The following is a 72,089-nucleotide window of genomic DNA, read 5'->3' as shown; positions in this document are numbered from 1 at the left end:
TATGGATGGTAGATATAGGTATTTGCAATCTGAAAATATAAAAACAGCTAGGTAACTAATGATAAAAGTGAGCGTAAACGGTATTGCAATGATAGGAAACAAGGCAAAGGGCTCATACTTTCACTAGTGCAAGTTCTCTCAACAATAATAACATAGATAGATCATATAACAGTCCCTCAACATGCAACAAAGAGTCACTCCAAAGCCACTAATAGCGGAGAACAAACGAAGAGAATATGGTAGGGTACGAAACCACCTCAAAGTTATTCTTTTGGATCGATCTATTCAAGAGTTCGTACTAGAATAACACCTTAAGACACAAATCAACCAAAACCCTAATGTCACCTAGATACTCCATTGTCACCTCAAGTATCCGTGGGCATGATTATACGAGATGCATGACACAATCTCAGATTCATCCAACCAACACAATGTACTTCAAAGAGTGCCCCAAAGTTTCTACCGGAGAGTCAAGAAAACATGTGCCAACCCCTATGCATAGGTTCATGGGCGGAACCCGCAAGTTGGTCACCAAAACATACATCAAGTGGCACGTGATATCCCATTGTCACCATAGATAAACACGGCAAGACATACATCAAGTGTTCTCAAATCAAAGACTCAATTCGATAAGATAACTTTCAAGAGGGAAACTCAATTCATCACAAGAGAGTAGAGGGGGAGAAACATCATAAGATCCAACTATAATAGCAAAGCTCGCGATACATCAAGATCGTGCCATGGAGAGAACACGAGAGAGAGAGAGAGAGAGAGAGAGAGATCAAACACATAGGTACTGGTACATACCCTCAGCCCCGAGGGTGAACTACTCCCTCCTCGTCATGGAGAGCGCCGGGATGATGAAGATGGCCTCCGGTGATGGATTCCCCCTCCGGCAGGGTGCCGTAACGGACTCCCGAGAGGTTTTTGGTGGCTACAGAGGCTTGCGGCGGTGGAACTCCCGATCTATCTTGATATTCGATGTTTTTAGGGTACGTAGGCTTATATAGGCGAAATAAGTCGGTCAGGAGGTGCTCGAGGGGCCCACGAGACAGGGGCCGCGCCCAGTAAGGGGGGCGCACCCTTCTAGCACTTGAGCACAATTGTCCTTTCCATCAAACTCACGAAAGATATTAAAAAGACGAAGCGTATGAGACAAACTTAACTCCATTTTTTGTAGTTTTCTTTTATAAACTAAACTAGTGAAAAAACAAGAAACAAAAAGATTCGATTGCAAGATCTAAAGATATACCTTCAAGCACTCACCTCCCCGGCAACGGCGCCAGAAAAGAGCTTAGTTGAAGGGGTGTGAGTGAGTGCCCTTTACCTAGCCTCCCCGGCAACGGCGCCAGAAAAGATCTTGATGTCTACTACACAACCTTCTTCTTGTATACGCTGTTGGGCCTGCAAGTGCACAGGTTTGTAGGGCAGTAGCAAATTTCCCTCAAGTGGATGACCTAAGGTTTATCAATCCGTGGGAGGCATAGGATGAAGATGGTCTCTCTCAAGCAACCCTGCAACCAAATAACAAAGAGTCTCTTGTGTCCCCGACACACCCAATACAATGGTAAATTGTATAGGTGCACAAGTTCGGCGAAGAGATGGTGATACAAGTACAAAATAGATAGTAGATATAGGTTTTGTAATCTGAAATAATAAAAACAGCAAGGTAACTAATGATAAAAGTGAGCTTAAACGGTATTGCAATGATAGGAAACAAGGCCTAGGGTTCGTACTTTCACTAGTGCAAGTTCTCTCAACAATAATAACATAGATAGATCATATAACAATCCATCAACATGCAAAAAAGAGTCACTCCAAAGCCACTAATAGCGGAGAACAAATGTAGAGATTATGGTAGGGTACGAAACCACCTCAAAGTTATTCTTTCGGATCGATCTATAAAAGAGTTCCTATTAGAATAACACCTTAAGACACAAATCATCCAAAACCTTAATGTCACCTAGATACTCCATTGTCACTTCAAGTATCCATGGGCATGATTATATGATATGCATCACACAATCTCAGATTCATCCAACCAACACAAAGTACTTCAAAGAGTGCCCCAAAGTTTCTACCGGAGAGTCAAGAACGTGTGCCAACCCCTATGCATAGGTTCGTGGCGGAACCCGCAAGTTGGTCACCAAAACATACATCAAGAGGCACGTGATATCCCATTGTCACCACAGATAAACACGGCAAGACATACATCAAGTGTTCTCAAATAAAAGACTCAATCCGATAAGATAACTTCAAAGGGGAAACTCAATTCATCACAAGAGAGTAGAGGGGGAGAAACATCATAAGATCCAACTACAATAGCAAAGCTTGGGATACATCAAAATCGTGCCATTCAGGGAACACGAGAGAGAGAGAGAGAGATCAAACACATAGCTACTGGTACATACCCTCAGCCCCGAGGGTGAACTACTCCCTCCTCGTTATGGAGAGTGTCGGGATGATGAAGATGGCCACTGGTCATGGGTTCCCCCTTCGGCAGGGTGCCGGAACGGGCTCCCGAGAGGTTTTTGGTGTCTACAGAGGCTTGCGGCGGCGGAACTCCTGATCTATCTTGATTTCTGATGGTTTTAGGGTACGTAGGCATATATAGGCGAAAGTAGTCGGTCGGGAGGTGCTCGAGGGGCCCACGAGACAGGGGGCGCCACCGTGTAAGGGGGGCGCGCCCTCCTATTGTTGGAAATATGCCCTAGAGGCAATAATAAAAGTGTTATTATTATATTTCTTTGTTCATGATGATTGTCTTTTATTCATGCTATAACTGTATTATCCGGAAATCGTAATACACGTGTGAATACATAGACCATAATATGTCCCTAGTAAGCCTCTAGTTGACTAGCTCGTTGATCAACTGATAGTCATGGTCTCCTAGCTATGGACATTGGATGTCGTTGATAACGGGATCACATCATTAGGAGAATGATGTGATGGACAAGACCCAATCCTAAGCATAGCACAAGATCGTGTAGTTCGTTTGCTAGAGCTTTTTCAATGTCAAGTATCTCTTCTTTAGACCATGAGATCGTGTAACTCCCGGATACCGTAAGAGTGATTTGGTGTACCAAACGTCACAACGTAACTGGGTGACTATAAAGGTGCACTACAAGTTTCTCCGAAAGTGTCTGTTGGGTTGACACGGATCGAGACTGGGATTTGTCACTCCGTATGATGGAGAGGTATCTCTGGGCCCATTCGGTAATGCATCATCATAATGAGCTCAAAGTGACCAAGTGGTTGGTGACAGGATCATGCATTACGGTACGAGTAAAGTGACTTGCCGGTAACGAGACTGAACGAGATATTGGGATACCAACGATCGAGTCTCGGGCAAGTAACGTACCGATTGACAAAGGGAATTGAATACGGGGTTTGATCGAATCCTCGACATCGTGGTTCATCCGATGACATCATCGAGGAGCATGTGGGAGCCAACATGGGTATCCAGATCCCGCTGTTGGTTATTGACCGGAGAGTCGTCTCGGTCATGTCTACATGTCTCCCGAACCCGTAGGGTCTACACACTTAAGGTTCGGTGACGCTAGGGTTATTAGGAAGACTTGTATGTGATTACCGAATGTTGTTCGGAGTCCCGGATGAGATCCCGGACGTCACGAGGAGTTCCGGAATGGTCTGGAGGTGAAGTTTTATATATGGGAAGTTGTCATGCGGACACCGGAAAGTTTCGGGGGCATATCGGTATTGTACCTAGGCTATCGGAGGGGTTCCGGGGGTCCACCGGGAGGGGCCACCCCTCTCGGAGGGCCACATGGGCCGCAAGGGGCAGGTTCCCAGCCCCTGGAGGGCTGGGCGCGCCCCCCACCTTGGGCCCATGCGCCTAGGGTTGGGGGGGAAACCCTAGAGGGGGCGCCCCCTTGCTTGGGGGGCAAGTCCCCCCTCCCTGGCCGCCGCCCCCCCTCTAGATCCCATCTAGAGGGGCCGGCCCCCCTTGCCCCTTCCCCTATAAATAGAGGGGTGAGGGGAGGGCTGCTGTACACAACCCAAGGCGCAGCCCCTCCCCTCCCCAACACCTCTCCTCCTCCGTTACGTGCTTGGCGAAGCCCTGTCGGAGTACTGCTGCACCAACACCACCACGCCGTCGTGCTGCCGTTGGAGCTATCTTCCTCAACCTCTCCTTCCTCCTTGCTGGATCAAGACGGAGGAGACGTCGTCCGTCCCGTACGTGTGTTGAACGCGGAGGTGCTGTCCGTTCAGCACTTGGTCACCGGTGATCTGAATCACGGCGAGTACGACTCCATCATCACCATCCCCTTGAACGCTTCCGCACGCGATCTACAAGTGGTATGTAGATGCAATCACTCTCCCATGACTCGTTGCTTAGATGAACTCATAGATGGATCTTGGTGAAATCGTAGGAAAATTTTTAATTTTCTGCAACGTTCCCCAACAGTGGGATCATGAGCTAGGTCTATGCGTAGTTCTCCATTGCACGAGTAGAACCCAATTTTTTTGTGGGTGTAGATCTTGTCAACTTGCTTGCCGCTACTAGTCTTATCTTGCTTCAGCGGTATTGTGGGATGAAGCGGCCCGGACCAACCTTACACGTACGCTTACATGAGACCGGTTCCACCGACTGACATGCACTAGTTGCATAAGGTGGCTGGCGGGTGTCTGTCTCTCCCACTTTAGTTGGAGCGGATTCGATGAAAAGGGTCCTTATGAAGGGTAAATAGAAGTTGACAAAATCACGCTGTGGTTATTCGTAGGTAAGAAAACGTTCTTGCTAGAACCCAATTGCAGCCACGTAAAAGATGCAACAACAATTAGAGGATGTCTAACTTGTTTTTGCAGCAATTGTCATGTGATGTGATATGGCCAAAAGTTGTGATGAATGATGAATGACATATTGTGATGTATGAGATCATGTTCTTGTAATAGGAATCACGACTTGCATGTCGATGAGTATGACAACCGGCAGGAGCCATAGGAGTTGTCTTTATTTTTGTATGACCTGCGTGTCATTGAAGAACGCCATGTAAATTACTTTACTTTATTGCTAAACGCGTTAGCCATAGAAGTAGAAGTAGTCGTTGGCGTGACAACTTCATGAAGACACGATGATGGAGATCATGATGATGGAGATCATGGTGTTATGCCGGTGACAAGATGATCATGGAGCCCCGAAGATGGAGATCAATGGAGCTATATGATATTGGCCATATTATGTCACTACTATATAATTGCATGTGATGTTTATTATGTTTATGCATCTTGTTTACTTAGAATGATGGTAGTAAATAAGATGATCCCTTACAACAATTTCAAGAAGTGTTCTCCCCTAACTGTGCACCGTTGCTAAAGTTCGTCGTTTTGAAGCACCACGTGATGATCGGGTGTGATAGATCCTTACGTTCACATACAATGGGTGTAAGACAGTTTTACACATGCAAAACACTTAGGGTTAACTTGACGAGCCTAGCATGTATAGACATGGCCTCGGAACACGGAGACCGAAAGGTCGAACACGAGTCGTATGGAAGATACGATCAACATGAGAATGTTCACCGATGATGACTAGTCCGTCTCACGTGATGATCGGACACGGCCTAGGTGACTCGGATCGTGTAACACTTAGATGACTAGAGGGATGTCTAATCCGAGTGGGAGTTCATTATAATAATTTGATTAGATGAACTTAATTATCATGAACTTAGTCTAAAAACCTTTGCAAATATGTCTTGTAGATCAAATGGCCAACGCTCATGTCAACATGAACTTCAACGCGTTCCTAGAGAAAACCAAGCTGAAAGATGATGGCAGCAACTATACGGACTGGGTCCGGAACCTGAGGATCATCCTCATAGCTGCCAGGAAACAATATGTCCTAGAAGGACTGCTAGGTGACGCTCCCGTCCCAGAGAACCAAGACATTATGAATGCTTGGCAGACTCGTGCTGATGATTACTCCCTCGTTCAGTGCGGCATGCTTTACAGCTTAGAACCGGGGCTCCAAAAGCGTTTTGAGCAACACGGAGCATATGAGATGTTCGAGGAGCTGAAACTAGTTTTCCAAGCTCACGCCCGGGTCGAGAGATATGATGTCTCCGACAAGTTCTATAGTTGTAAGATGGAGGAAAATAGTTCTATCAGTGAGCACATACTCAAAATGTTTGGGTTGCACAACCGCATGACCCAGCTGAATATTAACCTCCCTGATGAGGCGGTCATTGACAGAATCCTTCAGTCGCTCCCACCAAGCTACAAGAGCTTTGTGATGAACTACAATATGCAGGGGATGGTGAAGACCATTCCTGAAGTATTTTCAATGCTGAAGTCAGCAGAGGTTGAAATCAAGAAAGAACATCAAGTGTTGATGGTCAATAAGACCACTAAGTTCAAGAAGGGCAAGGGCAAGAAGAACTTCAAGAAGGACGGCAAGGAGGTTGCCGCGCCCGGTAAGCCAGTTACCGGGAAGAAGTCAAGGAATGGACCCAAGCCTGAGACTGAGTGCTTTTATTGCAAGGGGAAGGGTCACTGGAAGCGAAACTACCCCAAATACTTAGCGGATAAGAAGGCCAGCAACACCAAAGGTATATTTGATATACATGTAATTGATGTGTACCTTACCAGTACTCGTAGTAACTCCTGGGTATTTGATACCGGTGCCATTGCTCATATTTGTAACTCACAGCAGGAGCTGCGGAATAAGCGGAGACTGGCGAAGGACGAGGTGACGATGCGCGTCAGGAATGGTTCCAAGGTCGATGTGATCGCCGTCGGCACGCTACCTCTACATTTACCTACGGGATTAGTTTTAAACATTAATAATTGTTATTTGGTGCCAAGTTTGAGCATGAACATTGTATCTGGATCTCGTTTGATACGAGATGGCTACTCATTTCAATCCGAGAATAATGGTTATTCTATTTATATGAGAGATATGTTTTATGGTCATGCCCCGATGGTCAATGGTTTATTCTTAATGAATCTCGAGTGTAATGTTACACATATTCATAGCGTGAATACCAAAAGATGTAAAGTTGATAACGATAGTCCCACATACTTGTGGCACTGTCGCCTTGGTCACATTGGTGTCAAGCGCATGAAGAAGCTCCATGCTGATGGACTTTTGGAGTCTCTCGATTATGAATCATTTGACACATGCGAACCATGCCTTATGGGCAAGATGACCAAGACTCCGTTCTCCGGAACAATGGAGCGAGCAACCAACTTGTTGGAAATCATACATACCGATGTATGTGGTCCAATGAGCGTTGAGGCTCGCGGAGGATATCGTTATGTTCTCACTCTCACTGATGACTTGAGTAGATATGGGTATGTCTACTTAATGAAACACAAGTCTGAGACCTTTGAAAAGTTCAAGGAATTTCAGAATGAAGTAGAGAATCAACGTGACCGAAAGATAAAATTCCTACGATCAGATCGTGGAGGAGAATACTTAAGTCACGAATTTGGTACGCACTTAAGGAAATGTGGAATCATTTCACAACTCACGCCGCCTGGAACACCTCAGCGTAACGGTGTGTCCGAACGTCGTAATCGCACTCTATTGGATATGGTGCGGTCTATGATGTCTCTTACCGATTTACCGCTATCATTTTGGGGATACGCTCTAGAGACAGCTACATTCACTTTAAATAGGGCACCGTCTAAATCCGTAGAGACGACACCGTATGAATTATGGTTTGGGAGGAAACCTAAGCTGTCGTTTCTAAAAGTTTGGGGATGCGATGCTTATGTCAAGAAACTTCAACCTGAAAAGCTCGAACACAAGTCGGAAAAATGCGTCTTCATAGGATACCCTAAGGAAACCGTTGGGTATACCTTCTACTTAAGATCCGAGGGAAAGATCTTTGTTGCCAAGAACGGATGCTTTCTGGAAAAAGAGTTTCTCTCGAAAGAAGTAAGTGGGAGGAAAGTAGAGCTCGATGAAGTACTACCTCTCGAATGGGAAAGTAGTGCAGCTCAGGAAAATGTTCCTGTGATGCCTACACCAACTGAAGAGGAAAATAATGATGATGATCAAGGTACTTCGAATCAAGTTGCTACTGAACTTCGTAGGTCCACAAGGACACGTTCCGCACCAGAGTGGTACGGCAACCCTGTCCTGGAGATCATGTTGTTAGACAATGGTGAACCTTCGAACTATGAAGAAGCGATGGCGGGCCCAGATTCCAACAAATGGCTTGAAGCCATGAAATCCGAGATAGAATCCATGTTTGAAAACAAAGTATGGACTTTGACAGACTTGCCCGATGAACGGCGAGCGATAGAAAACAAACGGATCTTTAAGAAGAAGACGGACACGGATGGTAATATTACCGTCTATAAAGCTTGACTTGTCGCTAAGGGTTTTCGACAAGTTCAAGGGATTGACTACGACGAGACATTCTCTCCCGTAGCGAAGCTGAAGTCCGTCCGAATCATGTTAGCAATTGCCGCATACTATGATTATGAGATATGGCAGATGGACGTCAAAACGGCATTCCTTAATGGACATCTTAAGGAAGCACTGTATATGATGCAGCCGGAAGGTTTTGTCGATCCTAAGAACGCTAACAAAGTATGCAAGCTCCAGCGATCCATTTATGGGCTGGTGCAAGCATCTCGGAGTTGGAACATTCATTTTGATGAGATGATCAAAGCGTTTGGGTTTATGCAGACTTATGGAGAAGCCTGCATTTACAAGAAAGTGAGTGGGAGCTCTGTAGCATTTCTCATATTATATGTAGATGACATACTCTTGATGGGAAATGATATAGAACTTCTGGATAGCATTAAGGCCTACTTGAATAAGTGTTTTTCAATGAAGGACCTTGGAGAAGCTGCTTATATATTAGGCATCAAGATCTATAGAGATAGATCGAGACGCCTCATAGGTCTTTCACAAAGCACATACCTTGATAAGATTTTGAAGAAGTTCAAAATGGATCAGTCCAAGAAGGGGTTCTTGCCTGTATTGCAAGGTGTGAGATTGAGCTCGGCTCAATGCCCGACCACGGCAAAAGATAAAGAAGAGATGAGTGTCATCCCCTATGCTTCAGCCATAGGATCTATTATGTATGCCATGCTGTGTACCAGACCTGATGTAAACCTTGCCGTAAGTTTGGTAGGAAGGTACCAAAGTAATCCCGGCAAGGAACACTAGACAGCGGTCAAGAATATCCTGAAGTACCTGAAAAGGACAAAGGACATGTTTCTCGTTTATGGAGGTGACAAAGAGCTCATCGTAAAGGGTTACGTCGATGCAAGCTTCGACACAGATCTGGATGACTCTAAGTCACAAACCGGATACGTGTATATGTTGAATGGTGGAGCAGTAAGCTAGTGCGGCTGCAAGCAGAGCGTCGTGGCGAGATCTACATGTGAAGCGGAGTACATGGCAGCCTCGGAGGCAGCGCATGAAGCTATTTGGGTGAAGGAGTTCATCACCGACCTAGGAGTCATACCCAATGCATCGGGGCCGATCAAACTCTTCTGTGACAACACTGGAGCTATTGCCCTTGCCAAGGAGCCCAGGTTTCACAAGAAGACCAGGCACATCAAGCGTCGTTTCAACTCCATCCGTGAAAATGTTCAAGATGGAAACATAGATATTTGCAAAGTACATACGGATTTGAATGTCGCAGATCCGTTGACTAAACCTCTCTCGCGAGCAAAACATGATCAACACCAGAACTCTATGGGTGTTCGATTCATCACAATGTAACTAGATTATTAACTCTAGTGCAAGTGGGAGACTGTTGGAAATATGCCCTAGAGGCAATAACAAAAGTGTTATTATTATATTTCTTTGTTCATGATGATTGTCTTTTATTCATGCTATAACTGTATTATCCGGAAATCGTAATACACGTGTGAATACATAGACCATAATATGTCCCTAGTAAGCCTCTAGTTGACTAGCTCGTTGATCAACTGATAGTCATGGTTTCCTGGCTATGGACATTGGATGTCGTTGATAACGGGATCACATCATTAGGAGAATGATGTGATAGACAAGACACAATCCTAAGCATAGCACAAGATCGTGTAGTTCGTTTGCTAGAGCTTTTTCAATGTCAAGTATCTCTTCCTTAGACCATGAGATCGTGTAACTCCCGGATACCGTAAGAGTGCTTTGGGTGTACCAAACGTCACAACGTAACTGGGTGACTATAAAGGTGCACTACAGGTTTCTCCGAAAGTGTCTGTTGGGTTGACACGGATCGAGACTGGGATTTGTCACTCCGTATGACGGAGAGGTATCTCTGGGCCCACTCGGTAATGCATCATCATAATGAGCTCAAAGTGACCAAGTGGTTGGTGACGGGATCATGCATTATGGTACGAGTAAAGTGACTTGCCGGTAACGAGACTGAACGAGGTATTGGGATACCGACGATCGAGTCTCGGGCAAGTAACGTACCGATTGACAAAGGGAATTGAATACGGGGTTTGATCGAATCCTCAACATCGTGGTTCATCCGATGACATCATCGAGGAGCATGTGGGAGCCAACATGGGTATCCAGATCCCGCTGTTGGTTATTGACCGGAGAGTCGTCTCGGTCATGTCTACATGTCTCCCGAACCCGTAGGGTCTACACACTTAAGGTTCGGTGACGCTAGGGTTATTAGGAAGACTTGTATGTGATTACCGAATGTTTTTCGGAGTCCCAGATGAGATCCCAGACATCACGAGGAGTTCCGAAATGCTCCGGAGGTGAAGTTTTATATATGGGAAGTTGTCATGCGGACACCGGAAAGTTTTGGGGGCATATCGGTATTGTACTGGGGCCACCGGAGGGGTTCCGGGGGTCCACCGGGAGGGGCCACCCCTCTCGGAGGGCCACATGGGCCGCAAGGGGTAGGGACCCAGCCCCTGGAGGGCTGGGCATGCCCCCCACCTAGGGCCCATGCGCCTAGGGTTGGGGGGGAAACCCTAGAGGGGGCGCCCCCTTGCTTGGGGGGCAAGTCCCCCCTCCCTGGCTGCCGCCCCCCCTCTAGATCCCATCTAGAGGGGCCGGCCCCCCTTGCCCCTTCCCCTATAAATAGAGGGGTGAGGGGAGGGCTGCTGTACACAACCCAAGGCGCAGCCTCTCCCCTCCCCAACACCTCTCCTCCTCCGTTACGTGCTTGGCGAAGCCCTGTCGGAGTACTACTGCACCAACACCACCATGCCGTCGTGCTGCCGTTGGAGCTATCTTCCTCAACCTCTCCTTCCTCCTTGCTGGATCAAGACGGAGGAGACGTCGTCCGTCCCGTACGTGTGTTGAACGCGGAGGTGTTGTCCATTCAGCACTTGGTCATCGGTGATCTGAATCACGGCGAGTACGACTCCATCATCACCATCCCCTTGAACGCTTCCGCACGCGATCTACAAGTGGTATGTAGATGCAATCACTCTCCCATGACTCGTTGCTTAGATGAACTCATAGATGGATCTTGGTGAAACCGTAGGAAAAAATTTAATTTTCTGCAACGTTCCCCAACACCTATCTCGTGGAGTCCTCGAGGATCTTCTGACGTGAACTCCAAGTCTCCCGGATCATATTCTTCCAAAAAATAACTTTGCCGAAGGTTTCATTCCGTTTGGACTCCATTTGATATTCCTTTTCTTCGAAATACTGAAACAGGCAATAAAACAGCAATATGGGTTGGGCCTCCGGTTAGTAGGTTAGTCCCAAAAATGATATAAATGTGTAAAATAAAGCCCATAAGCATCCAAAAGGGGTAATATAATAGCATGGAACAATCAAAATTTATAGATACGTTGGAGACGTATCAGCTAGTTCGGCCGCCTGGTGCAGTTCGACCAGCTGCTTCAGCTGATCGATAAAGGGCACCGGATAATTCGGCGCCAAATACTGCGACCAGAAATGCTTCTTCGCAGACTTCTTCTCTTCAGTCCGGTAGAATTGGGCAGCATCAGATATGCTGCGCGGCAGGTCCGCAAACGCCCCTAGAGAAACAAGAATTCAGTTTGTCGCTTAGAGTTCCTCCTATTACTATATAAAAATTGCTTTGACTAAAAAAAGCCTTACCAGCCGCAACCCTTCGTGCCTCCTGAATGTCCTTCAGAGCACCTCGGGCTTCTTCCCGAGCATCATCTGCGGCTTGGAGAGCTTGGGCGAGTTCGGATTCTTTCCCCGCCAGACTCTGCTCCAAGGTCTCGTTTTTCTTGACGGCCTCCTGGACCTCTCGTTCAACTTCAATGACCCTGGCCTCGTGCTTCTCGCGAAGAGCCTGCTCCGCGGCGGCCTTCTTGTCGGCTTCGGCCACAGCCTTCTTTAGTGCCGCAATTTTGGCACTCGCTCCTAGAGCATACAATACAAATATTTTCATCAGGCACAACTACTCATTCGCGCTCAACTTAGCGAAAGGTTTCGACATACCTTGCTTGTCCTCCAACAGCTTCTTCACTCGGCCAAGTTCTTCTTCGGCCTGTTCCAGACACTACTTTAGTCCGAAGACCTCCGCATTATGAGAGGTGGTCGTCGCTACAGACGCCTGTTTTCAAAACAAAGGGATATATGTCATTAACTGAGTCTCCTGTGAAGCGGAAATTTGATCCCCTGTCCGGCTCTCTCTCTTTCACCGGACAGTGCACCAGGGGCTACTACTCATACTATGGCAATCTTCAAAGGTTTCTAAAAACATACCTCAAAGCTTTTTATAAGGCTAAGGCAGGATTCATTCAGTCCGCTCTCAGCAGACTGAATCTTTTCAATCACCGCACCCATGAGGGCGCGATGTTCATCGATGATGGACGCATTCTTTAGCGCTGTCGATAGGCCGCCCTGCAGCTCTGCTTGGACAGAGGTTGCTGGCGGAGCGGGCTTGCCTCCCTCTATCAAGGGGGGCTGCTCGCTCGATCCTGGAGCTTTAAAGGTCCCCAGGACCGTGTCCGGCTGCGGACCAAATCTAAGATCGCCCCCGCCATCGACATTTATGGGAACCGTTGCTCCCGTGTATCCGGCCCCAGAGGTGTGCCCTCCCTGGTCTGGACCCTGCTGGGACAACACCTCAATGTCACGTCCAGGCTTCGGGGAAGGGGCCTCCGGAGGCATCTCGCTCTCCAGGGCATCTGAGCTTAGCAAATCCTCCGAGGAGGACCGTTCGGCGCAAGACCTCGCCGTCCTGCACAAAGTAGGGCGCAAATTAAAATATCGCACCTTAGTAATCCTGGGCGCTTAGGCGTATTCGGATTTCGTGTACTCACGATTTTACCAGGGGCTGGGCCCTGGGATCCCACTCCGGGCTGCTATTGGCAGCAGTGGTGGACGCCTCTAGGAGGGAACTTTTTCCCCTCTTTGGCGATTCGGCCTCGAAGGATGAGGAGGCTGTCCTTTTCTTTCCTCCCCCCGAGGAGGACTCGTCTTCCTCCTCCTCTTCGTCTTCGGAGGAAGGATGGTCGCTGGAGTCTTCGGATTTTGTGTCCGAAGCACGGCGGCGACGGAGGACGCTTCGGGTCCCCTTGGCCTTCTTGGAGGCCTCTTTCTTCGGCGCCTTGTAAGGCGCCGGGACCAGCATCTTCGTCAGAAGAGGTCCTACCGGTTCCTCCGGTAGCGGGGCCGGACAGTGCTTCCGCCCCACCTTCTTCGTCCATTCGTGGGATAATTGTAGAAAGCATGATAAAGCGTCTCCCTCGGGACATGCCAACTAAACATGCATAGACAAAACATGGCAATGACTTACCGGACTTGTGGAGCAGGACAATTGATACCCGCGGTCCTCGGCGGAGCCCAACCACGGTTTACCGGACTTGAAGAGCACCTTCCAGATGTCCTTGTGTGAGGAGTCGTAGAGCTCCCGTAGGGTCTGGTGCTCGGCTGGGTCGTATTCCCACAAGTTGCAGGCTCAGTTCTGGCAAGGGAGAACCAGGCGAACTAACATCACCTGGACTACATTGACGAGTTTGACGTCCTTGTCTACCATGCTCTGGACGCGTGTTTGGAGCACCGACAGCTCGTCGGATGAGGACCAGTTCAGGCCCTTCTTGGGCCAGGACGTAAGCCGCAGGGGGGGCTCCGGATCTGAATTCATGAGCAGCGGCCCACTTTTTACCGCGCGGCTCGGTGATATAGAACCACTGCTGCTGCCACTCCTTGACGGAATCATTGAAGGTTCCCGTCGGCCATGTGACCTTGGGCATCTTGCTCACCATGGCGCCGCCGCACTCTGCGTGCTCGCCGTTCACCACCTTGGGCTTCACATTGAAGATCTTCAGCCATAAGCCGAAATGGGGCGAAAGACGGAGAAAGGCCTCACACACGACGATAAACGTCGAGATGTTAAGAAAAGAATTAGGAGACAGATCATGAAAATCAACCCCGTAATAATACATGATGCCGGGAACAAATGGGTGAAGGGGAAACCTGAGCCCGCAGACAAAATGAGGAAGAAACACGACCCTCTCATGGGGCTCCGGAGTGGGGACGATCTGTCCCGCCGTCGGAAGACGGTGGCCGATGCCAGGTACCCTGCCTCTCGGAGCTTTTTGATATCCTTCTCCCGGACGGTAGAGGCCATCCATTTGCCTCCTGCTCTGGATCCGGACATCTTTAGAGAACCTCTCTTCGATGGAGGAGACGAGTGCTTGAGCGCTAGGGCTCGAGTGAAGGGAATGGATGAGCGGAGGGGAAAGGCATGGGTAAAGAGGAAGAGACCTTATCTCTTTATAGAGGCGATAAAAGCTTTTGCGCCTCCCCACTTGCCTAGTGGAACCCGCTCGTTCCCCACTCGCTGCGATTGGCGGTGCGATTGGGCTACCCGTGCCCGTATTAATGAAAGCGCCGCGATAAGGGGAACACGATCTCTGCTTCGATGAGACGTGCCCGGGAAACCGCCTCGCAATATGTGCGGTGGTTGGTTGTGGAAAGACGGTTCGATAATGTCTCGACCTTGATCCGAACACAATTTAAGTGTTCGGTAATTACTTTGGAGTATTCGGAGATGGAACCTGCCTTGCAATGCTGAAGACAAACTGCGCGCCGGACTCATCATCATTGAAGCCTGGTTCAGGGGCTACTGAGGGAGTCCTAGATTAGGGGGTATCCGGATAGCCGGACAATATACTTTAGCCGAACTATTGGACCGTGAAGATACAAGACTCAAGACTTCGTCCCGTGTCCGGATGGGACTCTCCTTGGCATGGAAGACAAGCTTGGCGATCCAGATATTAGATCTCCTTCTTTGTAACCAACTCTGTGTAAACCCTAGCCCTCTCCGGTGTCTATATAAACCGGAGGGTTTAGTCCGAAGGAGGACAATCATAATAATCATAATCATCATAGGCTAGCTTCTAGGGTTTAGCCTCTACAATCTCGTGGTAGATCAACTCTTGTAATACTCATATCATCAAGATCAATCAAGCAGGAAGTAGGGTTTTACCTCCATCGAGAGGGCCCGAACCTGGGTAAAACATCGTGTCCCTTGCCTCCTGTTACCATTAGCCTTAGACGCACAGATCAGGACCCCCTACTCGAGATCCACCGGTTTTGACACCGACAACAAGAGCACAGCCTTGACCATTGCGATGTTGTGCGAGTCAGGCTCAAAAAGGAATAGCGTGTCGTCTGCATACTGCAGGTGCGACACTCCCCCCGAGATCAGGGTTGTGGCCACTCCCCAAATGTGGCCAGCAATGCGGGCTTGATCTAACATGGCACCCAAGGCATCTGCCACGAAGTTAAAAAGCAACAGGGAGGCCGGATCCCCTTGCCGCAGCCCATGTTTGTTGTGGAAGAAGTTCCCTACTTCTTCGCTCACCACAATCACAGTTTGGCCCCCCGAGACCAATTGCATCATGCGGTGAACCCAGACCGACAAGAAGCCCCTATCCAGAAGGACTTGTTGCAGAAAATCCAAGTTAACTCGATCGTACGCCTTCTCGAAATCTAGTTTCAGAAGGATGGCTGGGTGACGCGAGCATTTTAAAGAGTGCACGATCTCTTGAAGGGCGAGCGGGCCCTCCAAAATACTGCGGCCTTTGATAAAGGCCGACTGACTCCTACTAATAATGCGTTGAGCTACCGGAGAAAGATGCGTGGAACAAGCCTTAGCGCAGATTTTGAACGGAACGTTAATGAGAGCTATCGGTCTATACCGCCGAATGCAGTCTGCACCCTGCACTTTGGGGATCAAGGAGAGAACCCCAAAGTTAAGGCGGGAGATATCTACGCAACCCCGCATGAACCCATTACAAACGTCAAAAATAGGACCCTTAAGCATTGGCCAGAAGCGCTTGAACATTGCCACCGACCATCCATCGGGGCCCGGGGCCATGTCCGATTTCATCCCCAGGGTTGCCACATCGATTTCCTGAGGCAAGAAGGCCAACCCCAGGCCCTCGTTTTCCTCATCTGATAATCTCATTGCGGGGTTCCAAATGTCAGCCCGCAACCGAGCTAGCGACTCCTCCCTGGAGCCCATCAGCTGGATGTAGAAATCATAGATGTGGTGAACTATATCTTATTGGCACAAGAGGATCCCCTGCTCTGATTGCAACCTCAGGATGGCGCACTTACATCGCCGACCATTGGCGTAGGCGTGGAAATACTTGGTGTTTGCATCACCCTTGAGCGTCCACTTGATACCACTGCGCCTACGCCAATATTCTTCCTCCGCTTTGAGGAGGGCCTCAACGCGGGCTTCCATCTCATAGCGCCGCGCCCAATCTTGCTCCGAGAAGCCTAAAGAGTCCGCAGTTGCGTCCATTTGAGCCAGATCCGCAGTCATGCGTTACCAGAGCAATTTGTCTTCGCGACCCTGGTTGGCTCCCCAGCCCTTTAGAGCCGCTCTCATGCCAGCCCCCGCGGCAATCCAAAACTCCATTGGCCTGCGCGTGGGACCAAGGCGGGCCATGCAAGACTCCCATTTGGAAAGAAAGATTTCCTCGAAGCCCGGAGAGTCTAGCCATGCAGTTTCAAAGAAGAAACGCGGGCTGCGTTTCAATCTGTCCTCCCCTGAGGAGAGGATAAGAGGGATGTGGTTCGACCCAATCCTGGTTTCGGCATGGAGGGAGCACATTGGAAATAACAATTCCCATTCCGAGGACATGAAAAGCCGGTCCAACACCGACCGGACCGGAGTTAACTGTTTGTTAGTCCATGTATACCGTGCCCCTACACGCGCCACTTCCCTAAGGGCCATTGCCGCGATCGCATTGTTAAACATGGACACCCTTGTCCAGTTAATGATCTCGTTGTTCTTGTCCACTCCCGAGCGGATCAAGTTGAAGTCGCCCCCCACCAGTAGTGGAAGGTTGCGTGCGCCTAAGGCTGCTACCTTAATCTGGAGTTCACCCAAGAACTCCTGAGAGTGCAAATGGTCGGCCGGGCCGTAAACCACAATGACCTCCCACTCCCGCATGGATGCACGCTGACGAATGTGAGCAGAGATAAAAAAACCTGCCCGTGTCCCACGCCAACACCTCATAGCAAACTTGATTGACACCAAGTAGCATACCCCCAGAGTGGCCCTGGGCGGGCACCCACTACCACCCAAATCGCTCCAAGGGATCGATTGCCAACAGATCCTGGCGAGGGAAATCCGCCTTGATGGTTTCCTGTAAGCCCACTACATTGATCCCCTCTTCGCGAATGTATTCCTTCAGCTGGGTCCGCCTTCCAGCGTGGCCAAAGCCACGGATGTTCCAAAAGAAGAACCGCATCAGATTATGTGATTGCGGAGACGGATACCCCTAGAGGTAACCGCTTTGGCCACACGCCGTGTCTTGGCAGGACAACGGGTTGGGGGGACGGCGCAGCCCCTGCTGCTATGTCCCCCTGAGCGGGCCGAGCCACAATCTCCAGAGAAGCCCCTAATAACCCACAAGTGTAGGGGATCGCAACAGCTTTCGAGGGTAAAGTATTCAACCCAAATTTATTGATTCGACACAAGGGGAGCCAAAGAATATTCTTGAGTATTAGCAGTTGAGTTGTCAATTCAACCACACCTGGATAACTTAGTATCTGCAGGAAAGTATTTAGTAGCAAAAGTGGTATGATAAAAAAGGTAACGGTAGCAAAAGTAAAGATAATTATGTTTGGGTTTTGTAGTAGTTGTAACAGTACCAACGGAAAAGTAAATAAGCGAAGAACAATATATGAAAAGCTCGTAGGCAATGGATCAGTGATGGATAATTATGCCGGATGCGATTCCTCATGTAATAGTTATAACATAGGGTGACATAGAACTAGCTCTAGTTCATCAATGTAATGTAAGCATGTATTCCGTAAATAGTCATACGTGCTTATGGAAAAGAACTTGCATGACATCTTTTGTCCTACCCTCCCGTGGCAGCGGGGTCCTAGCGGAAAAAGTGGAATATTAAGGCCTCCTTTTAATAGAAAACTGGAACAAAGCATTAGCACATAGTGAATACATGAACTCCTCAAACTACGGTCATCACCGAGAAGTATCCCGATTATTGTCACTTCGGGGTTGTTGGATCATAACACATAATAGGTGACTATAGATAGGATCAAGAACACACATATATTCATGAAACATAATAGGTTCAGATCTGAAATCATGGCACTCGGACCCTAGTGACAAGCATTAAGCATAGCAAAGTCATAGCAACGTCAATCTCAGAACATAGTGGATACTAGGGATCAAACCCTAACAAAACTAACTTGATTACATGGCAAATCTCATCCAACCCATCACCATCCAGCAAGCCTACGATGGAATTACTCACGCACGATGGTGAGCATCATGAAATTGGTAATGGAGGATGGTTGATGATGATGACGGCGACGAATCCCCCTCTCTAGAGCCCCAAACGGACTCCAGATCAGCCCTCTCGAGAGAGATTAGGGCTTGGTGGCGGCTGGGTGTCGTAAAACGCGATGAAACTTTCTCTCTGATTTTTTTCTCCCCGAACGTGAATATATGGAGTTGGAGTTGAGGTCGGTGGAGGTCCAGGGGGCCCATGAGATAGGGGGGCGCCCTATAGGGGGGGGTTGCGCCCCCCTATCTCGTGGACAGGGTGTGGGCCCCTGGTGTATTTTTTCGCCCAGAAATTCTTATTAATTTCAAAAAGTGCGTTCGTGGATTTTCAGGACATTCCGAGAACTTTTCTTTTCTACGCATAAAACAACATCATGGCAGTTCTGCTGAAAACAGCATCAGTCCGGGTTAGTTTCATTCAAATCATGCAAGTTAGAGTCCAAAACAAGGGCAAAAGTGTTTGGAAAAGTAGGTACGTTGGAGACGTATCAACTCCCCCAAGCTTAAACCTTTGCTTGTCCTCAAGCAATTTAGTTGATAAACTGAAAGTGATAAAGAAAAACTTTTACAAACTCTGTTTGCTCTTGTTGTTGTAACGTGAAAAGCCAGCATTCAAGTTTCAGCAAATACTATGAACTAACCATACTCACAATAATACTTAGGTCTCACAATTACTCATATCAATAGCATAATCAGCTAGCGAGCCATAATAATAAAACTCGGATGACAACACTTTCTCAAAACAATCATAACATGATATAACAAAATGGTATCTCGCTAGCCCTTTCTGAGACCGCAAAACATAAATGCAGAGCACCTTTAAAGATCAAGGACTGACTAAACATTGTAATTCATGGTAAAAGAGATCCAGTCAAGTCATACCCAATATAAACCAATAGTAATGAATGCAAATGACAATGTGCTCTCCAGCGGGTGCTTTTAATAAGAAGGGGTGATGACTCAACATAAATTAAATAGATAGGCCCTTCGCAGAGGGAAGCAGGGATTTGTAGAGGTGCCAGAGCTCGACTTTAAAATAGAGATTGAATAACATTTTGAGCGGCATACTTTCGCTGTCAACGCAACAACTATGAGATGGTTGTATCTTCCATACTACATGCATTATAGGCAGTTCCCAAACAGAATGGTAAAGGTTTATACTCCCCCAACCACCAACAAGCATCAATCCATGGCTTGATCGAAACAACGAGTGCCTCCAACTAACAACAACCCTAGGGGAGTTTTGTTTAATTATTTTGATTTGCTTTGATCTTTTCGGATCATGGGACTGGGCATCCCGGTTACTGACCCTTTCTTGTGAATGAGGAGCGGAGTCCACTCCTCTTGAGAATAACCCACCTAGCATGGAAGATATAGGCAGCCCTAGTTGTAACATGAGCTGCTTGAGCATACAAAACAGAATTTCATTTGAAGGTTTGGAGTTTGTCACATACAAATTTACTTGGAACGGCAGGTAAATACCGCATATAGGTAGGTATGGTGGACTCATATGGAACAACTTTGGGGTTTAAGGAGTTTGGATGCACAAGCAGTATTCCCGCTTAGTACAGGTGTAGGCTAGCAAAAGACTGGGAAGCGACCAACTGAGAGAGCGACAACATCATAAACAATAATTAAAATTAATTCACACCGAATACAACCATGAGTAGGATATAATCCACCATGAACATAAATATCATGAAGGCTATGTTGATTTGATTCAACTACATGCGTGAACATGTGCCAAGTCGAGTCACTCAATTCATTCAAAGGAGGATACCATCCCATCATACCACATCATAATCATTCTAATAGCATGTTGGCATGCAAGGTGAACCATTATAACTCGTAGCTAATCAAGCATGGCACAAGCAACTATAATCTCTAAATGTCATTGCAAATATGTTTACTTTATAATAAGCTGACTCAGAAACGATGAACTCATCATATTTACAAAAACAAGAGAGGTCGAGTTCATACCAGCTTTTCTCATCTCAATAACTCCATCATATATCGTCATTATTGCCTTTCACTTGCACGACCGAACGATGTGTATAATAATAAGAGTGCACGTGCATTGGACTAAGCTGTAATCTGCAAGCATTTAACTCAAGAGAGAAGACAAGTAATATGGGCTCTAAGTTAAATAAACAATCGTGCATATGAGAGCCACTAAACATTTCAATATGGTCTTCTCGACCCCCAAAGGAAAGAAAATAAAACTATATACACAGGAAAGCTCCCAACAAGTAAGAAGAAGAACTAGAAATCTTTTTGAGTTTTCATTTTAAATGCTACTACAAGCATGGAAATTAAACTAACTAATTTTTTGGTTTTTCTTAAGGTTTATCAAACACACAAGAAGAAAACTAGAAAAAAAAAATTAAACTAGCATGGATAATACAATGAAAGAGTATGAGCACCGACGACTAGTGTGTGAACATGAATGTAAAGTCAGTGAGAAATACGTACTCCCCTAAGCTTAGGCTTTTGGCCTAAGTTGGTCTAGCACCAAGGACCGCCGCTACTCTCCCCGGTGTACTGGGAGGTGTAATCAGGACACCACTGTCTGGTCATCTCCGGATCCCACTGGACAGATGATGCACTATAAGGGTCCAGTGCAGGTTCCGGCTCAGGTTCAGGTTCTGGAGTGAAAGCTTGGGCTCGATGATTGTACACCGTGATCGATCCGGTCGTTGATGAAACCGGTGAGGCATGCATTCTTGATCAAAGAATAAAAATCTTCATGAATTCCAGCTTCTTTCAAGAAATCATCGCATGGCCATTCACACGACCGCACTTCCGCTAAGCGAGGAAGATTATACTTGGATTTTTCCTTCTCTTTGGCTTGTTTTTCCTGAGAGCCTTGGCTAGAAGAGCCCCTCAAAAGTTTCCTTAACATTTTCTGAAAATTTCTGAAATTTTAGTAACTTCAAAATAAAAGTGAATAAAACTAGACAAGATTGGTAGCAACTACTCCTACAAATGCCTAGAGCCTATATCATGTCTTAGAATTGCTTGGGACCTCATAAATTCAACATGCAAGCTCAATAACATGGTCACCTATGCAGCAAAAATTTGCAATGAATAAAGCACTAGAACAAAAACTAATTGGACCAATGGAGGAGTCACATACCAAGCAACAATCTCCCAAAGCAGTTTTGTGAATGGAGCTTTGAGCAAGGAGATCGAAAATCGCAGCAAAATGAGCTAGAACTCGTGCTTGAGCTGGATGGGGATTTTTTGGGTATAAGATGAAGTGTGTGGGTGCTGGCTTAAGTGGAGGGGGGCCACCAGGGGCCCACGAGACAAGGGGCACGTCCTCCACTCTCGTGGCCTGGTGCTTGCCCCTCCTGCAGTGATTTCAGTGCCTAAAATCCTCAAATATTCCATAAAAAACATACTAAATTTGCAGGGCATTTGGAGCACTTTTATTTTCAGGATATTTTTTTAATGCACGGATAATTCAGAAAACAGACGGATAATACTATTTTTGCTTTATTTATTCTAAATAACAGAAAGTAAAAAGAGGGTACAGAAGGTTGTGCCTTCTAGTTTCATCCATCTCATGATCATCAAAATGAATCCACTAATAAGGTTGATCAAGTCTTGTTAACAAACTCATTCCGAATAACACAGAACCGGAGAAATTTTGAATAAAACTAACTTACCTCAACGGGGATATGAAAATCCCCAATAATAAGAATATCATACTTTTTCTTGACAGTAGGGAGAGGAAATTCAAAACCTCCAATAATAATAGTTGGAACTTTTCCAATCGAATTGATGCTATGAACTTGAGATTGTTTCCTCGGAAAGTGTACCGTATGCTCATTACCATTTACATGAAAAGTGACATTGCCTTTGTTGCAATCAATAACAGCCCCTGCAGTATTCAAAAAAGGTCTACCAAGGATAATAGACATACTATCGTCTTCAGGAATATCAAGAATAACAAAGTCCATTAAGATAGTGACATTTGCAACCACAACAGGCACATCCTCACAAATACCGACAGGTATAGCAGTTGATTTATTAGCCATTTGCAAAGATATTTCAGTAGGTGTCAACTTATTCAATTCAAGTCTACGATATAAAGAGAGAGGCATAACACTAACACCGGCTCCAAGATCGCACAAAGCAGTTCTAACATAATTTCTTTTAATGGAGCATGGTATAGTTGGTACACCCAGATCTCCAAGTTTCTTTGGTATTCCACCCTTAAAGGTGTAATTAGCAAGCATGGTGGAAATTTCACCTTCCGGTATCTTTCTTTTATTTGTAATGATATCCTTCATATACTTAGCATAAGGATTTACTTTCAGCATATCAGTTAAGCGCATACGTAAGAAGATAGGTCTAATCATTTCAGCAAAACGCTCAAAATCCTCATCATCCTTTGTCTTGGATGGTTTAGGAGGAAAGGGCATGGGTTTCTGAACCCATGGTTCTCTTTCTCTACCGTGCTTCCTAGCAACAAAATCTCTCTTATCATAACGTTGATTCTTTGATTGTGGGTTATCAAGATCAACAGCATGTTCAATCTCTACTTCATTGTTTTTGCTAGGTTGAGCATCAACATGAGCATTATCATTAACATTATCACTAGGTTCATGTTCATCACCTGATTGTGTTTCAGCATCAGAAATAGAAATATCATTGGGATTCTCAGGTGTGTCTATAGTAGGTTCATTAGAAGCATGCAAAGTTCTATCGTTTTTCTTTTTCTCCTTTTTGGAAGAACTAGGTGCCTCTAAATTGTTTCTCTGAGAATCTTGCTCGATTCTCTTAGGGTGTCCTTCAGGATACAAAGGTTCCTGAGTCATTCTACCAGTTCTAGTAGCCACTCTAACAGCAAAGTCATTTTTATTATTTAATTCATCCAGCAAATCATTTTGAGCTTTAAGTACTTGCTCAGCTTGAGTAGCAACCATAGAAGCATATTTGCTAATGAGTTTGAGTTCACCTTTAACTCTAGCCATATTATCGCTCACGCATCCTATCTCGAAAGCATTATTCTTTAACTCTCTACCAACATAAGCATTAAAACTTTCTTGTCTAGCCATAAAGTCATCAAATTCATCTAAACATGGGCTATGAAATTTAGTAGAGGGTATTTCAACTTTATCGTATCTATAGAGAGAATTTACCTTTACTACCTGTGTCGGGTTATCAAGACAATGTGGTTCTTCAACAGGCGGTATATTAAGACCATGTATTTCTTCAATAGGTGGTAAATTCTTAACATCCTCAGCTTTAATACATTTTTCTTTCATTGATTTCTTTGCCTCTTGCATATCTTCAGGACTGAGAAATAAAACACCTCTCTTCTTCGGAGTGGGTTTAGGAATAGGCTCAGGAGTTGGCTCAATTGGTTCAGGAATTGCCTCGGGAATTGGCTTAGGAAGAGTCCAATTATTTTCATTAGTCAACATATTATTCAATAATATTTCAGCTTCGTTGACTGTTCTTTCCCTGAAAACACAACCAGCACAACTATCCAAGTAGTCCTTGGAAGTATCAGTTAGTCCATTATAAAAGATATCAAGTATTTCATTTTTCTTGAGAGGATGATCAGGCAAAGCATTAAGTAACCGGAGAAGCCTCCCCCAAGCTTGTGGGAGACTCTCTTCTTTGATTTGCACAAAGTTATATATTTCCCGCAAGGCAACTTGTTTCTTATGAGCAGGGAAATATTTAGCAGAGAAGTAATAAATCATATCCTGGGGACTACGCACACAACCAGGAGCAAGAGAATTATACCAAGTCTTAGCATCACCCTTTAATGAGAACGGAAATATCTTAAGAATATAATAATAGCGAGACTTCTCATCATGAGTAAATAGGGTAGCTATATCATTCAACTTGGTAAGATGTTGAAGGAAATATGCCCTAGAGGCAATAATAAAAGTTATTATTTATTTCCTTATAATAATGATAAATGTTTATTATTCATGCTAGAATTGTATTTACCGGAAACATAATACATGTGTGAATACATAGACAAACAAAGTGTCACTAGTATGCCTCTACTTGACTAGCTCGTTAATCAAAGATGGTTATGTTTCCTAACCATGAACAATGAGTTGTTATTTGATTAACAAGGTCACATCATTAGCAGAATGATCTGATTGACATGACCCATTCCATTAGCTTAGCACCCGAAAGTTTAGTATGTTGTTATTGCTTTCTTCATGACTTATACATGTTCCTATGACTATGAGATTATGCAACTCCCGTTTACCGGAGGAACACTTTGGGTACTACCAAACGTCACAACGTTACTGGGTGATTATAAAGGAGTACTACAGGTGTCTCCAATGGTCGATGTTGGGTTGGCGTATTTCGAGATTAGGATTTGTCACTCCGATTGTCGGAGAGGTATCTCTGGGCCCTCTCGGTAATACACATCACATAAGCCTTGCAAGCATTACAACTAATATGTTAGTTGTGAGATGATGTATTACGGAACGAGTAAAGAGACTTGCCGGTAACGAGATTGAACTAGGTATTGGATACCGACGATCGAATCTCGGGCAAGTAACATACCGATGACAAAGGGAACAACGTATGTTGTTATGCGGTCTGACCGATAAAGATCTTCGTAGAATATGTAGGAGCCAATATGGGCATCCAGGTCCTGCTATTGGTTATTGACCAGAGACGTGTCTCGGTCATGTCTACATTGTTCTCGAACCCGTAGGGTCCGCACGCTTAAGGTTACGATGACAGTTATATTATGAGTTTATGCATTTTGATGTACCGAAGGTTGTTCGGAGTCCCGGATGTGATCACGGACATGACGAGGAGTCTCAAAATGGTCGAGACGTAAAGATTGATATATTGGAAGCCTATATTTGGATATCGGAAGTGTTCCGGGTGAAATCGGGATTTTACCGGAATACCGGGAGGGTTACCGGAACCCCCCGGGAGCTATTTGGGCCATAGTGGGCCTTAGTGGAAAAGAGAAGGGGCTGCCCTAGATGGGCTGCGCCCCCCCCCTTCCCCTAGTCCTATTAGGACTAGGAGAGGTGGCCGGCCCCCTCCTCCTCTTTTCCCCTCCGAGGAATCCTAGTTGGACTAGGATTGGAGGGGGAATCCTACTCCCAGAGGGAGTAGGACTTGAAGGAAATATGCCCTAGAGGCAATAATAAAGTTATTATTTATTTCCTTATATCATGATAAATGTTTATTATTCATGCTAGAATTGTATTAACCGGAAACATAATACATGTGTGAATACATAGACAAACAGAGTGTCACTAGTATGCCTCTACTTGACTAGCTCGTTAATCAAAGATGGTTATGTTTCCTGACCATGAACAACGAGTTGTTATTTGATTAACGAGGTCACATCATTAGTTGAATGATCTGATTGACATGACCCATTCCATTAGCTTAGCACCTGATCGTTTAGTATGTTGCTATTGCTTTCTTCATGACTTATACATGTTCCTATGACTATGAGATTATGCAACTCCCGTTTGCCGGAGGAACACTTTGGGTACTACCAAACGTCACAACGTAACTGGGTGATTATAAAGGAGCATTACAGGTGTCTCCAAAGGTCGATGTTGGGTTGGCGTATTTCGAGATTAGGATTTGTCACTCCGATTGTCGGAGAGGTATCTCTGGGCCCTCTCGGTAATACACATCACATAAGCCTTGCAAGCATTACAACTAATATGTTAGTTGTGAGATGATGTATTACGGAACGAGTAAAGAGACTTGCCGGTAACGAGATTGAACTAGGTATTGGATACCGACGATCGAATCTCGGGCAAGTAACATACCGATGACAAAGGGAACAACGTATGTTGTTATGCGGTCTGACCGATAAAGATCTTCGTAGAATATGTAGGAGCCAATATGGGCATCCAGGTCCCGCTATTGGTTATTGACCAGAGACGTGTCTCGGTCATGTCTACATTGTTCTCGAACCCGTAGGGTCCGCACGCTTAAGGTTACGATGACAGTTATATTATGAGTTTATGCATTTTGATGTACCGAAGGTTGTTCGGAGTCCCGGATGTGATCACGGACATGACGAGGAGTCTCGAAATGGTCGAGACATAAAGATTGATATATTGGAAGTCTATGTTTGGACATCGGAAGTGTTCCGGGTGAAATCGGGATTTTACCGGGTTACCGGGAGGTTACCGGAACCCCCCGGGAGCCATATGGGCCATCATGGGCCTTAGTGGAAAGGAGAAAGGGGCAGCCCAAGGGGGCTGCGCGCCTCCCCCCTTCCCCTAGTCCTATTAGGACTAGGAGAGGTGGCCGGCCACCCTCTCCCTCTTTCCCCCTTGGGAATCCTAGTTGGAATAGGATTGGGGGGGAGTCCTACTCCCGGTAGGAGTAGGACTCCTCCTGCGCCTCTCCTCCTGGCCGGCGCCCCTCCCCCCTTGGCTCCTTTATATACGGAGGCAGGGGCACCTCTAAACACACAAGTTGACACAAGTTGATCCACGTGATCGATTCCTTAGCCGTGTGCGGTGCCCCCTGCCACCATATTCCTCGATAATACTGTAGCGGAGTTTAGGCGAAGCCCTGCTGCTGTAGTTCATCAAGATCGTCACCACGCCGTCGTGCTGACGAAACTCTTCCCCGACACTTTGCTGGATCGGAGTCCGGGGATCGTCATCGAGCTGAACGTGTGCTCGAACTCGGAGGTGCCGTAGTTTCGGTGCTTGATCGGTTGGATCGTGAAGACGTACGACTACTTCCTCTACGTCGTGTCATCGCTTCCGCAGTCGGTCTGCGTTGGGTACGTAGACAATACTCTCCCCTCGTTGCTATGCATCACATGATCTTGCGTGTGCGTAGGAAATTTTTTGAAATTACTACGAAACCCAACAGTGGCATCCGAGCCTAGGTTATTGATGTTGATGTTATATGCACGAGTAGAACACAAGTGAGTTGTGGACGATACAAGTCATACTGCCTACCAGCATGTCATACTTTGGTTCGGCGGTATTGTTGGACGAGACGACCCGGACCAACCTTACGCGTACGCTTACGCGAGACCGGTTCCCTCGACGTGCTTTGCACAGAGATGGCTTGCGGGCGACTGTCTCTCCAACTTTAGTTGAACCAAGTATGGCTACGCCCGGTCCTTGCGAAGGTTAAAACGGAGTCTATTTGACAAACTATCGTTGTGGTTTTGATGCGTAGGTGAGATTGGTTCTTACTTAAGCCCGTAGCAGCCACGTAAAACATGCAACAACAAAGTAGAGGACGTCTAACTTGTTTTTGCAGGGCATGTTGTGATGTGATATGGTCAAGGCATGATGCTGAATTTTATTGTATGAGATGATCATGTTTTGTAACCGAGTTATCGGCAACTGGCAGGAGCCATATGGTTGTCGCTTTATTGTATGCAATGCAATCGCGATGTAATGCTTTACTTTATTACTAAACGGTAGTGATAGTCGTGGAAGCATAAGATTGGCGAGACGACAACGATGCTACGATGGAGATCAAGGTGTCGCGCCGGTGACGATGGTGATCATGACGGTGCTTCGGAGATGGAGATCACAAGCACAAGATGATGATGGCCATATCATATCACTTATATTGATTGCATGTGATGTTTATCCTTTTATGCATCTTATCTTGCTTTGATTGACGGTAGCATTATAAGATGATCTCTCACTAAATTATCAAGAAGTGTTCTCCCTGAGTATGCACCGTTGCCAAAGTTCGTCGTGCCCAGACACCACGTGATGATCGGGTGTGATAAGCTCTACGTCCATCTACAACGGGTACAAGCCAGTTTTGCACACGCAGAATACTCAGGTTAAACTTGACGAGCCTAGCATATGCAGATATGGCCTCGGAACACGGAGACCGAAAGGTCGAGCGTGAATCATATAGTAGATATGATCAACATAATGATGTTCACCGATGAAACTACTCCATCTCACGTGATGATCGGACATGGTTTAGTTGATTTGGATCACGTGATCACTTAGAGGATTAGAGGGATGTCTATCTAAGTGGGAGTTCTTAAGTAATATGATTAAATTGAACTTAAATTTATCATGAACTTAGTCCTGGTAGTATTTTGCAAATCATGTTGTAGATCAATAGCTCGCGTTGTTGCTTCCCTGTGTTTATTTTGATATGTTCCTAGAGAAAATTGTGTTGAAAAATGTTAGTAGCAATGTTGCGGATTTGATCCGTGATCTGAGGTTAAATCCTCATTGCTGCACAGAAGAATTATGTCCTTAATGCACCGCTAGGTGACGGACCTATTGCAGGAGCAAATGCAGACGTTATGAACGTTTGGCTAGCTCAATATGATGACTACTTGATAGTTTAAGTGCACCATGCTTAACGGCTTAGAATCGGGACTTCAAAGACGTTTTGAATGTCATGGACCATATGAGATGTTCCAGGAGTTGAAGCTAATATTTCAAGCAAATACCCGAGTTGAGAGATATGAAGTCTCCAACAAGTTCTATAGCTAAAAGATGGAGGAGAATCGCTCAACTAGTGAGCATGTGCTCAGATTGTCTGAGTACTACAATCGCTTGAATCAAGTGGGAGTTAATCTTCCAGATAAGATAGTGATTGACAGAATTCTCTAGTCACCATCACCAAGTTAGTAGAACTTCGTGATGAACTATGACATGCAAGGGATAACGGAAACGATTCCCAAGCTCTTCGTAATGCGGAAATTGACGAAGGTAGAAATCGAGAAAAACATCAAGTGTTGATGGTAGACAAGACCACTAGTTTCAAGAAAAGGGGCAGAAGGAAGAAGGGGAACTTCAAGAAGAACAGCAAGCAAGTTGCTGCTCAAGTGAAGAAGCCCAAGTCTGATCCTAAGCCTGAGACTAAGTGTTTCTACTGCAAAGGGACTGGTCACTGGAAGCGGATCTACCCCAAGTGATTGGCGGATAAGAAGGATGGCAAAGTGAACATAAGTATATTTGATATACATGTTATTGATGTGTACTTTACTAGTGTTTATCGCAAACCCTCAGTATTTGATACTAGTTCAGTTGCTAAGATTAGTAACTCGAAACGGGAGTTGCAGAATAAACAGAGACTAGTTAAGGGTGAAGTGACGATGTGTGTTGGAAGTGGTTCCAAGATTGATATGATCATCGTCACACACTCCCTATACTTTCGGGATTAGTGTTGAACCTAAATAAGTGTTATTTGGTGTTTGCGTTGAGCATGAATATGATTTGATCATGTTTATTGTAATACGATTATTCATTTAAGTAAGAGAATAAATTGTTGTTCTGTTTACATGAATAGAACCTTATATGGTTACACACCCAATGAAAATAGTTTGTTGGATCTCGATCGTAGTGATACACATAATCATAATATTGAAACCAAAAGATGCAAAGTTAATAATGATAAGTGCAACTTGTTTGTAGCACTGCCGTTTAGGTCATATTGGTGTAAAGCGCATGAAGAAACTCCATACTGATGGAATTTTGGAATCACTTGATTATGAATCACTTGATGCTTGCGAACTGTGCCTTTTGGGCAAGATGACTAAAACTCCGTTCTCCGGAACAATGGAACGAGCTACTGACTTATTGGAAATAATACATACCGATGTATGCGATCCAATGAGTGCTGATGCTCGTGGCAAGCATCGTTGTTTTCTGACCTTCACAAGATGATTTGAGCAGATATGGGTATATCTACTTGATGAAACATAAGTCTGAAATAGTTGAAAGGTTCAAAGAATTTCAGAGTGAAGTGGAAAAATCATCGTAACAAGAAAATAAAGTTTCTGCGATCTGATCGCGGAGACAAATATTTGAGTTACGAGTTTGGTCTTCAATTAAAACAATGTGGAATAGTTTCACAGCTCACGCCACCTGGAACACCACATCGTTATGGTGTGTCCGAACGTCGTAACCGCACTTTATTTGATATGGTGCGATCTATGATATCTCTTTACCACTATCGTTTTGGGGTTATGCATTAGAGACAGCTGCATTCACGTTTTAAAATAGGGCACCATCTAAATCCGTTGAGACGACACTGTATGAACTATGGTTTAGCAGTAAACCTAAGCTGTTGTTTCTTAAAGTTTGGGGCTGCGATGCTTATGTGAAAAAGTTTCATCCTGATAAGCTCGAACCCAAATCGGAGAAGTGCGTCTTCATAGAATACCCAAAGGAAATTGTTGGGTACACCTTCTATCACAGATCCGAAGGCAAGACATTCGTTGCTAAAATGGATCCTTTCCAGAGAAGGAGTTTCTCTCGAAAGAAGTGAGTGGGAGGAGAGTAGAACTTGATGAGGTAATTATACCTTCTCCCTTATTGGAAAGTAGTTCATCACAGAAATCAGTTCCAGTGATTCCTACACCAATAAGTGAGGAAGTTAATGATGATGATCATCAAACTTCAGATCAAGTTACTACCAAACCTCGTAGGTCTTCCAGAGTAAGATCCGCACCAGAGTGGTACGGTAATCATGTTCTGGAAGTCATGTTACTAGACCATGATGAACCTACGAACTATGAGGAAGCAATGATGAGCCCAGATTCCACAAATGGCTTGAGGCCATGAAATCTGAGATATGATCCATGTATGAGAACAAAGTGTAGACTTTGATTGACTTGCCCGATGATCGGTGAGTCATTAAGAATAAATGGATCTTCAAGAGGAAGACGGACGTTGATAGTAGTGTTACTATCTACAAAGCTAGACTTGTCGAAAAAGGTTTTTGACAAAGTTCAAGGTGTTGAATACGATGAGATTTTCTTACTCGTATCGATGCTTAAAAGTCTGTCCGAATCATGTTAGCAATTGCCGCATTTTATGATTATGAAATTTGGCAGATGGATGTCAAAACTGCATTCCTGAATGGATTTCTGGAAGAAGAGTTGTATATGATGCAACCGGAAGGTTTTGTCGATCCAAAGGGAGCTAACAAAGTGTGCAAGCTCCAGCGATCCATTTATGGACTGGTGCAAGAATCTCGGAGTTGGAATATACGCTTTGATAAGTTGATCAAAGCATATAGTTTTTGTACAGACTTACGGTGAAGCCTGTATTTACAAGAAAGTGAGTGGGAGCACTACAACATTTCTGATAAGTATATGTGAATGACATATTGTTGATCGGAAATAATGTAGAATTATTCTGCAAAGCATGAAAGGATACTTGAATAAAAGTTTTTCAAAGAAAGACCTTGGTGAAGCTGCTTACACATTGAGCATCAAGATCTATATAGATAGATGAAGACGCTTGATAAGATTTTTCAATGAATACATACCTTGATAAATTTTTGAAATAGTTCAAAATGGAACAGTCAAAGAAGGAGTTCTTGCCTGTGTTGCAAGGTGTGAAGTTGAGTAAGACTCAAAGCCCGACCACGGCAGAAAATAGAAAGAGAATGAAAGTCATTCCCTATGCCTCAGTCATAGGTTCTATAAAGTATGCCATGCTGTATACCAGATCTATTGTATGCCATACCACTGAGTTTGGCAAGGGAGTACAATAGTGATCTAGGAGTAGATCACTGGAGAGCGGTCAAAATTGTCCTTAGTGGAATAAGGATATGTTTCTCGATTATGGAAAAAGGTTCGTCGTAAAGGGTTACGCCGATGCAAGTTTGACACTAATCTAGATGACTCTAAGTCTCGATCTAGATACATATTGAAAGTGGGAGCAATTAGCTAGAGTAGCTCCATGCAGAGCATTGTTGACATAGAAATTTGCAAAATACATGAGGATCTGAATGTGGCAGACCCGTTGACTAAGATTCTCTCACAAGCAAAACATGATCACACCTTAGTACTCCTTGGGTGTTAATCACATAGCGATGTGAACTAGATTACTGAATCTAGTAAACCCTTTGGGTGTTGGTCACATAGCGATGTGAACTATGGGTGTTAATCACATGGTGATGTGAACTATTGCTGTTAAATCACATGGCGATGTGAACTAGATTATTGACTCTAGTGCAAGTGGGAGACTGAAGGAAATATGCCCTAGAGGCAATAATAAAGTTATTATTTATTTCCTTATATCATGATAAATGTTTATTATTCATGCTAGAATTGTATTAACCGGAAACATAATACATGTGTGAATACATAGACAAACAGAGTGTCACTAGTATGCCTCTACTTGACTAGCTCGTTAATCAAAGATGGTTATGTTTCCTGACCATGAACAATGAGTTGTTATTTGATTAACGAGGTCACATCATTAGTTGAATGATCTGATTGACATGACCCATTCCATTAGCTTAGCACCTGATCGTTTAGTATGTTGCTATTGCTTTCTTCATGACTTATACATGTTCCTATGACTATGAGATTATGCAACTCCCGTTTGCCGGAGGAACACTTTGGGTGCTACCAAACGTCACAACGTAACTGGGTGATTATAAAGGAGCATTACAGGTGTCTCCAAAGGTAGATGTTGGGTTGGCGTATTTCGAGATTAGGATTTGTCACTCCGATTGTCGGAGAGGTATCTCTGGGCCCTCTCGGTAATGCACATCACATAAGCCTTGCAAGCACTGCAACTAATATGTTAGTTGTGAGATGATGTATTACGGAACGAGTAAAGAGACTTGCCGGTAATGAGATTGAACTAGGTATTGGATACCGGCGATCAAATCTCGGGCAAGTAACATACCGATGACAAAGGGAACAACGTATGTTGTTATGCGGTCTGACCGATAAAGATCTTCGTAGAATATGTAGGAGCCAATATGGGCATCCAGGTCCCGCTATTGGTTATTGACCGGAGACGTGTCTCGGTCATGTCTACATTGTTCTCGAACCCGTAGGGTCCGCACGCTTAAGGTTACGATGACAGTTATATTATGAGTTTATGCATTTTGATGTACCGAAGGTTGTTCGGAGTCCCGGATGTGATCACGGACATGACGAGGAGTCTCGAAATGGTCGATACATAAAGATTGATATATTGGAAGTCTATGTTTGGACATCGGAAGTGTTCCGGGTGAAATCGGGATTTTACCGGGTTACCGGGAGGTTACCGGAACCCCCCGGGAGCCATATGGGCCATCATGGGCCTTAGTGGAAAGGAGAAAGGGGCAGCCCAAGGGGGCTGCGCGCCTCCCCCCTTCCCCTAGTCCTATTAGGACTAGGAGAGGTGGCCGGCCACCCCTCTCCCTCTTTCCCCCTTGGGAATCCTAGTTGGAATAGGATTGGGGGGGGAGTCCTACTCCCGGTAGGAGTAGGACTCCTCCTGCGCCTCTCTCTTGGCCGGCTCCCCCTCCCCCCTTGGCTCCTTTATATACTGAGGTAGAGGCACCCCAAAGACACACAAGTTGACACAAGTTGATCCACGTGATCGATTCCTTAGCCGTGTGCGGTGCCCCCTGCCACCATATTCCTCGATAATACTGTAGCGGAGTTTAGGTGAAGCCCTGCTGCTGTAGTTCATCAAGATCGTCACCACGCCATCGTGTTGACGAATCTCTTCCCCGACACTTTGCTGGATCGGAGTCCGGGGATCGTCATCGAGCTGAACGTGTGCTCGAACTCGGAGGTGCCGTAGTTTCGGTGCTTGATCGGTTGGATCGAGAAGACGTACGACTACTTCCTCTATGTCGTGTCATCGCTTCCGCAGTCGGTCTGCGTTGGGTACGTAGACAATACTCTCCCCTCGTTGCTATGCATCACATGATCTTGCGTGTGCGTAGGAAAATTTTTGAAATTACTACGAAACCCAACAGGACTCTCCTGCGCCTCCCCACTTGGCCGGCCAGCCTCCCCTCCTCTCCTCCTTTATATACGGAGGCAGGGGCACCTCTAAACACACAAGTTGACACAAGTTGATCCACGTGATCGATTCCTTAGCCGTGTGCGGTGCCCCCTGCCACCATATTCCTCGATAATACTGTAGCGGAGTTTAGGCGAAGCCCTGCTGCTGTAGTTCATCAAGATCGTCACCATGCCGTCATGCTGACGAAACTCTTCCCCGACACTTTGCTGGATCGGAGTCCGGGGATCGTCATTGAGCTGAACGTGTGCTCGAACTCGGAGGTGCCGTAGCTTCGGTGCTTGATCGGTTGGATCGTGAAGACGTACGACTACTTCCTCTACGTCGTGTCATCGCTTCCGCAGTCGGTCTGCGTTGGGTACGTAGACAACACTCTCCTCTCGTTGCTATGCATCACATGATCCTGTGTGTACGTAGGAAAATTTTTGAAATTACTACGAAACCCAACAGTGGCATCCGAGCCTAGGTTATTGATGTTGATGTTATATGCACGAGTAGAACACAAGTGAGTTGTGGACGATACAAGTCATACTGCCTACCAGCATGTCATACTTTGGTTCGGCGGTATTGTTAGACGAGACGACCCAGACCAACCTTACGCGTACGCTTATGCGAGACCGGTTCCCTCGACGTGCTTTGCACAGAGATGGCTTGCGGGCGACTGTCTCTCCAACTTTAGTTGAACCAAGTATGGCTACGCCCGGTCCTTGCGAAGGTTAAAACGGAGTCTATTTGACAAACTATCGTTGTGGTTTTGATGCGTAGGTGAGATTGGTTCTTACTTAAGCCCGTAGCAGCCACGTAAAACATGCAACAACAAAGTAGAGGACGTCTAACTTGTTTTTGCAGGGCATGTTGTGATGTGATATGGTCAAGGCATGATGCTGAATTTTATTGTATGAGATGATCATGTTTTGTAACCGAGTTATCGGCAACTGGCAGGAGCCATATGGTTGTCGCTTTATTGTATGCAATGCAATCGCGATGTAATGCTTTACTTTATTACTAAACGGTAGTGATAGTCGTGGAAGCATAAGATTGGCGAGACGACAACGATGCTACGATGGAGATCAAGGTGTCGCGCCGGTGACGATGGTGATCATGACGGTGCTTCGGAGATGGAGATCACAAGCACAAGATGATGATGGCCATATCATATCACTTATATTGATTGCATGTGATGTTTATCTTTTTATGCATCTTATCTTGCTTTGATTGACGGTAGCATTATAAGATGATCTCTCACTAAATTATCAAGAAGTGTTCTCCCTGAGTATGCACCGTTGCCAAAGTTCGTCGTGCCCAGACACCACGTGATGATCGGGTGTGATAAGCTCTACGTCCATCTACAACGGGTGCAAGCCAGTTTTGCACACGCAGAATACTCAGGTTAAACTTGACGAGCCTAGCATATGCAGATATGGCCTCGGAACACGGAGACCGAAAGGTCGAGCGTGAATCATATAGTAGATATGATCAACATAACGATGTTCACCATTGAAAACTACTCCATCTCACGTGATGATCGGTCATGGTTTAGTTGATTTGGATCACGTAATCACTTAGAGGATTAGAGGGATGTCTATCTAAGTGGGAGTTCTTAATAATATGATTAATTGAACTTAAATTTATCATGAACTTAGTACCTGATAGTATCTTGCTTGTTTATGTTGATTGTAGATAGATGGCTCGTGCTGTTGTTCCGTTGAATTTTAATGCGTTCCTTGAGAAAGCAAAGTTGAAAGATGATGGTAGCAATTACACGGACTGGGTCCGTAACTTGAGGATTATCCTCATTGCTGCACAGAAGAATTACGTCCTGGAAGCACCGCTGGGTGCCAGGCCTGCTGCTGGAGCAACACCAGATGTTATGAACGTCTGGCAGAGCAAAGCTGATGACTACTCGATAGTTCAGTGTGCCATGCTTTACGGCTTAGAATCGGGACTTCAACGACGTTTTGAACATCATGGAGCATATGAGATGTTCCAGGAGTTGAAGTTAATATTTCAAGCAAATGCCCGGATTGAGAGATATGAAGTCTCCAATAAGTTCTATAGCTGCAAGATGGAGGAGAACAGTTCTGTCAGTGAGCATATACTCAAAATGTCTGGGTATAATAATCACTTGATTCAATTGGGAGTTAATCTTCCGGATGATTGCGTCATTGACAGAATTCTCCAATCACTGCCACCAAGCTACAAGAGCTTCGTGATGAACTATAATATGCAAGGGATGAACAAGACTATTCCCGAGCTCTTCGCAATGCTGAAAGCTGCGGAGGTAGAAATCAAGAAGGAGCATCAAGTGTTGATGGTTAACAAGACCACTAGTTTCAAGAAAAAGGGCAAAGGGAAGAAAAAGGGGAACTTCAAGAAGAACGGCAAGCAAGTTGCTGCTCAAGAGAAGAAACCCAAGTCTGGACCTAAGCCTGAAACTGAGTGCTTCTACTGCAAGCAGACTGGTCACTGGAAGCGGAACTGCCCCAAGTATTTGGCGGATAAGAAGGATGGCAAGGTGAACAAAGGTATATGTGATATACATGTTATTGATGTGTACCTTACTAGAGCTCGCAGTAGCACCTGGGTATTTGATACTGGTTCTGTTGCTAATATTTGCAACTCGAAACAGGGACTACGGAATAAGCGGGCACTGGCAAAGGACGAGGTGACGATGCGCGTGGGAAACGGTTCCAAAGTCGATGTGATCGCAGTCGGCACGCTACCTCTACATCTACCTTCGGGATTAATATTAGACCTAAATAATTGTTATTTGGTGCCAGCGTTGAGCATGAACATTATATCTGGATCTTGTTTAATGCGAGATGGTTATTCATTTAAATCAGAGAATAATGGTTGTTCTATTTATATGAGTAATATCTTTTATGGTCATGCACCCTTGAAGAGTGGTCTATTCTTATTAAATCTCGATAGTAGTAATACACATATTCATAATGTTGAAGCCAAAAGATGCAGAGTTGATAATGAAAGTGCAACTTATTTGTGGCACTGTCGTTTAGGTCATATCGGTATAAAGCGCATGAAGAAACTCCATGCTGATGGACTTTTGGAACCACTTGATTATGAATCACTTGGTACTTGCGAACCGTGCCTCATGGGCAAGATGACTAAAACACCGTTCTCCGGTACTATGGAGAGAGCAACAGATTTGTTGGAAATCATACATACAGATGTATGTGGCCCGATGAATATTGAGGCTCGTGGCGGATATCGTTATTTTCTCACCTTCACAGATGATTTAAGCAGATATGGGTATATCTACTTAATGAAACATAAGTCTGAAACATTTGAAAAGTTCAAAGAATTTCAGAGTGAAGTTGAAAATCATCGTAACAAGAAAATAAAGTTTCTACGATCTGATCGTGGAGGAGAATATTTGAGTTACGAGTTTGGTGTACATTTGAAAAACTGTGGAATAGTTTCGCAACTCACGCCACCCGGAACACCACAGCGTAATGGTGTGTCCGAACGTCGTAATCGTACTTTACTAGATATGGTGCGATCTATGATGTCTCTTACTGATTTACCGCTATCATTTTGGGGATATGCTTTAGAGACGGCCGCATTCACGTTAAATAGGGCACCATCAAAATCCGTTGAGACGACGCCTTATGAACTGTGGTTTGGCAAGAAACCAAAGTTGTCGTTTCTTAAAGTTTGGGGCTGCGATGCTTATGTGAAAAAGCTTCAACCTGATAAGCTCGAACCCAAATCGGAGAAATGTGTCTTCATAGGATACCCAAAGGAAACTGTTGGGTACACCTTCTATCACAGATCCGAAGGCAAGACATTCGTTGCTAAGAATGGATCATTTCTAGAGAAGGAGTTTCTCTCGAAAGAAGTGAGTGGGAGGAAAGTAGAACTTGACGAGGTAACTGTACCTGCTCCCTTACTGGAAAGTAGTTCATCACAGAAAACTGTTTCAGTGACACCTACACCAGTTAGTGAGGAAGCCAATGATAATGATCATGAAACTTCAGATCAAGATACTACTGAACCTCGTAGATCAACCAGAGTAAGATCCGCACCAGAGTGGTACGGTAATCCTGTTCTGGAAGTCATGCTACTAGATCATGATGAACCTACGAACTATGAAGAAGCGATGGTGAGCCCAGATTCCGCAAAGTGGCTTGAAGCCATGAAATCTGAGATGGGATCCATGTATGAGAACAAAGTATGGACTTTGGTTGACTTGCCCGATGATCGGCAAGCAATTGAGAATAAATGGATCTTTAAGAAGAAGACTGACGCTGATGGTAATGTTACTGTCTACAAAGCTCGACTTGTCGCAAAAGGTTTTCGGCAAGTTCAAGGGATTGACTACGATGAGACCTTCTCACCCGTAGCGATGCTTAAGTCTGTCCGAATCATGTTAGCAATTGCCGCATTTTATGATTATGAAATTTGGCAGATGGATGTCAAAACTGCATTCCTGAATGGATTTCTGGAAGAAGAGTTGTATATGATGCAACCAGAAGGTTTTGTCGATCCAAAGGGAGCTAACAAAGTGTGCAAGCTCCAGCGATCCATTTATGGACTGGTGCAAGCCTCTCGGAGTTGGAATAAACGTTTTGATAGTGTGATCAAAGCATTTGGTTTTATACAGACTTTCGGAGAAGCCTGTATTTACAAGAAAGTGAGTGGGAGCTCTGTAGCATTTCTGATATTATATGTGGATGACATATTACTGATTGGAAATGATATAGAATTTCTGGATAGCATAAAGGGATACTTGAATAAAAGTTTTTCAATGAAAGACCTCGGTGAAGCTGCTTACATATTAGCATTAAGATCTATAGAGATAGATCAAGACGCTTAATTGGACTTTCACAAAGCACATACCTTGACAAAATTTTGAAGAAGTTCAAAATGGATCAAGCAAAGAAAGGGTTCTTGCCTGTGTTACAAGGTGTGAAATTGAGTAAGACTCAATGCCCGACCACTGCAGAAGATAGAGAGAATATGAAAGATGTTCCCTATGCATCAGCCATAGGCTCTATCATGTATGCAATGCTGTGTACCAGACCTGATGTGTGCCTTGCTATAAGTTTAGCAGGGAGGTACCAAAGTAATCCAGGAGTGGATCACTGGACAGCGGTCAAGAACATCCTGAAATACCTGAAAAGGACTAAGGATATGTTTCTCATATATGGAGGTGACAAAGAGCTCATCGTAAAAGGTTACGTTGATGCAAGCTTTGACACTGATCCGGACGATTCTAAATCGCAAACCGGATACGTGTTTACATTAAACGGTGGAGCTGTCAGTTGGTGCAGTTCTAAACAAAGCGTCGTAGCGGGATCTACATGTGAAGCGGAATACATAGCTGCTTCGGAAGCAGCAAATGAAGGAGTCTGGATGAAGGAGTTCATATCCGATCTAGGTGTCATACCTAGTGCATCGGGTCCAATGAAAATCTTTTGTGACAATACTGGTGCAATTGCCTTGGCAAAGGAATCCAGATTTCACAAAAGGACCAAACACATCAAGAGACGCTTCAACTCCATCCGGGATCTAGTCCAGGTGGGAGACATAGAGATTTGCAAGATACATACGGATCTGAATGTTGCAGACCCGTTGACTAAGCCTCTTCCACGAGCAAAACATGATCAGCACCAAGGCTCCATGGGTGTTAGAATCATTACAGTGTAATCTAGATTATTGACTCTAGTGCAAGTGGGAGACTGAAGGAAATATGCCCTAGAGGCAATAATAAAGTTATTATTTATTTCCTTATAATCATGATAAATGTTTATTATTCATGCTAGAATTGTATTTACCGGAAACATAATACATGTGTGAATACATAGACAAACAAAGTGTCACTAGTATGCCTCTACTTGACTAGCTCGTTAATCAAAGATGGTTATGTTTCCTAACCATGAACAATGAGTTGTTATTTGATTAACGAGGTCACATCATTAGTAGAATGATCTGATTGACATGACCCATTCCATTAGCTTAGCACCCGATCGTTTAGTATGTTGCTATTGCTTTCTTCATGACTTATACATGTTCCTATGACTATGAGATTATGCAACTCCCGTTTACCGGAGGAACACTTTGGGTACTACCAAACGTCACAACGTACTGGGTGATTATAAAGGAGTACTACAGGTGTCTCCAATGGTCGATGTTGGGTTGGCGTATTTCGAGATTAGGATTTGTCACTCCGATTGTCGGAGAGGTATCTCTGGGCCCTCTCGGTAATACACATCACATAAGCCTTGCAAGCATGACAACTAATATGTTAGTTGTGAGATGATGTATTACGGAACGAGTAAAGAGACTTGCCGGTAACGAGATTGAACTAGGTATTGGATACCGACGATCGAATCTCGGGCAAGTAACATACCGATGACAAAGGGAACAACGTATGTTGTTATGCGGTCTGACCGATAAAGATCTTCGTAGAATATGTAGGAGCCAATATGGGCATCCAGGTCCCGCTATTGGTTATTGACCAGAGACGTGTCTCGGTCATGTCTACATTGTTCTCGAACCCGTAGGGTCCGCACGCTTAAGGTTACGATGACAGTTATATTATGAGTTTATGCATTTTGATGTACCGAAGGTTGTTCGGAGTCCCGGATGTGATCACAGACATGACGAGGAGTCTCGAAATGGTCGAGACGTAAAGATTGATATATTGGAAGCCTATATTTGGATATCGGAAGTGTTCCGGGTGAAATCGGGATTTTACCGGAATACCGGGAGGGTTACCGGAACCCCCCGGGAGCTATTTGGGCCATAGTGGGCCTTAGTGGAAAAGAGAAGGGGCTGCCCTAGATGGGCTGCGCCCCCCCCCCTTCCCCTAGTCCTATTAGGACTAGGAGAGGTGGCCGGCCCCCTCCTCCTCTTTTCCCCTCCGAGGAATCCTAGTTGGACTAGGATTGGAGGGGGAATCCTACTCCCAGAGGGAGTAGGACTCTCCTGCGCCTCCCCACTTGGCCGGCCAGCCTCCCCTCCTCTCCTCCTTTATATACGGAGGCAGGGGCACCTCTAAACACACAAGTTGACACAAGTTGATCCACGTGATCGATTCCTTAGCCGTGTGCGGTGCCCCCTGCCACCATATTCCTCGATAATACTGTAGCGGAGTTTAGGCGAAGCCCTGCTGCTGTAGTTCATCAAGATCATCACCACGCCGTCGTGCTACGAAACTCTTCCCCGACACTTTGCTGGATCGGAGTCCGGGGATCGTCATCGAGCTGAACGTGTGCTCGAACTCGGAGGTGTCGTAGCTTCGGTGCTTGATCGGTTGGATCGTGAAGACGTACGACTACTTCCTCTACGTCGTGTCATTGCTTCCGCAGTCGGTCTGCGTTGGGTACGTAGACAACACTCTCCTCTCGTTGCTATGCATCACATGATCCTGTGTGTACGTAGGAATTTTTTTGAAATTACTACGAAACCCAACAGATGTGCCACAACAGTTTCAGATTCAAGGCTATAAAAAGGATCAGATTCAACTAAAGTAATAATCTCAGGATCAACAGAGAATTCATAATCCTTATCAGTAACACAGATAGGTGAAGTAGTAAAAGCAGGGTCAGGTTTCATTCTAGCATTAAGAGACTGCTGCTTCCATTTAGCTAATAATTTTTTAAGATCATATCTATCTCTAGCATCTTCTTCATTCATAACATAACCCTCAGGAACAACAGGTAATTCATAATCATTGGGAGAACTTTCATCATCACTATCATCAATAATAACATCTTCAATAATTTCATTTCCCCTAACCCTAGCAAGTTGTTCATCAAGAAATTCACCTAATGGCAAAGTAGTATCACGCACAGAAGTAGTTTCATCATGGATAGAAGAAGTGGCATCATCAATAACATGCGACATATCAGAATTCATAGCAGTAGCAGGTTTAGGTGTCGCAAGCTTACTAATAACGGAAGGAGAATCTAGTGCAGAGCTAGATGGCAGTTCCTTACCTCCCCTCGTAGTTGAGGGCAAAATCGTAGTTCTGTCGTCTTTCAAGTTCTTCATAGTGATCAACATATATAAATCCCAAGTGACTCAGAGAATAGAGCTATGCTCCCCGGCAATGGCGCCAGAAATTAGTCTTGATAACCCACAAGTGTAGGGGATCGCAACAGCTTTCGAGGGTAAAGTATTCAACCCAAATTTATTGATTCAACACAAGGGGAGCCAAAGAATATTCTTGAGTATTAGCAGTTGAGTTGTCAATTCAACCACACCTGGATAACTTAGTATCTGCAGCAAAGTATTTAGTAGCAAAAGTGGTATGATAATAAAGGTAATGGTAGCAAAAGTAAAGATAATTGTTTTGGGGTTTTTGTAGTAGTTGTAACAGTAGCAACGGAAAAGTAAATAAGCGAAGAACAATATATGAAAAGCTCGTAGGCAATGGATCAGTGATGGATAATTATGCCGGATGCGATTCCTCATGTAATAGTTATAACATAGGGTGACACAGAACTAGCTCCAGTTCATCAATGTAATGTAGGCATGTATTCCTAAAATAGTCATACATGCTTATGGAAAAGACCTTGCATGACATCTTTTGTCCTACCCTCCTGTGGCAGCGGGGTCCTAGCGCAAAACTAAGGGATATTAAGGCCTCCTTTTAATAGAGAACCGGAACAAAGCATTAGCACATAGTGAATACATGAACTCCTCAAACTACGGTCATCACCGAGAAGTATCCCGATTATTGTCACTTCGGGGTTGTCGGATCATAACACATAATAGGTGACTATAGACATGCAAGATAGGATCAAGAACACACATATATTCATGAAAACATAATAGGTTCAGATCTGAAATCATGGCAATCGGGCCCTAGTGACAAGCATTAAGCATAGCAAAGTCATAGGAACATCAATCTCAGAACATAGTGGATACTAGGGATCAAACCCTAACAAAACTAACTTGATTACATGGTAAATCTCATCCAACCCATCACCGTCCAGCAAGCCTACGATGGAATTAGTCACGCACGGCGGTGAGCATCATGAAATTGGTGATGGAGGATGGTTGATGATGACGACAGCGATGAATCCCCCTCTCCGGAGCCCCGAACGAACTCCAGATCAGCCCTACCGAGAGAGATTAGGGCTTGGCGGCGGCTCCATGTCGTAAAACGCGATGAAACTTTCTCTCTGATTTTTTTTCTCCCCGAACATGAATATATGGAGTTGGAGTTGAGGTCGGTGGAGGTCCAGGGGGCCAACGAGATAGGGGGGCGCTCTCTATAGGGGGCGCCCCCTTGTCTCGTGGACAGGGTGTGGGCCCCCTGGTGTATTTCTTTTGCCCAGAAATTCTTATTAATTCCAAAAAGTGCCTCCATGGATTTTCAGGACATTCCGAGAACTTTTCTTTTCTACACATAAAACAACATCATGGCAGTTCTGCTAAAAACAGCGTTAGTCTGGGTTAGTTTCATTCAAATCATGCAAGTTAGAGTCCAAAACAAGGGAGAAAGTGTTTGGAAAAGTAGATACGTTGGAGACGTATCAGCCCCTGCTTCTTCTGTCGGTGGCGCCACGCAGGCAGCCGCTACCTGAGCCAACGCTGCCTGTGCGATTTCCTTAGAGCGAAGGAAAGAAAGAAGCTCTCTAGATTCCTCCGCGTTCAACATGTCTACCCCACAATCCTCTAGAATACCACCTAAGCGCTCATCAGAGTAATCTTCAAAAATCGTAAAGCGAGGTGGGGGTTACCTTCGAGCTCCATGTTCTTTTGCTCCAAGAGGAGTTGGGCGCGCTGAAGCGAAGGAAGATTGCCCTTGGCACCTTTCGCGCACGAGCTGACCCGCTCCAGGGAAGGAGAAGTCACCGCCACCGCCTTGGAGCGCTTGGCCGTGGAGATGGGCGTCGTCTTGGACACCGCTTCCCGAAGCGCATCGGAGGAGGAAGGAGGGGCGGGCGTCGTCGACCCGCCCGCCTTCCCAGCAGGAGAGGCCAGCGCGATCATCATCGGCCAAAGCGAGGCCGGAGCGCCCGCACCGACCCACGGGGGGATCGCTGGCGCCACCGTGGGGGTCTTGCGGCCCGCCGTCTTCTTGGGAGCCCGCCTGGCTCCACCAGCATTGACCACCGCAGCCTGGGGAGGAGGAGAGCGCACCCCGAGCGCGGGCACTCCTCCCACATCCATCCCCGCCGGGGAAAGGAGCATCGAGCGTCCCCCCGAGTCGAAGGAGGCCGAGAAGCCCTTGTCACCCTCCAGGCCAAGCAACATGTTGGAGCCGTACTGGTTGAACGTCGTCTCATTGCTGCCAACTCCGACCTGCCGCTCGCCCATGTCAGTCACACCCCCTCCCGCAGGGGCAACGACCTCCGGATCCTTGTCCTTGAGGCCCAGCTTGTCCCACAAGGCTGTGTCGATCGAGTCATCCCCCATGCTCATGTCGTGGTCCTTGTCCTTGTCGTCCGGCCCCTTGCCCAAACTAGCTGGTGGAGGAGGCGGAGGCGTTGTGCCCTGCGGAGAAGCCTGCTCAGCCTCCATCTTGATGGTGTAACCCTCACTGTTGAACCACAACTACACATAGCCACGGATCTTGAACGGAGCACGGCAAGCGAAGCGCATCCGCACTGGCCAAAGCCCCGCCAGCGACACCAAATCCACCTCCATGGGCCGGCCGATCATGACGGTCCTGGCCATGAGACGGTCCACACGACGATGCTTGGAAAGCACGCCCCAAAGCTTGACCCACTCATCGGACATCATCTCGGCCTTGGGCTCCTTCGGAAGCGCTTCCTTGATCTCTGCCATGATATTGTTGAGGGAGAGGAAGAGCTTGCCGTTGCGGGTCGCCATCCGCAACATGGCCTTGTTGGGGAAGACGACCGAGAACATGTTGTCGCCGATCGCCATCACCTGCCAGTCCCACTCCCCCTCAAAAAGGTATGGAAGCTCCGCCTCCAGAATGGGCATAGAAAGCAGACCAGGCGCCGCGGTGATGATGGCTGCGTCCGCCACCAACTGAGCGCGCACCTCCTCGCCCTCCAATTCCACAAACGGAAGGCAGAAGAAGCCCTCGCCGGGGATGGCGTTGCCCATGATCTGCAGCATCAAGGGCCGCACCCGCGACGGACAGTGGGCCGATGCGTGTCCTTCCTCATGGCAAACGACGCAGAGAGGCTTGAAAGCGCACACATTTTGGTAATGGCCCCCGGCCACACTTGAAGCATTCGGGCCCGTCCACCTCCTCCACGGGGATAGGGGCCTCCGCCGAGCCCTTGGAGGCTGACGGCCCCACCGCCAGGGCTAGCGACGGCCGCTTGGGCTCCGACAAGCTCCCCCCCTTCTGCTTCTACTTCTTGGCGAAGGGATCCCCGATCCGTTCGCCGCCGGCAGGGAGGAGGGATTCCTTCCGCTTGAGCTCTTTCTTCTGCTCCAGCCGCCGCCGCATGTACTCCTCCTTCTTCCTCTTGCGCTCGCGCTCCTCCTGCTGCTTCCACTCTTGCTCAGCCAGCCACCAGGGAGGCGGCGGCCCCCATCCCCCGTCCTCCGCTGGCCCGCTGGCCTCTTGGAGAGCGCCTGCGCCCGCAGATCCAGCTCCCGCTGGCACTCAGCCGCCGGAATCGGAGGGGACATGGGCGGCTTCTCAACGCGTCGGGATCCCATCCGGACCACCACCGCGAATGAGTTCTCGAGGGGAGGAGGAGGAGCGGAGCGGATCAGACGCCGAGCGAGATGCCCGAAGTGCCGCACCTGCGAGTGGGATGCGGGAAACCCTAGTGTGAGATCTAGGGCACCCCGCGGCAGCCACAGCCACTTATATATGGGAGGCGGCCGCTGCGCGTCTGACCCCGCACTGGGCCTGGGCTCAGCCACGGGAGGGAACTTGGCCTGCGGCCCAGGGGAGCACGGCCCACTCACCAGCGCCACCCCGACTCCCTAGCTGACGGGAAAATGGACAGACCGCCGACTGGGCCCCCTGGCCCAAGCGAGGGCAGACTGGGCTAGTCCAGCACGCCCAGCCCAGAAACCGGTCCATCCACCGCAACCCTAGGTTGGGGACTCCGCTCCCTGGCGGGGGCGACGCCGCCGCCATCGTCGCCACCGTCCCCTGACGGCGACGACGAGCACGTCGAGACCGAAGGCCACGACGACATCACCATGCCACACCGGCCCTCCATCGGAAGTGCACAGGCACGCCCCTCCGGGCCCGCGTCCACCCCCCTGGGCGGCCACCAGATCTGCACCGCCTGGCGACGCCTGCCATGGCCACCAGGTGCGAAAGCACGGCGGCGGCCGGCCTTGAAGGAGCCCCCAAGCTCCTCCACCCGGGCGACAAAGTCACCCACCGAGCACTCCACACGAGGCATCGGCGAACCCCCATCACTTACCTGACTACTTACCTGGTCTTCCTCGTCTTCGTCGTCGTCGGGATCGGCCCCCAACAGCGCCCAGAACCTGCTGCCCGAGGAAGAAGGAGCCGGAGGCCGCGCACCCGCCGCCGGGCGCCGCTGCGCCAGCCCCTCACCTGGGCACACCGCCGTCCAGCCACTCGCCGCCACGCCGAGGGCTGCCACATCCACGCCCTCGGAATCGCCTCCCGGGTCGCCACGCCGTACAGGAGCCGTTGCCATCCCTCTGCGTCCGGTAAGTACGTACACATGCCATGCTCACCATCTAAGCCCGATCGCACGTTGCTCTGGACAATTTCTTTCCGGGAAGAACCTTTACCGCTTGACCCGTTTCGGCGAGAACACACGAGTAGCACAGCCACAGATGTCACGAGTTGATGCCCACAAAAACGTGCCACCCATGTTCATGGTGAAGGGGTTGGCGGTTGAGCTGCGCGCCAGGAGCGCTGAACGCACGGCGCCACGGACTGCAGACGATGGCGCGTTTGCTTGAGGGGCAGAAGGCCCCGTGACTACCAAATCCTTGTCAACACAAAGACAAAGTGTCCCCACAAACCACGAATTAGATGAACAAAACTATACCACTACTTCCGTTCACAAATATAAGATGTTTTGGCTTTTTCTAAATTGGGTGTTCCATGGATCTAGATATAAATCTGTGTATTTAAAAGACAACAAACTAAAAAGCAAACAAGGGGTATGTTCCCGAGTAGCAATTTCCATTTATTCTAAAAAAGAGGTACAGTGACACATAGTATTGTGCAATTATTGCATACAAAACTGTGGAAGGGGGATGCCGCAGGAGACGACGGTGTTGCGGGCGAAGCTGCCCGCGAAGTAGCGCTGGTACCTCGGATTAGCCAAGTACAGGCAAAGGAACTGTTTCTGCGCCCAGAGGTTAAAGCAACACAACGCCGAGGGCGCAGTACCGTATTTGTTCGCCGTCCTGCAAGGAGTAAGCTTCTCCGGGTGTCGTGGCTTTGCCGCCATTGCACCCGCCACCACAACCACTATGACCAGCACCCACACCCACACCGTCGCTGTCCTGGCCATGATGTTTGACGGCCACAACTCCTCTCTAAACACAAAGTCCTCAAGTTTGTATGGCAAGGTAAGCGTAAGCAAAGCGAAGCACACCTCTCTTATTTGTAGGCAGCAGCGAGGCGTTTTGCAGGCAGTGTGTATTATGTTTTTTCTTGGACAAAGGTGTGTACTATGCATGAACGCTACTAAACTAAAGCCTTGGGTATACGCGTCACCAAGCATTCTTAGCCAAAAATTACTAATGATTCATTAATATGGTACCAATTTTGGCCATGAGATTCTAGATTTCACTGTGCCAAATTACATTGTGATTATGTGGCTAGTTGGATATGCATGACTAGCTCACCACCTCCGTCCTGATTTATTGGTCCCTTGGTATTTTGTGTCAAATTTGATCATAGATTTAACTAACAAAATGTCAATGCATGTAAACAAAAATTATATTATTGAATACGTATTTGAACATAGTTTTTGATAATATATTTTTTATGTATAACTTATATTTTATTAGTTAAAGTCACGGTCAAAATACGGCCCTAAATACGAGGGAACTAATAAACCAGACGGGGTAGTGGCTCAATACCTATGTACTATATAATTAATACCGATCAGCTATTAATTTACTCCATTTTTTACCATGACATTATACCTTGCCAAATTAGAATGCATTGATTGGATGGCTAGCTTTTTTTTAACATTACTACAAACACAAGCGCTCATATACACGCACATACACTCATCCCTATGAACGTGCACACACACACCCTATCCCTATGAGCACCTTCGAAAGACTGAGCCGGCATATCATCTTGAGATTTACGAAGTCACCGTAGGCGCCTCGTCGTCGACGGGAACGTCTCCTTCCACTGAATGCGCATCGCCAGAAATCCTGAAATAAATCCAGAAATAAATGCGAGCACCAGGATTGGATGACTAGCTAGTACCTATAATTACGATTGGTTGGTTACAGTTAGTTACGAGACAGGGACCTGGACGTCATCATGTGCATCCTTGTGGGCTACAGTATTTATTTGTGGCATCATATGTTTCTTGTATGTCATTTTAGGAATTGTTAGATGGGTATTTTAAAAAGAATAATTAGATGAAAAGGTCTTAAATTACACTGACTAGTTTGTGGAAGAAATCTGTGGCACCCAACGCTCGACACGTGCCCTTGTGGGATCTACCCACCGCTTCCCCATTCTCGCCGCTTATATCTTCCATGAATGAGTGCAGCCACATGTTTCTCACAACGCAATGCCTCTCTCCTCCGATTCCTCTCCTTTTTTGCCGCTGCCCAACCTTCTCGGTGAGGGCATCTACCTCCCCTTGCAGCAGCCTCACCGCATGAGCCTCCTCCCCAAATTTTGTTGCTCCACTCTGTGGCATGCCTTCCTCCAAGAAAATGCAAGATGAAGTCCTCGTACCCCAATGGTCGTGATGATGCTGTAGGGGGTCATCAGTGTTGCGATGGCTGGATGTTTTCTTTTTTGCGAATGATGGCGGTGGTGTGCTTTTGCAACAACTACTACATTGTTGCTAGTACCACCGCAACGTTGCTGCAAGCGCTGACCAGGGCCACTCTGAGTGGGGCGTGGTGTTGGGAGTCCTTTTAGGTCAGGGGGGATAAGCTCCAGGAGGGTGTTGCACGCAAGCATGCGCTGGCTTCGTGCATTCGCATGAGAGGTGCATGTGAAGGAGAAAGTGGGCTGACACATAGCACACGACTAATTAGATTGAGAGAGAAAAAAAGAAGGGAAGATGGAAAATGCAGGAGATGTATTGCAAATGTTGCACAAGTTATGAAAACTAACAGTGTTATCTATGCATTTGCATACTATATCTAATAATGTTTTGTTTGTTTCTAGATTGAATAAGCCATGATCTTTCCTCTTTCACTCTAGGTTCCCAAGTGTCCATCTTAGTCACTTATAATTTGTGTCTCTCTTCCTCATATTGGCTCCTATAGGTTCACTCTCTTGTCTACCCAAGTTACTGATAATTTTACAATCCTCTAGTCATCTCTTGATTTATATGATATCATGCCTCGAATTGCTTCCTTGCTAACTCACCTTAGCCTTATTGTCTGTGTTGCGTGACCATTGATCTAAGCCATTACATTTATTTTATTTTATTTTTGTAGGGAAAGCCATTACATTTGTTAGTATATGTAAACTTGTCAAAACATTATCTTTCTCATTTGTCCACAATCATCATAATTTTTTGTGTGTCTATGCTATTGAATTGATCTATATCTTTTTAGGTCAACTAAAATGTGACATGATTTGTCTGTGCGACATTTTTTTAAACATTATCTCTTGTTCACATTTTTGTCAAATTATTTTATGTGAATCATCTATCTGACTATCACCATAGATCGTTCTCTCTAATGGTACCCCAGTTGTTTTGCTACTAAAAGTGCTTACTTCATATTTAATATGTGATATGTCATATTGTTCCAATCACCATTGTTGTACACTAGTTAAAAAGGGGGCATTTGTCCCGGTTCGTAAGGGCCTTTAGTCCCGGTTCATGTTAGACAGTCGTTACTACTATCACCATTGTTGTACAGTCGTTACTAATATCATTGGATTTCGTTACTATTTAGTTCATGAATCAATGGCCACAAATTCAAGCATACCCCAGCTTGTTTTTTTAACACGGTACAGATGCAGACGCTCATACATGTGCACATACACTCATCCCTATGAATGAAGCACACTCTAATACGATGAGCACCTCTGGAAGACTCAGCCGACACATCATTTTGAGATTCATGAAGTCGCCGCCGACACTTTCGTAGTCAACGGGAACGTCTCCTCTCACTGAACGCGCGTCGCCGGAATGTCTGAAATAAATCTAGAAAAATGCGACCACCAATGTCAAGTCTATGACTTAAACCCTGGTGGGTTGGTTCCACCACAAGAAATCTAACCATCTGAGCTACGCTCAATTAGAACATCAACTTGTTTTTGTCCTACTCATATTGACTTCCTTTTCTATATAGCTGAACCCATGCATGTTGATAGTCTTAGGCATGCTAGGTTGACAATACTCACTCGTAGCATGTGTTGCATGATGGAATGAAAGAGAATTTGTTTTACTTCCAAAAAAGATTATTCTACATATTCTTCTAGATTTAATTCACTATAAATGCTATTTTTGATTTTAAAAAGAAATTCTACACTGCTGTCAAATTTGTGAGGTAGTTATTAAGATACCTTCTATCCTTAGTTTTGAGTTTTACATAAGAATTGACTTTTACACTTTATCTATCTCATATTACCTTTCGTGCCCGATTACTTGTCCTATATTTGAATAGATACGGTTGGAGGAAGTACAAGTTAGCTGTATGTAGTATACTCACCTAATTTACGGCTTTTAGACAATCTATAATCGGGCTTGGCAAATTCGACCTCTCAAGCATCCGCGGGCACTGACCAATCACACCTCATATTTGGTGCTATGCATCCGAGCACCTCATATTTCATCCCCTAGATACATATAAACTATGCAAAAGATTTCCTATGTAGTACGTACACAACACAACGCTAGTATAATCTAAACTTCGTCGTCGGAGATGTCCATGGCGCCCGTTCCGCGCGCCGGGTAGATGGGCGCATAGGAGGGCTCCGGTTCCTCTTCTTCCTCCTCATCCATAAATGCGAGCATCTCCTCAACGTTTGCGGCGTGCTTCGCCTCTGCCTCCTATAGATGGCGGCACTTGGCCTCCATTGTCGATTACAACCAGAGGAAATCTTGGATCGCCTGCTGCTCCGCCTGCAGATCTGCATCCCTAGCGCCCCCACGTCCGCTTCTTGCTCCTCCTCCTTCCGCTGCTCCGCGTCCTCCCCGTCCTCCTCCTCCAAGTCCTCTCCGGATCCACCGCGTCTGAAGGTAGCCCCGCGGTGATCCGGGCTTCGCACCTTTCCCCGATCTGTTCAAGGAGCTGCAGTCGGCGCTCCGACATTACATACGGGTAGTTCCTTACCTGGCGGAACGAGGGCATGGCTACTACTGGTGGCGAACAACGAGTGGAAAGTGGTGGCGACAGCAGATGGGAGGGGGGAAATGTGAATGAGTAGGTTTCGATGTCGGCGGTTGTCTTAAATAGTCGTCCTAGGGCACCACGCGGCCCGACGGAGCGGCTCCACGAGCTTCGGGCCGCCGAATTTTGGAGTGTTTTCGTGTGGAACCCGGCCGTCAACCCGGCGTGGCGGACGCACCCATATCTGCCCTACATTTGGGCTGGATATGAGGGGTGCCGGTCAGCCCAGGCGTTTGAGACGCCCGTCTGGGTTAATTTTTTGTGACTGGTCACGGATCAGGCCGTCCGTCCGGGCATATAGGGGTGTTTGAGGTGCCTCACTTAGATTCTTTTAGAACAAGGTTTTTTCATTTCTCAAAAACTTGAAATTTGTTTTACGTGTCCGACACTTGAATTTGCCTGTCCCTTGCAAGAAAAAAAAACTCGAATTTGTGAGTTGTTTGCATCATCTTGGTCAGGGATTAGGAAAGTAAAAAATGAACTTTTTACGGGAGTACTTTTTTGGAGTTTCTTTTCTCCGCCAAGGACATTTACATCCCGCCGCCGGCGAGCACCCGACGGCGCGGCCGCCAAGACGCTGCCGGGGGCACTCATTCGCCGCCATGGCCGCGCCGTGAGATCTCCCGTCTCCAAGTGCCTTAGCTCGCTCCGCCGCCTCTCCTCTATTGCTGATGAGGCCGTCGGTCGACAGCGACCATCCGCCACGGGCACCTCCTCCATCTCCTGCGGCGTCTCGTCACCCGCCCTGAGCTCCCGTCGCCGGCTGGAGCAGGGTAGGGGCTCCGCGCAGTCGCCTGCCCTACTTCCCCTTCCTCGCGCGCCGTTGTCCCTCCCCGACCTTCGGTCGCCAAATCGTCCGGCGAGGAGGTAGACGCCCACAAGGTGTTTGCCAAAGTGCCCAAGAGGTAATTGTTTTTTAATTTCTGGATTCTTGGCGTCTGCGATTTGGTTTGCTCAGTGACTTACTATTACCAAGTAAGTATTGGTAATTGTTCATGGGAACTTTAGCCACCAATGATCACAATGTTGCTTGCTAAATAGCTTTAGTGACTGGATATTAACCACAATAATGTGACAATATATATGATTACCATCGAATGTTTCGCTTGTAGTAATAACCAAGGACCTTGGTGACTAAAGCTCTAAATCTCTAGTAGTTATATAATAGTCCATTGTAATACCCAGTCTTAGTTTTTCCTCATTCAGTAGTTTCTTGTTGATGAGAAGCTAGATTATCCAGTAACGTCTGTCGATAAGAAAAGTCAAATTTTCTTACATCTAGCTGACATGTTGACTTTCTCACTGATTGACGGTACCGTAATCATGGACCTGCAGTATTTTATCTGAACAGTCACAGAGGAATGCAGCGTACAGCTAACTACTCCCTCCGTTCCTAAATATAAGTCTTTGTAGAGATTTCACTATGAGCCACATACGGATGTATATAGACGCATTTTAGAGTGTAGATTCACTCATTTTGCTCCGTATGTAGTCTCTAGTGGAATCTCTACAAAGACTTATATTTAGGAACGGAGGGAGTAGATCTGAATGCAGAAAATACTGCTCCACTAGAACGTGAATGTTCCTTAGCCTGCAAGGGGTAAGCTACATGGACAGATATATATTGCATCCGCAGTTGCACACTTGCAACTTCTATATATGTGTAAAAATACCACATCTAGTTCGTTCCCTCCAATCGAGGATAAGTGGACAAATTCAAACTCTGACCTGGCTAGCTTAGCTGTCAGTCAGAGTCTTAGCGTTGTTAGTTAAGAATTCATGTATCAGATCGCCCCTCGATAAGTACGGTGGCCTAGCTTAGCTGTTAGTGCATTCCCCTGTAGCCAATTTAGCCATAATATTTTGCTCAGGAGGAGGAGCAAGGTCCCTAATGATGGCAGTAAACTGCACTCGTCAATCCTCCTCCTCTTGTTCATACTCCTCTCCCCTGTAGCCATCACCGCCGGTGCTACTGACACATTCGGCAAAGGCCAGAATGTCACTGACGGCGAGACACTCGTCTCGGCTGGTGGCACGTTTACACTGGGATTCTTCTCTCCTGGGGCGTCGGCCAAGAGGTACCTCGGGATATGGTTCTCGGTGTCCAGTGACGCCGTTTGCTGGGTGGCCAACCGTGACCACCCTCTCAAGGACACCTCCGGCGTGCTGTTGGTGGCCAGCGACACGGGGGACCTTCTCCTGCTCGACGGCTCCGGTGAGGTGGCATGGTCATCCAATTCCCCCAACACCTCATCAGTGGAGGTGCAGCTTCTGGAGTCCGGCAACCTGGTTGTACACGACGAGAGAAGCAAAACCATACTGTGGCAGTCGTTCGACCACCCGTCGAACACCTTGCTGCCCGGTATGAAGATGGGCAAGAACCTATGGACTGGCGATGAGTGGTACCTTACGTCGTGGCGGTCGCCAGACGATCCGTCTCCGGGGGGCTACCGCCGCATGCTGGAGTATGCGACCCGGCTGCCGGAGGTCGTCCTGTGGCAACGGGACGCCAAGGCGTATCGCACGGGGCCATGGAATGGGCGATGGTTTAACGGCGTCCCGGAGGCCTCGACGTACGCGCATGATTTCCCGCTGTACGTGACGGCCAGCAAGTCAGAGATCACGTACGGGTACACCGCCAGGCCAGGCGCGCCCCTGACCCGTGTGGAGGTGACGGATGCCGGCGTGGTCAGGCGGCTGGTGTGGGACGCGAGCAGCCTGGCGTGGAAGACCTTCTTCCAGGGGCCAAGGGACGTGTGCGATGCCTACGGAAAGTGCGGGGCATTCGGTCTGTGCGACGCCAGCGCGGCGGCGTCGGCGTTCTGCGGCTGCCTGCATGGGTTCAGCCCAGTGTCACCACCGGCGTGGTACATGAGGGAAACCTCGGGCGGGTGCAGGCGGAACGTGCCGCTGAACTGCAGCGGCAATGGGACAGCGACGGATGACTTCGTGCTGGTGCGTGGCGTGAAGCTACCAGACACGCAGAACGCGTCGGTGGACACGAGCATCTCAACGGAGGAGTGCAGGGCTAGGTGCTCCACCAACTGCTCGTGCTTGGCCTACGCGTCTGCCGAGATCCGAGAAGGTGGTGGTGGTGGTGGCAGTGGCTGCATCATTTGGACAGGTGACGTGGTTGATCTTCGCTATGTCGACCGAGGGCAGGATCTGTACCTCAGGCTGGCCGAGTCTGAACTAGGTACGAAACAAATGGCAGTCATTACAATTTTTGTACCTCGTTTTTCAGTACATTAGTATACTGGCCCAATTAGATAGATTTTATAAGGATTGGTCTGACTGCAAAATCATACTGAAAGTATCTGAATTTTGAAATTAACTTGAGGCTCCGTACCTGACATGATTTTCTTATGTAATAGCTACGCCAAAGAGCTCGAAGTTTGCTATCGTGACTGTTCTTGCGCCAGTAGCTTCCGTTATTGGTATAATACTTGTGTTGTTGTTCGTCATCATTTGCTGGAGAAGGAAGCACAAGATCTCACATAAACGACTAAACGGTACTCTGCCATAGTTTTTAACCTATTTGTTTTTCCTACTGCACTTATGTTAATCGAGCTGACTTGGCTCATATTGCAGACTGCATTCCTCAAAGTTCAGCTATGACAGTTCCCTCAGTTGATCTGCACACTCTGAAGCAGGCTACATTGAATTTTTCTGAGACCCATGTGATTGGTCAAGGAGGGTTTGGCATAGTGTATAAGGTGCGCGCGCATCCATTTGATCCCAAATGCTTTGTATCTGATTTGCTTGTTTGATCAACTTCAGGTCTACACTGCAGCAGTTTAATTAAGAAGCTTTTACTTAAGAGATTATAGGCTAACTAACATATAGCTTAATAATTGTACAATCACTAGGGTCAATTACCTGACGGGAGAACGATTGCGGTGAAGAGGCTTAGGCAGTCTGCTCTCACGAGGAAAGGTAAATGCGATTTCACAAGAGAAGTGGAGGTGATGGCCAGGCTCCGGCATGGCAACCTTGTTCGCCTGCTTGCTTACTGCGACGAAGGCGAAGAGAGGATACTCGTCTATGTCTACATGCCCAACAAGAGCCTGGATCTCTACATATTTGGTACATATACTTGTGTATTTTATTTCGGGTGGTATACTTTTACAACTTGTCTTGCCTATTATCAGAATTTGGATCAGAAATTCAGAATAGATCATTAGGTTCTCCTCTGTCCGTCTTTGTGTTTGGTTTGCCAACAGCAAAAAAATGTTTGCGCGTTGCAGGTGAACCCAGCCTCCGTGCTACGCTGAGCTGGAGGCAGAGGCTGGACATCATCCACGGCATTGCGCAAGGCGTGGCGTACATGCACGAGGGATCGGGCGAGAGCGTCGTCCACAGAGATTTGAAGCTTCAAAACGTGCTGCTAGACGACAATTGGCGGGCCAAGGTTGCGGACTTCGGCACCGCGAAGCTGTTTGTCGCCGAGCAGGCGGATTCTAGCCTCACCATCGTCAACTCACCGTAAGCCACTCTACTCTACTCTCCGTTCATATTTGCATGATTTTTCATTTCGTTTGCAAATGTGAGTGGGCTCAGATGATTTTATTGGTGTGTGATGTCTGTGTTGCAAAAAAACAGTGGATACGCATCCCCAGAGTCATTGCGGGCGGAGATGACGCTCAAGTGCGACGTCTATAGCTTTGGAGTCGTGCTGCTGGAAATCCTTAGTGGACAAAGGAACGGCGAGACGCAGAGGCTCCTTTCACATGTAAGTAGAAGCTGCATCGTCTCAATTGTCTACAGTCTTGGCCGTATCTCATGAAAATTATGTTAGCGATTCTCTTTTGTTTTGCAGGCATGGGGATTGTGGGAGCAGGACAGGAAAATGGCTCTTCTTGATTCGACGGTGAATCTCCCTCCCCTCTCGCGGCCTGAATCCGAAACAGGCTCTGAACTCAAGAGGTGCATTCAGATTGGGCTTCTCTGCATCCAGGAATCACCCGATGACAGGCCGGCCATGTCTGACATTGCCGCGATGCTAACCACCAAGACCTCACAGATCGCTCAGCCCAACAGACCCGGAATATATAACCGAACAAGGTTTGTGACAGGTCAGGCGGATCTCGCTAGGTCCACAATAATTGATCTCTGAGTAACAGGCTCTGATCAAAGATTTGAAATCAGAATTCAGAACTGCCTTTGTCTGTTGGTGGCTAGCAGCGCATCCGAAGATCTGTGCCACCACCTTTAAAGAAAGTGTAGCTTTCTCTGTTTTATCCTTTACTTGATGTTCTCTTTGTCCATGGTTCAAAAAAACGCAAATGGTAAGGAAATGCTGACATTAAAATGTACGCGCGATCTCTTCTCACAGTTTGAATTACAAATGAGAATTTGAGCTGTTATTTTTAACTGAGAATTTGAGCAGTTTTTGGTGGCTACATGTCTCAGGCTCTCAGCGACATAATCAAGAGGAAACATGTGTTGGCTTTCGATACTAATGAAAGACGTTGTGCCATTCATATCTTTGATAGGTAGGAAACTAGGAATAGTATTGTTGCCTCCCGAAATGGCCAAATGGGCTATGGTAAGGCAGATCTCGGGATCATCAGTTCATCACCTAGACCCAGCTGCTGAGTTCTACGGTTGTCCTGGAAATGGCTCGCTGCAGCTTTTAATCCAGAGCAAATTAGAGTTGGAACAAGGCAGGACTTAATACACTATGAAAATAGCTACTACCTATGTTCCAATGAACTGCAAAAACGTCTTACATTTAAGAACGGGTATGTCTAGGTCTCAGTTGACTGAGACTTCGCGGAGTCCCAGTCGGCTGATGTCATCATAAGTAGATTAGGCCTGTTTAGTAGCTCTTGTACGCTGGGTTGTATCCGGCTTGAAACTGGGCTTATTTTCGTTTTTCAGTTTATTTGTTTGATACTTTGGGCTGGGCTGCTTACTTTCTTTGTTTGTGATTGGGCTTGTTATGATTTGTTTGTACACACATCCGAAAAAAGTGATTGAGCAAAAAACTTGCAGGCCAGGCCCAGCCAATATAAACACAAAAGTTTATGGATGTACGAGGAGGGGAGTTGCTGTTCAGAACTAGCTAAACTGAACTGTGCTGTCCATTGTTCATGGAATTGATCAGAGCAACATATGTATGTTTTTCAGTACTAAATTTGACTAGCAGCTTGCAGATGCTCCTCTTCCTAGTTTCAACAAGAGTACATAGACATGTTGACAAGGCAAAACAGCTAGTTAACATCCCGTGTTACCTAGTTAACCCCCTGTATCAACTAATAAAACTCAGAAAAACTAGGGATATTTATTGAAAAAAGGTTACAAACCATTGTAGCAACTTCTTCAAAAAGCAAACACTCTCATGCTTCTGTGTCAGTGATTTCTACATGATATCCTCACTCTTCTAATGTTGGATCTTCAAGACACTGCTATTTGCCTTCTGCATTCTGTTGTCTGTGTTGTTTTCATGATCGTTTCCTTTGTCATCCGTGCCAGTGCCCATGCATTGCTCTATTCACAAAATGTTACGGCCCCTCCTACTTCTTCAGCTACACCAGGCGCTGCTACTTCTACGACCAAGGCCCAGACGGAGATTGAGGCCCATGGCCGACCGACGCGGGCTCGCAAGGGGAGTGAGCGGTACCCGGCCCATAGCTGGGTCACTGGCTGATCGAGAGGGATATGTACCTGCGAGCGTGGAGAGGGAGGCAGGCTGGAACAAGACACAGGCGGCGGTTGGCTTCCTCCTACCCCCAATTCCCCTTTCTCCTACCCAAGAACCCGAGCTTGTATCCTAAAATTCAGTCTGTAATCGAAGAAATATCCTGAACCTTAGATCGAGAGCATAACATTTGGTATCAGCAGGCTTTCCCACCCACCACCAAACACTGGCAGGCCGATTTCCCTCCATTATCCAGACTCGCCACGGCAAGGCAACAGCCATGGAGGAAACCAACAAAGCTCTGGCGGATCTGACGGCGGCCATCAGCGCTATGTCAGCTCAGATCAGCGAGATCCACCCGGTGGTTCTCGAACTCCAAGGGTGGAGACCGGCAATTGAGCGATCAGTGGGCGATCTGCGCGCCGAGGTGGGCGAATTGCGGCAGCAACTCGAGGAGATTCGGCCGGCCCCCGCGCTGGCGCAAGACCCAGCACCGGCACGGGAGAAGGATCCGGTGCAGCCGGTCCGCCTCGCGGATTTGCCTCCCCTCCTTCCAACAACCGCAGACCTGCCTTCCCTGCTTCCACAAGTTGCGGACGCGCGCCTTCCCCGACCCAGCGACCACCTTTTGGTTCGCGGTGGCGACGGCCACGGGTCTACTGGCCACGGCAGGACTTCAGATCATCGGGGGATGTCACCGGGGGAACGAACCCCTAGGGCGCCTCCGGTCACGGGTACGCTCGATTCTCAGTTCCACATCGGAGAGAGTTCATTCATGGGAGACAGAAGTTTTGGGTATCATCGGTTTCCACCACCACCTCGTTTTGATTTTCCATTGTTCGATGGTGATGGGCCTAGAGCTTGGCGGCTTAAGTGTGAAGCTTATTTTCGTGTGTCCACATTGAGTCCGGATACTTGGGTTAGTTGTGCCACGATGTACTTCATCGATGGAGCCCTGTCTTGGTTACAGTCGAGCAAGGCACACTTGCATTTTCGAGATTGGGGGCCATTTGCGGATGCTGTGTGCGCTCAATTTGGTCGAGAAGAGTTTCAAAATTTGTTGAGGCAGTTTAATAGGCTTAGTCAGGGAGGCACTGTTACTGAGTATGCCGAGCAATTCACTCAACTGATGCACAATCTCACAGCACACCACGAGTCCTGGGAGCCATCTTATTTCATTACACATTTTATTGATGGTCTACAGAAAGAAATTCGAGCTGTTGTTGTTTTGCATCGCCCAAAAACTCTTGATACTGCCGTCGATCTCGCATGCTTGCAGGAAGAGGTGCTGGACGCATTGCGGCGTGAGGACAAACGCGAGGACCGTCGGTACTCATCGGCCCATGTGCTGCGGTCGGTGCCGCGGACGGCCTTGCCACTACCACCGCCACCAGTCTCATCGCCTACAACTGTAATCGCTCAGGATAGTCGCGCGCCGACGCGGCGCACCCCTGAAGTGACTCGTCCACCTGTCCAAGACGACAAGATGGCCACCCTCAAGGCGTATCGCCGTGCGCGCGGCCTCTGTTTCACCTGCGGCGAACGATGGGGTCGGGAGCACCGGTGCGGCCCTACGGTACAACTGCATGTGGTGGAGGAATTACTGGATATGATGCGCACCGATCAAGAAGAAGATGTGGCGACTCCTAACGCAACCAGTGAGTCGGCAGCAGATTGTTGTGTCATTTCCAAGGAGGCAATCGAAGGGGCAGAATCCCCAACAACCATGCGTCTTCATGGCTGGGTGCAAGGGCGTGAGGTGATCATGCTGGTCGACTCGGGTAGCTCGCACAGCTTTGTGTGTGCATCGCTCGCGGAGCATCTCAAGGGATTACAACCGGCCAAACGTGCGCTCAAGGTCCGAGTGGCAAATGGGGGCGAGATGCGCAGTGATCAAGAGATACCAAGCTGTCAATGGAGCACGCATGGAGTTCAGTTCCAGACCAATCTGAAGGTGTTGCCATTGGGAAGCTACAATGTCATCTTGGGCATTGACTGGCTTGCTTGTCACAGTCCTATGCAGGTGCATTGGCAGGAGAAGACCATGCAATTTGAGTATGGAGGGCAACAGGTGCAGCTGCAAGGGGCTAAGGCAGATGTCACGCAGTGCCAGATGCTCTCAGGAGAGGAGCTCAACTTGTTACTCCAGCGAGCAGGAGTGGCACGCATCCTGCAACTATGTACTGTCCAAACTGACACCGTTCAAGCGACTGAGATGCCGGTGCCTCAATCAGTGCAGCAACTGCTTAACGAATATGAGCATCTGTTCGGCGAGCCAACGGGAGTACCACCACAACGAGAGGGTGATCATGCGATTCCTCTGGTACCTGGTGCACGCCCTGTGAACCTTCGTCCTTATCGTTATAGTCCGGCACAGAAAGATGAAGTGGAGCGTCAAGTAGCAGAGATGCTAGCTCAGGGGATTATCCAGCCGAGCTCGAGTCCGTTTGCCTCACCTGTGCTGTTGGTGCAAAAGAAAGACCTCACCTAGCGATTTTGTGTTGACTACCGACACCTGAATGCAATCACAGTGAAGAACCGTTACCCCCTTCCAATCATCGATGAACTGTTGGATGAACTTGCCGGAAGTAAGTTATTTACCAGTCTTGACTGGCGCGCGGGCTATCATCAAATCCGGATGCGCCTCGAAGACGAGCACAAAACGGCCTTCAAGACTCACCATGGCCACTTTGAATTCAAAGTGATGTCCTATGGCCTGACGGGGGGACCCGCTACATTTCAAGGCAAGATGAATACTGCTTTGTCACTGTTGCTACGCAAGGGCGTGTTGGTATTCATAGATGACATTCTAGTGCACAGTGAAGATGAACCAACACATGTCAGGCTCCTTCGTCAAGTGTTTCAGATTCTGAAACAACACCAGTTCAAGATTAACAGGAGCAAGTGCTCGTTTGCGAGACCAAGTCTCACGTATCTGGGGCACGAGATCAGTGGTGACGGCGTCCGGACTGACAGGAAGAACATCCGAGCAGTGGAAAATTGGCCGACGCCAACCTCGGTCAAAGAGGTTCGAGGGTTCCTTGGCCTAGCAGGCTACTACCGAAAGTTTGTCCGGCAGTTTGGCGTCATTAGCAGACCCCTTACTGACCTGCTTAAGAAGAACATAGTCTTCAGGTGGACGAATCTCGAGGAAACCGCATTCGCTGCTCTCAAGACCGCCTTGACCTCTGCTCCAGTGCTCGCCTTACCTGATTTTGCCAAGCCGTTTGAACTAGAGACGGACGCGTCAGACCTGGGTATTGGCGCGGTGCTCCAGCAGGAACGACACCCTATCACCTTCCTAAGCAAGGCGTTGGGCCCGCGTAACCGCGCTCTGTCCACTTATGAGAAGGAAGGTCTCGCCATCCTGCTGGCTGTGGAACATTGGCGATCTTATCTCCAGCACGATGAATTCATCATACACACAGACCAACGCAGCCTAGTGCATCTGGAGGACAATGTTTGGCGACTCCGTGGCAGCAAAAGGTGATGGCCAAATTGCTTGGACTGCGATACCGTATTGTGTACAAGAAGGGCGAAGACAACAAAGCGGCAGATGCACTCTCACGCCGCCCTGGGCCGTTACAAGGAGACCTCGCTACCATAACTGTGGCGGTTCTCGCATGGTTGGAAACAGTACAGCAAGGCTATGAGCAGGATCCAGCAGCCCAAAAATTGCTAGCGAAATTGTCTACAACACCAGAGGGACATGCGGGCTTTCGCCTGCAGGATGGGGTCATTCGCCGGCATGGGAGGGTATGGCTGGGAGCCAATGTAACCCTGCAGAAGCAAGTGCCCGCAGCACTACATTCCAGTGCCATTGGAGGCCACTCCGGCTTCAATGTGACATACAAGCGGATCCGCAGACTGTTTACTTGGCCGAGTCTCAAGCACCATGTGCGGCTGTTTGTGGAGCAGTGTCAGACATGCAAACAAGCAAAACCTGAACGAGTACGTTACCCGGGGCTGTTGGAGCCATTACCTGTGCCTAAGCAAGCGTGGGAGCTGATTACTATGGACTTTGTGGAAGGTCTTCCCCGCTCAGCAGGCTACAACAGCATCTTAGTGGTGGTCGACAAATTTTCACGGTATGCGCACTTCATTGCCTTGTCACATCCCTTCACTGCGTTTCAAGTGGCAGTGGCCTTTGCCAACAACATATACAAGTTGCACGGTTTGCCAGAAGGAATTGTGTCTGATCGTGACCCAATCTTTACGAGTGTAATGTGGAGAGGGCTGTTTCGTCTCACGCACACCGAGTTGCGTATGAGCACTGCAAGACACCCACAGACGGATGGTCAGTCCGAGCGCGTCAACCAGTGCCTTGAGACTTACCTCCGCTGCTTCGTGCATGCCTGCCCTACCAAGTGGTCATCATGGCTACCGTTGGCGGAATTCTGGTATAATACTTCACCTCATTCAGCTTTGGGGACTTCTTCTTTTGAGGTACTGTATGGCCATGCTCCTCGGCACTTTGGCATCCTGGATACTACAGTTTGTGCTTCGCCGGATATAGGGGAATGGCTTCAGGACAGGGCACAAATGGAGACTATGCTGCGGCAGCATCTCCTCCGGGCCAGACAGCACATGAAGGAATCAGCGGACAAGCGTCGATCTGATCGGGTGTTCCAAGTGGATGACTGGGTGTTTCTCAAACTGCAACCCTATCTCCAACGATCAGTGGCCACTCGCGCTAACACTAAGCTCTCGTTCAAGTACTTTGGTCCTTTTCAGGTTATCCAAAAGGTGGGTAATGTGGCGTACAAGCTCAAGCTGCCGGAGACAAGCACGGTGCATCCGGTGTTTCATGTCTCTCAGCTCCGCAGTGCACTGCCACCATCGGAAAATGCTCTGGAAGAGTTACCACACGAAGCGGCACCGCAGCCGGAACCGGTGGAGGTGCTTGACAGCCGCATTCATCATCGCGCAGGCGTAGACGTACCGCAAGTGTTGGTGCGTTGGACTGACCAGCCAGCAGCGCTGGCGACATGGGAGGACCGAGAGGAGTTGCGGCTGTACTTCCCAGCTGCTACAGCTTGGGGTCAAGCTGCGTCTCAAGGAAGGGGGAATGTTACGGCCCCTCCTACTTCTTCAGCTACACCAGGCGCTGCTACTTCTACGACCAAGGCCCAGACGGAGATTGAGGCCCATGGCCGACCGACGCGGGCTCGCAAGGGGAGTGAGCGGTACCCGGCCCATAGCTGGGTCACTGGCTGATCGAGAGGGATATGTACCTGCGAGCGTGGAGAGGGAGGCAGGCTGGAACAAGACACAGGCGGCGGCTGGCTTCCTCCTACCCCCAATTCCCCTTTCTCCTACCCTAGAACCCGAGCTTGTATCCTAAAATTCAGTCTGTAATCGAAGAAATATCCTGAACCTTAGATCGAGAGCATAACACAAAATGTATATGCGAGATGTGACATTAGTGTTGTGAACAAAGGAACTGGACAAAAACAAAAGATAAGGCAGAAAAACTAATTAAGGATATGAATTGGACAAACATTTTAGCCACTAGCATAAAAACATCAGACAGTTTTAGTTCCTTTTATCAATACATTTTAGCTGCAAACAAGAAAATAGAACCATCAGCATACATCCACATGTAGGTTAAAATATAACGGAAACATGATGTAAATACTTAACTGACATCTTTACCACCAGCATACATGACATGAAAATGGCAGTAGGCCCACTGTATTTAGCTGAGATGTTCTCAACTCTACTTCAGGAATATACAAAGTTCCTCTATCCCCATTCCTCGGTTGTCTGACACTGAACATGCAGAGATTTTACTTTGAAACTTGGTATCATGGTAAGAACAGCAAAACACACACACACACACACACACACACACACCCACGAGCGCGCGTGCACGCACGCACACACAAACCATGAGCTTATTCTGAACAAAACATCATGGATTACTTTAGATCCAAAAAACAATGCCTACATGCATGAGGTTTGGGATGGATTTCAAAAATCTACATCAAACGCGGTCTCACCTGCACAAAAAGGCTGCAATCAAAACCACCAAATTTCTTTGCCTCTAGCGGCTCAGGTTAGCAAACCCCAACATCCTGTTTGATTCTTCCAAAATAGCAGTTATTGCTATACTAGAGAAACATAGAGCTCACCACTACACACATCAACGAGTCACACTTGGCCCCAATCCCCCACAAAAAATCTCCCTCCTGATCCTCATCAGTGTCGCGTGAATCATTCCTCCATTTGACATCAAAGAGTAAACTCACGCCAAAAACATGAAATCGCCCCCTCAAAATCGCTAAAAAAACCTAGGATCGCCGCACTTATCTGGACCACAGGGCGGGACTAGCCTGGAGGCGCGCCGGCCTAGCTGAGCATCTCGTCGCCGATGACTTCAGCCGCGGACATCTTTGACGTGCGCACCCCCGTGATGCGACCTCCTTCGCGTCTATTCACTCTCTTTCCGTTCTTCTCTGAATTCAAACAGTACGTGGGAGACCTAGAAGACATTGAGCCTGGGGCACATTCCGGAGAATTGAGAAAAAAATACAAAACAATTGATTTTACTTCTGATTCCTTAGAGAAAACAATCTTAAAAACTGATTAGATGAGCATGAAAAAATAACTTGTACTTTGTATCTGAACAAAAAAAAGCCAAAATAAAGGGTGTCAAAATAGGCCCCTCCCCCTCCTCTCCTACTGCTCTGTGATAGAAACACATGATTAGTTGCGGGTGCTCGTATGCGAGTCATACATTTGCAATTGAGGGCAAACACTAGCAATTGCTTGCCTAGTGTCGGACAAAAAAAAATCACTCACCCTCGCCACCACCCTCTAACAAGAGGAAAGTCCAATTGCAACCTTATTGGAAGACATGTAATTGTTGTTGGGATGATTGCTTGTAGTTGAATGTTGATTGTGGTATGAGACTTCCCTCCTCCCTCTACCCGCCGCCTCCTCTGACAAAACAAAGCTCAGTTGCAACCATATTAGAAGACATGCAATTGCAGTCGAGGGCGACGCTTGCAGTTGCATGACTAGTGTGGAACATGCAATTACCCCCATCTCCTCGTCGCCCTCTTCGACAAAACAAAACCCAGTTGCAACCATGTTGGAAGACATGCAGTTTGTAGTCGAGGGGAAGGAGGGCGACGCTTGTAGTTGCATGACTAGTGTGGGACATGCAACTCCCCTCGTCTCCCCACCGCCCCCTATGACAAAACAAATCCCAGTTGCACCATGTTGAGAGACACGCAATTGCAGTCAGGGGCCGACACTTGCAGTTGCATGACTAGTGTGGGACATGCAACTGGACCCCCCCCCCTCCCTGCCGCCCCTCCGACAAAATAAAGCCCGGTTGCAACCATGTTGGAAGACTTGAAGTTGGAATCAGGGGCAACGCTTGAAGTAGCATGCCTAGTGTGGGACACGCAATTGCCCCTCCTTCCCCCTCCCCCGCCCTCTTCAACAAACAAAGCCCAGTTGCAACCATGTTGGAAGACATGCAATTGCAGTCGCGGAGTGACGCTTGCAGTTGCATGACTAGTGTGGGACATGCAACTGACCACCGCCGCGCCCCTCTTCTCGCCGCCCCCTCCAAGAAAACAATACGCAGTTGTGACCAAGTTCGAAGACATGCAGTTGCAGTCATGTGCAATGCTTACAGTTGCATGACTAGAATTGGACATGAAGCTGACCCCTCTCCCTGTCGTTCCCTCCGAAGAAACAATCCCAATTGCAACCAAGTTAGAATACATGCAGTTGCAGTCAGGGGTGATGCTTGCAGTTGCATGACTACAATTGGGTATCACTAGTAGAAAAACACCAATTAGTCCCGGTTCGTAAGGGCCTTTAGTCCCGGTTCATGAACCGGGACTAATGGGTCGTTACTAATACCTCCACCCATTAGTCCCGGTTCAAACACGAACAGGGACCAATGTGCCTCCACGTGGCCCTGTGCGCCGAGCCCAGTCAGGGGGCCTTTGGTCCCGGTTGGTGGCTCCAACCGAGACCAAAAGGCATCCACGCGTCTGCATTCCAGTGGCTGGGGTTTTTGTTTTTTTTTGAAAGGAGGGGGGTTAGGGGTTTTGGGGGGTTAATTTAGGTGTTTCATATATTGTGTTAGCTAGCTAATTAATAGAGAGAAGTGTCCTCTCTTATGTCCGTGCTTGGTCGACGCTACGTACTATATATACATAAGTGATCGAGAGAACCATTCAGTACAGAAGTTCATCATGCATACCGAGAGAAGTGATCGATCGACCTCTCCTTCTCCGAGAGATTGGTCGAACAACAAGTTTTCGTATCATGTATCCGACGCTACTGGCTACATACATGTACAATATGTATAAGATCTCTTAATTACAAACCCCTAGCATTTGAAATCAATTTCCACATGGTATTCTCCGGCTTTACTGATGACGTGTTCAAGAAAGAATCCCGCCAATTCCTCTTGAATTGCTTTCATGCGATCTGGTTCTAGGAGTTCATCCCGCATCTGCCACGTCTAATTTGAAGAAGGGGGTTAATTAATACATATATATGAATGAAACTCAACAGAAATGATGGTGTAATAAAATGAAATTGTGAATATTATTGCTTACGCACTTCATATTGTCTTCTAGAGTAGCCCCGCTTGTTTTTCAAAGTCGCGTTGTGGATGAACTCGCACACGTAGTATCCACAGAAATCATTCCCTTCCTCCTGCCACAAGCACTTTACGAGAAATAGAGGTCAATCAAACTGATAATGAAGCATTATAAATGGCATTGATGAAAGTATAGCTACAGAATCAACGGGAGATGCGCGCAACTAGCTAGCCAGTAGTACTTACTTTCGGGTATATATATCGCAGCTCCTTCGGCAGTCCCGAAGCTTGTGGGGTGAACTGTTTCCAAACCCTGCAAGACAAAGAAAATAATTATTATTACTTGAGATATCAGGAAATGAACAAAAAGTTGCCGATATGGTGCGATAATGATCGATTGAACTTACTTGCTGAGCATTTCAGTGATGTCCGCATAGGTTTCGGGATCTTTCCGTCTCGAGTCTAAGACGGTTACTAGTCCACGCTCAAGCTTAATCTCCAGAAGAATATAGTGGTACCTGCGCACGCATGCATAACTCATCAATTACATTACTATAACCTCGCTCGAGTAATAAGGGAAACCGAATATGCACACGACAGTAACATTCACGGGCCGTTGTAAGGAAAGAGTATGGTATCTTTGTTTTGATTTTTGATCAACGATCGTAGCAAGTTGTCCTCGGCCTCTTCGACATGCTTTTCAACCAGAAATACATCTATGATATTTGTGCTAATGAACCCAATATCATAAATTTCTTGTTTTTTGCACTCGACGATCTTCAATCTGCATAATATATTGAGGATAATTAATTATAAATACATGCAATGAAAGAGCCGAGCTATATATAGAGACTTAATGACAGAAATAGTACTTACAGGCAGTAGAAAAAGACCATTAATTTATCGAGGGCCTTTTGATTGAAGAACTCGAAGAACTCCTCAAATGGAACACACAACAGATCATTTGAAACGAGGTCGTGCTCCTCTTTAATGTTCAGATACAAATTGTTCGTCCCCTCAGACTTTCTGCAGGTTTTCATGTACCAACTATGGAATCTTCGCATCATTGTTGTCAGAGATTTTTCATCTTTGACGAGAGGCTTCCTGTACTCGTATCTGTGTTTGTCCACCTCCATGAAATCAGGAAGTGCATCGTCAGGCAGGTAATCTTCAAGATTGCCATAACCGGCCACCATCCCCGGAGCATTAGACACATTGAGCGGGGGGCACAATTGTTGTGCTTGTTCGCCGAGCTGGGCAATTTTTCCCCTTTGCTCGTTCTTTTAACCTTTTATCACTGACAGTAGTTCCCGACCGCTTGGCTTGGAGATATGTCTGTTCAGTAATGCGCTCATAGTTGGTTTTCGGCGGAGACTTTGGTGGTTTCCTCAAGGCATCGATAGTGCGCTTTGCTTTCACCGGATCTACCTTCTCCTCCGGAGGTGGATGCATCTTTGCTTTCACCCCTTCAAAGAAGTCCTTCACGTGGGTCCGCACAATCGTATTGTTTTCCTCCTCGGACCTCTCGTACGGTAACTTCTCTAGAGGCTTGGGAGATGATGGACCGTATTTGTATTGCCTCCCGCCTCTGGTTGTGCTGCTAGACGTCGGAGCAGACGGAGCGGCTGTGGCATCTGTCTTCTTTCGTGCTTGCTTACGAGGCGGAGGAGGAGTACGACGCGCCGGAGCAGCCGGGGCGGCGGCGGGTCTCTTCCGCCCTTGCTAGCGAGGCGGAGAAGGAGGAGGCTGCTGGCTGCTCGGGAGCGCCGGCGCAGGCGGAGAAGGAGGCGGAGTGCTGCCACGCGCCGGAGAAGGAGGCGGAGTGCCGCCACGCATGCCCTGATCGTCACTCACCAGAGGAGGAGGCGGTGGAGGAGGCAGAGTGCCCTGACTCGCCGGAGGAGGAGGAGGAGGCGGAGGTGTCCAGTTCGGAAGGTTGATGAGCTCCTTCCGCCATAGGCATGGAGTCTTCAGAGCAGAACCCAGCCTAGTCTCCCCTTCACCGGTAGGGTGGTCAAGGGGGAGGTCCTCAAATCCCTCTGTTATTTCATCCACCATCACCTTAGCATATCCTTCTGGAATCGGCTGGCAGTGATAAGTTGTGCTGGGTCCACTAGGATAAACTTGGCCAACAGCCGCCTTGACCTTCAAAGTCATCCGTCGCGCCATAATGTGGCAACTTTGAGACTCCGTGATACCATCCACGGGATAGCTGGCAGGAGCCGTCAAGACATGCTCCGGCTGAAACAGCTCGGTGGAAGCCACGCTGCTTCTACGCTGAGATGGCGGGGTAGCTTCGGGGGAAGCTTCGGCAGGTCGTTTATTGCGATCTGCTGCTTCTCGTTCCTCTTCTCGATCCTCTAGCCCCATTACCCTTCCAAGCAGCGCCTGCAGTTGGTCCTGCTCCAGTTTCTTCCTCCTCTCGTGGGTTTTGTAACCCCCTGCGTCCGGAAAACCAACCTTCCACGGAATGGAGCCTGGCGTGCCTCGTGTCCGTCCAGGGTGCTCAGGATTCCCAAGGGCCATTGTGAGCTCGTCCTTCTCCCTGTTTGAAAGGAACGTCCCTCGCTGCGCTGCAGTGATATAGTGTTGAAGGTTCTTGACTGGTATTTCCAGTTGCTCATCCGTCCATTGGCACTTCCCTATTACAGGGTCCAAGGTTCCGCCAGCCCCTAAGAACCAAGTCCGGCAACGGTCTGGCCAGTACATTGTCTCTGGTTCGATCCCTTTTTCAAGCAGATCATGCTCAACCTTGGTCCACTTAGGTCGGGCTTTGAGGTAGCCACCTGACCCTGTGTGATGGTGAAGCTTCTTCTTCGCAGCATTTTCCTTGTTTCTCGCCGACATCTTCTTACTCTTTTCCGATGTCTTGTGGGCCACAAATGCGGGCTAGTGATCTTTGATCTTCTCATATTTGCCGATGAATTCTGGTGTCTTTTTTTTCGACAAACTGGTTCAGCTCTTTCCTCCACCTCCTCATTAGGGTTACCATCTTCTTAAGAGCACAAGACTTGATTAATTGCTCTTTAACTGGATTCTCCGGATCCTCCTCTGGCGGTAGGGTGAAATTTGCCTTCAGCTCAGTCCAAAGATCTTCTTTCTGCATATCATTGACATAAGACACCTCAGGGTCTTCCTCCTTAGGCTTATACCATTGCTGGATGCTGATCGGGATCTTGTCCCTAACAAGAACCCCGCACTGAGCAGAAAATGCCTTCCTTGTCCGGATGGATTCAATCGGTTCGCCGTCGGGCGCGATTTCTATGATCTCAAACTTTTCATTCGAGCTCAACTTTTTCTTCGGGCCTCGTCTCCTTACCGAAGTTGTGCTCGATCCGGAGGGCTGGAAATTATAAGAAAGAAAGATGAGAGTAATTAATATATGTACATATACCAAAACAATGAAAGCATCAATTAACTAGTCAGCACGGGCTTAACTAATATATATATACCTGGCCGGACTCGGTTCGGTCACCGGAGCAGTCAGCACGGTCTCCTTCTTGTACCTCCATTGTGTCACCGGGGCCATCATGAACATAGTCCTCTTCTTGTACCAGCATTAATGGGCCGAAGCCATCATGAACATAGCCCTCTTCTTCATCCAGCTGACCATCGGTGTCGAGGAGAAATGACGCAACATCATCACTTCCATTTGTGATTATCTCCCCCAACATCGCTTCTGTTTCTTCGTCTCGGGAGTGATCCATAGTTTCTGCAAATATTTAGAACATGCCAATTATTATTCAAACATGGTACAGATGGATATATATATATATACATATATATATATATACATATATATATATATATATATATTAGTGGCAAACGTAGAACTAGCTAGCTAATCACAATAAGGAATCATGTTAGTGGCCTCGATGCTGCTTCTCTAGGGTTTGGGGTCCCCTCGACACAACGCTTCAAGGGTTTGGGGTGGCCTCGACGACAACGCTCTTTTAACTTGGTAAATTTGGGTGGCCTCGAGAGAGTTAATTTGTCGGGTAGGGGCGCGGCGGGAGGGGGTAGGATACCAACATCGTTTTCTCTCTAGGGTTTGGGTGTCCTCGAGAGTTTTGGTCGAGCGAGAGGGCCGAGGGCCGGGGGGTGCTGCCCTTGTATAAGTTATCACGGTCGAGAGGGGGTATATATATCGACCGCCCCTCATGTCGAAGTTATCTAGAGGGGGTTATATCGACAATGATGCCACATACATATACATGGGAAAATAATATTATCGGGGAGGGGGTATCGGTACCACCCCCTCGTGTTGAAGTTTCTTCTTTCTCCTCTATTCCTTTCTTTCTTCTTCTACTCTTCTTTTTCTTCTTCTCCCTCGAGAAAGGAAAATAATTAAGGAAAAGGAAGAAAAGAGGAAGAAGGAAGAAGGAAGAAGAAGAAGAAAAAAAAGAAGAAAAAAAGAGGAGAAGAAGAAAGGAATGGAGGAGAAGAAGAAAAAATAGAATTTTTTTTCTTCTATTTTTTCTTCTTCTCCTCTATTCCTTTATTCTTCTCCTCTTCTTTTTCTTCTTTTTTCCTCTTCTTATTTATTTCTCCTCTTCTTCCTCTCTTCTTTTTCTCCTTTCTTCCTCTTCTTATTTTCCTTTTTCCTCTCATTCATTTTCTTCTTCTTCTTCCTTCTTCCTTCTTCCTTCCTTCTTCCTCTTTTCTTCCTTTTCCTTATTTTACTTTCTCCTCTACGCTAACCTAAAATGCACTAACCTAAAATCGATATCTACTAACAACCTAAATATAAAATTAATACATATATGAAAAAACATATATAAACAAAAAAATGCTATGAACATTATATTCATACATACATATATAGCCACATCCATTCATCATATATATAGCTACCACATACATATATACATTATATATATGAAAAAAATGCAATGAACAAAAAAAATACACTTATGAAAAAAAATACTATGAACATGTACACATATATA

General features: G+C 47.0%; 1 protein-coding gene and 1 pseudogene across 1 annotated transcript; both read left to right on the top strand.

Moving 5' to 3' along the window:
• Positions 1–52,396: 52,396 nt before the first annotated feature.
• On the top strand, positions 52,397–57,291 carry LOC123046921 (receptor-like serine/threonine-protein kinase SD1-8; annotated as a pseudogene).
• A 1,778-nt stretch (positions 57,292–59,069) lies between these two features.
• On the top strand, positions 59,070–63,949 carry LOC123046920 (uncharacterized). The gene is made up of 2 exons (XM_044470357.1): positions 59,070–59,302; positions 59,848–63,949. The coding sequence occupies exon 2, from the start codon at positions 60,055–60,057 to the stop codon at positions 61,057–61,059; it is 1,005 nt and encodes a 334-aa protein (XP_044326292.1). The 5' UTR covers positions 59,070–59,302; positions 59,848–60,054; the 3' UTR covers positions 61,060–63,949.
• The last annotated feature ends 8,140 nt before the right edge of the window (positions 63,950–72,089 follow it).

This window comes from Triticum aestivum, chromosome 2B, assembly GCF_018294505.1.
Source record: "Triticum aestivum cultivar Chinese Spring chromosome 2B, IWGSC CS RefSeq v2.1, whole genome shotgun sequence".
In the NCBI taxonomy this organism is placed as follows: domain Eukaryota; kingdom Viridiplantae; phylum Streptophyta; class Magnoliopsida; order Poales; family Poaceae; genus Triticum; species Triticum aestivum.
Note: the sequence above shows the minus strand (reverse complement) of the source record. Positions and strands in the feature narration are given on the sequence as shown.

What these genes read in the sequence shown, in the direction of transcription:
- LOC123046920 (XM_044470357.1), top strand. Translation starts at nt 60,055, where the DNA reads ATGGCCACCCTCAAGGCGTATCGCCGTGCGCGCGGCCTCTGTTTCACC.